At 41.2% G+C, this 72,089-nt stretch overlaps 2 protein-coding genes across 2 annotated transcripts in view; both read right to left on the minus strand.

The window, feature by feature from the left end:
- Positions 1-4,144, minus strand: part of GHRHR (growth hormone releasing hormone receptor) — a 21,370-nt gene extending 17,226 nt beyond the window's left edge. Inside the window, exons 1-2 of the mRNA XM_027695513.1 lie at positions 4,088-4,144; positions 382-487 (exon numbers count right to left, since the gene is read on the minus strand). Of these exons, the coding sequence (XP_027551314.1) occupies positions 382-487; positions 4,088-4,144 (163 nt within the window). The remainder of the gene's footprint in view (positions 1-381; positions 488-4,087) is intronic.
- Positions 4,145-31,593: 27,449 nt separating this feature from the next.
- Positions 31,594-50,755, minus strand: AQP1 (aquaporin 1 (Colton blood group)). Its single transcript, XM_027695466.1, has 4 exons — positions 50,262-50,755; positions 35,381-35,545; positions 34,898-34,978; positions 31,594-33,371 (listed from the first exon to the last, which is right to left on the minus strand). Exons 1-4 carry the CDS (start codon positions 50,649-50,651, stop codon positions 33,192-33,194), a joined length of 816 nt encoding a protein of 271 aa, XP_027551267.1. The 5' UTR covers positions 50,652-50,755; the 3' UTR covers positions 31,594-33,191.
- Between the last annotated feature and the right edge of the window lie 21,334 nt (positions 50,756-72,089).

Genomic DNA, 72,089 nt, shown 5'->3' on the forward strand with positions numbered 1-72,089 from the left:
CCCCAAGGGGCCGGAGCCCCTTCTCCTCGTGGCCTCTACAACATGGCCACCTCTTCTTCCCACCACAAGAACCACTGCTTCTCTTCCGGTGGAGAGATATGTTTATATTTTGCAGGAGCACTGATTGGGTCAGACCCCAAGGGTCACCACCCCCTGGGGGTTACCACTTTCCTAGTTTCAGGGGGAAACCTGGTTCAAACCACTACAACTGTCCGTATTTGAATGGGAAAGACTGTGGAAAAAAGAATTGAAAGGAAAGGGAATAGATGGAAGAAGAGCTGACAAGACAACCTCAAACACACACATTGGCAGCCTGGCTGTGTCCTCACTCTGCTAGTGGGTCACTTCTCCCTCCCTCCCTCATCCCTCACACATGGACACCTGCTGATGTTGCATTTCCATGCTCTTGTGGGTCCTCCAGACATTCAGCCTCATTTTTTTTCAGCTCCGTCATAAAATCACATTCTGGGTGGACATTTCCAGCAACCTACAGGGAGTAGATGATTAGTAAGAAGGGGTTGGATCATCAGTTATTAAGTCCTACTTTGGCAGCTAATGAGGTTGTTTTAAGGACATAAAATGCAACCTTAGGGTTTAGCATCCAGAGGGTACCACAATCTCTGCACAAAGTGCAACACTTTGAGATCACAGAATCACAGAACAATTAAGGTTGGAAAATGCCTCCAAGACCAAGTCCAACCAGCACTGTCAGATCCACCACCAAACCAAGTCCCTAAACACCACATCTACATGTGTATGAACCCAGCTGAGCTCTGCTAAAGGCAGTAGAGCTGTAACACTTTACATCAGAGCAAACCATCAGGTAGTAGAGATCTCAGAAGATGGTAGCCACAGGTCTGGAAAGTTTATAAGATTCCTCTGTCTGTGTTCATAATCAAAGAACTCTTTGCTAGGGACTGGCTTTGAGTGCAGGACTCATTTCTACCCTAAATTTAGCTAGACCCTGTTAAATCTGACCCCAGAAAGACAGACTGCACTTCACCTGGTCAGGCTCCTTTCCATAACAGTGGAGGGCTCAGCACTGCAGGACATGCTGCAGAGCCCAGCTGTGCATAGAAAAGCCCCTGCCAACCTCCAAAGAAACACCACCTTGGAATCACACACAGTTCCTGCAAAATTGTCCTCTGAAAGAGTTTTTCACTCTAAAAGGAATTAATCTGTTCTCTCCCTTCTGCCATCTGCCTTTCTTTACAGAGGGTGGGAGGCAAAACTCCTTTCTTTGGAAAAAAAACAAACTCTGCACCACCAAAGCATTTGTTGGTTTGGCATGAAGGTGTTTTGATAGCAGGAACTGTTTAGTTGATTCAGTCCTTATTTAGACTTGAGCTGATGTGGGCACCAGAAGAGAATTTGGAGGCCTCCAGAGAACCTTGGCCACCAAAGGGCAAATTCTGCAGCAGCCTGTTACACACCACAACTGCTGTGGTTGTACCCACTGGGCAGAAATACACATTTAATTTTATGTATCACAAAGAAAGGAATATTTACCTTATCCAACCATTGCCCCCAGTCCCAGAAGACCAGTTGCCATAAGAGACACTCTGACTTAGCTCTGCTCCCTGGCCACTGGTGCTGTTCACTCTACATGAGTGAACACAGATTTAAAAACACACAGATGCATCAATAAAATAAACTCAGGATGAGATTTGCATGGTGAGCAGGTGGCTGGCATATGGCTCAGTTTTCTTCCACCCAGGGAGGATTAATATTCAGGCAATTTTGAAAATAAATACCTGGCTTTCAGTTCATTAGAAGGGCAGGTCGTGCCCGTTCCAATAAGCTGGTGTTTCCCTTCCATGTCAATGCCCACATCTCCTGTTGGTCTGCAGAGCATTTGAACTGCTTATTGTCTAACAGCTTGAGGCTCTGAGGCTGCTGGAGAATGCTGGATTAATTGCACAACATTTGTTTTTCTGGGGTTTGGACCCTGGTACTTGAAAATTCCATTTATGCCCTTCAAGATCATCTGCTTCCCATTTACTGCTCCTTTAGGAGGATGTGGTTTTCTTGCCAGATTTACATACAGCAGTGCCACGGATCAGTTTAAGGCAACAATTTAAAAGTTCTTGAGGCTAATTGAAGTGTGATGCCCCAGTGATGTCAGAGAGATCAGTCAAACACAAGACACCTGGGGAGCCCCTCAAATCAACTAAGATATGTAATGGTAGGTAGAATGAGAGAAAATTGGCATCTGTCGTGAAAATCTTTGTTCACTTGATATCTCTTTTCATGCCAACACATATTCTATCCCCCCTTGTACTCACCCTGGACAATGAAGGTCATCTATGCTGGAAAGCTCCCTAACCACGGTGTGTGACAGCTCTTGCACAAAGTAGCTTTATTAGTCAGCAGAAAAACCATTTACTGACAATCTATTCTACCACATTCTCTTGGTTCGATGAACTGTGCCCAGAAAAACCTCAGCAGGCAGGAAATGCACCCGTTTGCACTGTCCTAAATTATTTCTCCTGGCAGAAAAAAACATTACTAGATCTCGCCTGTCAAAACCCTCTTTGCTCCCTGAAATGTTCATGGCGAGAGCAAAGCTTGTTTGGCTTATTCACCAGTCCAGGAAACCTTTTTTTTTTTCCATTTTTGATTTCTTAGTCTCCAGACTTGTGAGAACATTTTACCACGTGCGTCTCAAGTAGAAAGATGAGGCTGATCAAGAACCAGGGATTCAAATTATTGCCTCTTTCTTCGAGAAGACCCAACCTTAAGAGATGCTGTGACAGTTTATATGCAAGTCATCACTAAGCACTGCTTGAACAGACACTGAGTGCAAGGTCTTCTATGACACCAACTCAGGTAAAATAAATTGAAAAGATTCATTCGGTTTCAAAAACCTCTCCAAAAGTTGAGTTCAGCTCTACTAGAAAAAGTATATGATCACTTACATCAATAAAATCTGATGGCTCTTTTTCCATCATTATATACTGAAATAAGAGTTGTTTACCCATCCTCTATTATAATAAAATATGCAACACATGCTAGGAGATTTTTATTATACACTAACACATAAACTTGTTTCTGATCAGTGCATATTCATAAAATAACTAATGTAACTTTATAGAAGAAAGTGCTATTTCTTTTGGGTGAATGGGACAGGATCTTACAGAGACCTTCAGTCATATTTTCAACTATTAGTGTGATATTCTACTTACAAGCAATTGTATTTATCTACTCCCACTACAGGGAAGTGGAGTTTGTCACACAGATGATACAAAGGAAGCTGTAGCTTCACATCAGTAAAAAGTCTTTTCAGTCATTTCACGGGGCTTTATTTTTCTCAATTCACAAAAAGACCTCTGTGGCCCCCCCTTCATGAAATGTTCCTTTGGAAAAGAGATTCCCAGGAAAGAAAAAAAAGATATAGAGGAAGGATCGCAAAAGGAAGATGATGAAAATGTAATTACTCTAAAAAACAAAGAAAAAATATCCTTCCCCCACTTTGCACAGACATTTCCTGATACCCGTGTGATCCTGAATGCTAGTTTACTAATCTTTGTCCAAATCAAAATATCAGCAAGACCTCTGAGCTTTTAAATCATTTAAATATTTCTAATTCTTCCATAAACATCCCTGCTGCTTCCATTTGTTACCTGAAGCATCTCAGCTGCTCACATACTAAATCACATTAATGCTGCCACCAAAGCAGCTGAAATTGTAACTAATAAGACTGTATAATCTGAAATTTAAAGAAACCTCTAACAAAACTCAGCTACTGTAACAGCCCTCCTCCAACTTCTTCTTGTCACTGTCTTAAAGCCTACATACACACACAAAACAACGAGGAATTCTGCCAGTTATGTTGTTTCTCTACAGTGAGTGTGGGATAAGAAAGCAGTGAAATGAATTGATATAAAGATCCTACAATGTGTGTCCCTTCTGCTGCTGTTCACACTTTTCGTAGCATCTTGCCTTGTTTAAGTGGAATCCAAAGCAAATAAAGAGAAAAGAGAAAGAAGCTGTATCTGCCCATCTGCTCCAAGGAGGAAATAAACAATTATTGAAACACGATGAAGTCAAAGTTTTGTTTGTTTTTTTTTTTCATGCAATTACTTACAAGCACTGCCAGACTCAGGGTGTGCAGAGCACAGTGGTATAAAGCACAAGAGTTCATGTTCCAAAGCAAGAGTCAGACTTCACTCCTTCAGCCTTTCTCAGCATCTCTCACCTGCTTTTTGACTTCTCTTTCTCCCCTCAGTTGCACATTTGAAGCATTTATATTTTTGCACAGAAGTGACGTAACAGGACAGTGAAGTGGGAAATAAATATTAACAATTCTCCAAGCTGTGTTTAAGCTTTCCAACTTTTTGACTTTGCTGCCTTCGCAGTGACTGGACTGGATGAATTGTGTGTTTGATGCCAAGGTTATGGGAATCCTATACCTTCCTGGCAAGACCCCTGATTCTTTCTTTAAACCCAAAATTGTTTTAGGAGCTCTAAATGTTGCTAATCCTGTACAAGAGAAACCCTATCCTAACAACTAATGTTGATGTCAATTTATTCTAATTCACATTTTTCGGTGCAGCTCCAGTGTATCTGTGTGTGGGTGTAGTGACCATGGTGCTGCACTTTAAAATACAGGATCAAAAGCTACTCACAGGCATGTGAACAAAAATTCTGCTGGGTACCTGCTGGACATTGATTTGAAGGCAAAATTCACAAGGGATTCTTCTTGAGACTTCTGAAAGTTCGGTGTCTAAATCTCAACCCAGCAACTCCTTTAGTCAAAGTATTGAAATATGTGCACTCAGCTCATTCATCTCATCCTAAGCATTAAATGAAAATCTTCTTAAATCTATTTTACAACATTCTCTTGTCTAATCTAATGGCTAGAAGCCATAAATTTGGCTGCACTCCAGCCCTACTGGGTGTGTATCAAAGTCTGTCCATCAATTCATACTCTCTTGAAGGACATTAAATTCCATATCAACATTAAGCAAATGTTAACATTGCAAGATCAGAGACTCAAGATATGAAATATCTTTAAAATATTGTTCTCTGCTCTTCTATTCTCATATCCTGACATTCCTCAAAATCAATTCTTAACCCCAGTTCCAATCTTCCCCTAATGGTCCATCCTACAACCCCATTTTCACTGCTCTTTATCCATCTTCCCCACTCATCTTTCTGCACTTGTTTCAAATTACTTCTTACTGCTTATCTACCTGAATTGGGAGTGGGAATTCTGAGACCATGGAAAGAACCCTCTCATCTCCCAGAGTCACCACAACTACGAGGAACTAAAGTTATACCTATGCAGGGCTCAACTACATTTGGAAATATCTGTGGGGATGAAGCTTTCAGGGCTTGTTTGTAGGTTGGATCTGTGAGGGAACTGAGAACACAAGAAGGTGTTTTTGGAGAGCTGAAGTTGGCAAGCTTTCCATTTAGTGTGTGCAAAAGGCTTTATTTCATTATTCCTCAAATACTTGTACCTTGCCTAGATTAGGCAAGCTTTCACAAAGCTGTCTAAAACAAAATTAGAGCTGTGCTCCCGTCAATTTTGATCATTTTTTTTCCAGAGGATGAAGCTCTAGACCTTGTAAATGAACACTTACAAATGTATTTATCGTAGGCAAATTCTATTTTTCCCAACCCCATTTCAGAAGCTACATAATCTTAAGAACTGAAAGATTTCCCTGCAGAGGTGTAACACGGAAAAATTTCATCCCGTAATGCTAAATCTGCTTTTTCAGTTGGTAAAATTATGAAAAAAAACAGTGAGGGAACTTAAACCTACAGAGTCTTAATTCACCATGACATAGGTCTCCAAATCTGGCAACAGTGTTCAGTACATCCCAGTGTTTTGCTGATTCCCTCCTATTCCCATTTGAGGAGGTGAACAACCCGAATAGAACTGGCTTTGCTGAGCCTGGAGAAGAGAAGCTTCAGGGTGAACTTATTGTAGCCTTCCAGTACCTGAAGGGAGACCACAAGAAAGATGGAGAAGGACTTTTTACAAGATCATTTAGAGACAGGAAAGGGGGGAATGACTTCAAACTGGAAGAGAGTAGGTTTAGATTAGATATTAGGAAAAAATTCTTTACTGAGAGGGTGGTGAGGCCCTGGCACAGGTTGCCCAGAGAAGCTGTGGCTGCCCCATCCCTGGAAGTCTTTAAGGCCAGGTTGGACAGGGCTTGGAGCAACCTGGGCTAGTGGAAGGTGTCCCTGCCCATGGCAGGGAGTTGGAACTGTATGATCTTTAAGGTCCCTTCCAACACAGGTTATTCCATTATATGATTCTATGATATGTTTCTACGTTTTAAGCTACTCAAAGTGCTTTCAATAGTGAGACAACAACAGGGACTTTCAGCTGTCTCACAAATATTTAATAGTGTTATAATCCTAGAAAATCCTATAAAACTACATTGATCCATGCTGTCCTCACAAGATCATGCCAGTTACAGCATTTGGACACATTCCCTCTTCTTTCCTTCCCAAAGAGACTGAAGTTTTAAGAAAAATATGTGGCTGAGCATCCATGATGTTTCCTGTAATGTATCAGTTCTATTAAGGTTAAAAGCCTTTGGGTTGTCCCACAAATGCTCTACTGATCATGCACCCTACAGCCATTTCAGCCACTGTTTGAAAAGGAATCATAAACAGACTTGTTTCAGAGGAGCAACATCTCACATTTCACGGGGATGCACTTTTTTTGGTCCCTGTATTAGAAAAATAAGTTGCCTGTGAGTAAGCTTTTGGTGTCCACATCAGAATTTTCCATTTCAGCCACCACATCTGAACCATTCTGTGTGTTTATTCTGTGCTGTTGAAGTCATGCCTATAAAAACCACACAAGGCATTATTTGCCACTTTTCAACGTGCCAGAGAACAGAGAGAGCCCGATGGCTCATTCACAGGGTTTTCATTTTTAAGGGAGAGTGGGCATTGGTGTAGAGGGGTCTTGTGCTGAAATCCACCACATAGAAACTCTGATGACCATGGATCATTTTGGAAAACCTGGCTTTTCTGTATTTTCAGCATTATTCTGCCAATCTGCAGCACAGACATTCCATTAAAATGAGTTCCTTCCTACTGTCGCTGTTTTGTGCAAATTTCCAGCTGTTTGTGGTTAAGGAGAAAGACATGTCTTAAAAAAAAAAAAGGGCTTATGAGTCTTTTCTTTATTATTATTTCACCAAAACGACTATTTTTTTCATTTAAAGAAAAAAGTTTCCTCCATAACTAGCAGAATTTTGAGCTGCTTAGTTTCACCATAAAAGCACATCTGAAGGACCGGTTTTCCACAGGCACAAAGTTCTCACTTCCTACCAGTTCTATCCAAATTTTTCAGCCTTGAATACCACCACCTCTGCAAGTCTGCTCCCACACTTCTCCTGGGCAGAAGCAGGCACTTAGTAGATCAGTGATTACTACATCTTCTCTTCACTCATCACCTCCATCACCAACACACTCCCTATTCCATGCAGCTCCTCTGCCAAGTTTTCTAGTGGTGGCATCTTGCCTTTTGGATGGCAGAGCTGCAGAGGAGAGATGGAATATTCAGCAAAGGAGCTGTTTTTCTCCCCACAGGCTCTCCCAAAGGTGAGAGCCTGACATTTTCACAACTCTCTCAAGGTTTCCCTCGCAGCTTTTTGCAGAATGGTTTCAGTTTGTTTTGCCAACTCGTGTGGTTTGGCTGATTCCACAACAGCCCTGCCAGCCCTGTTTCTAAACTCTTCTCCCTACGCATAGAACAGCATCCCAAAACTTATATCAAACTCTTGGGGTTTTGCTGCCACTTTTTCTCCCTCTGCAAGATCCCCTCCATTATCATAAAATCCTGGAATAGTTTGGGTTGGAAGGAACCTTAGAGATCATGGCATTCCAACCCCTGCCATGGGCAGGGACACCTTCCACTAAACCAGGTTGCTCAGAGCTCCATCCAACCTGGCCTTGGACACTTCCAGGAATGGGATAGTCAGAACTTCTCCCAGCAAATTATTGTAGCTACAAAGACATTTACACACAGATAAATCTACAGTTGAAATGTTTGAAGCCAGGCTGGATGGAGCTCTGAGCAACCTGGTCTAGTGGAAGGTGTCCCTGCCCATGGCAGGGGGTTGGAACTGAAAGATCTTTAAGGTCCCTTCCAACCTAAACCATTCCATGATTCTATGATTCTATGATTTTAATTTTCTTATGAAGGAAAACTGGAGGAAACCTTAATACCATAAATCAATATTTCATAATTTACCTAAAACCCCCTAATTAATTAAAAAACCTAACTAATTTCATTGATATATAAAACCCATGGATCTTCCAAAGCTAAAAAAACCCAATTTGAGTTAAATAGTTTTAGCTTCTGAGATGACATTGTTCCAGCTTCATATTTCCCAAGGATCATGCCCAGTAAAAGATATTATAATTCAACATTGAGAGGAGACCTACAAGTGACATTTTCCTTAAACTCTTTAATCCAATCAGCAGTGTCCAAAGTGAAAATGGAGCCAGGACTGCTTTTGTGGCCTCCCAAGGTCAGAGCCATGGGCACACAGTGTCGTGGTGAAGTTCGTGATACTGAAGGCAAATTTATGGAGAAATAAAAGGAAATTTCAGTGTCTACCATTGTCTCACAGAGTCTCTTATTGCCATGACAATTCTTTAAAACTATTAAAATTTAGAGGAAAGGTGTGGGAGGGGAGGGGAGGAGGAAGGCTGGGTCTAAGTCATTTAACCACAGCTCCAAGAATAGGCGATTTTGTTGTGCAGACGTGACAAACGAATGTTTAGTTTCTGAGGAAAAAAGGGAATGTTTGAAGCAGGGAAACTTCAGACAACCCAGAACTTTAAGGAGTTTTATAAATGGGGCCTTGAATTATTGTTTTAACACTGAAGACTAAAAATATGCAAAGTTATAGTTATGCAATTGAATTAATTTTTCTTTGCAGTGTCAGAGGACGATCATTTTTCTCACAACGTGAATTAAACGAGCGAGGGGATTTCAACTAATGCTGTTTAAATGTAGTTCAAAATGGAGAACATTAACTCTTGATCACATTAAATGAAGCTAAATCTTGTTAAGCACTTGTGCACTGGGGGTTTGCAGCAGTGTGCTTGGTTGACTTTGTTTCCACTGGGATAAATTTTGGAGCTTGGCAGCCAAGCTGTGGCACAGCTACTTGACCACACAGCGCTCCAGCACTTCTTTCCTTCTCCCTTTCAGCTTCTTTTGGGCTGCTTATTCCCTGCCAGAGCTATTTGTGGGCGTTGCAGGCAACTGGAGCAGGGAGCTGATCCAGGCTGGAAACAAACATTATTTTCCCCCCCAGCAGAACCAGTTCCCCCCGTGCCCCTTGGAAATGCTGGGAGTGTGACAGAGATGGAGCCCCTGGGAGAGGAGCGGGGCCAGTTTTAGGAGCTGCTGAGACAGACCTAAACCCACGTTTTTTGGCTGCCATCAGATGATGTTTTCAGACAGGTGACTTTGCTGTTTGAGTGCTGCGTTTCACACTTCTCTTAAGGGGAAAAAAAACAACCAAAACAAAATGGATGTTTTTGGATGCAGAAAACATAAACTCATGCACTCATGATCTAGCAAGGGTGTTGGACTGGATGATCTCCAGAGGTCCCTTCCAAACCTAACCACTCTGGGATTCTGTCATCTGTGCAATCCTTAGTTATGAAAATAGGCTGTTTATATTTTTAATGGCATGATGATAAGGAAAAACTAGAGATTGAAGTGGATTCCCATGTGCATTTATTGCCTTCATCTTTGGAAGGGTCAGAGGTTTAATCTACAATATTTTACTTGTTTTCATGATTTACAGGGGAAAAAAAGTCTCCTTCTTCTTGTTACAAAATGTTGAGGCTGCAATTCAATATTAGGACTGTTAGTATACAAAGAGTAATGTAACAAGAACATTTTTATTCTGCCAAGTATTCCACACAAGTCTTCATTCATAAAATTTTTATATATCATACATTTCTACAATCACCTAGAGAAGAAAAAAAGTCCATTTTTTCAGCAGGTCCAACAGAATTTTTGGAGGGTGGTGATTTTCTATTTCAGAGGAAAAATAAAACTGAAAGATCAAAAAAATAAAAAAATTCAAACAAATTCAAAACCAACCAAACAAAAAACCCCACACAAGTTGAATATAAAATGAAAATACTTTTTTAAAATAACGAAACACTTGAACATAAATATAAAGTAAAACTTAAGGATTTTTGTAATGATAACTAAGAAACATTAATACGTTTTTCAGCTTGATTAGGCTTACTTTGGATTATGAGTTGGGAAAACCATTCTCCTCTGAAAAAGTCTTGAATAATTTGATCAACATTGATTAGTTACTGTGTCATATTCACCATTGCCTGTCCATCGTACCACAAAAATAATCAAAATGTTTAAGTGGAATTTTAATAAAAATTAATTTTTAATCAAAAAAAGTCAATGAAAATGTTCTGTGAAGGATCTCCATGTTTCTTATGAGTTTTACAGAAGATAATTTTCAAATTACTGATGTAGCTCATGGCACATCTTCTTGAACTGTTTACTGGTTTCTCATGACTTCTGTTATTTGGGCTTGACATCAATAAATAAATGCATTAAACACTAATTTCCAAAGCTGGTTGTCGTCTGGAATTGGCATTAAATCTCTGAAATTTTTCAGGTGAGGAAACTTAGTTTCCTCTTTAAGTGCAAGGTTGTCTCAGTCAAACGGAACAGTCATTTCCAGCACCAAATATATCAGTTCCTTCTCCAACCTGTACAGGAAGATGATCACTGTGTGGGCCAAAATGTCTCTCTTTTGGTTCTCATTTAATCAGTTGCTCATTAAGACCCTGAAAGACCTCAAAATGGTCTTTTTACATTCAACATTCATGCTGGTCATAGACCACCAGTGCCTTATATCAGAGAAGGAGAGTAATCCATCTTCTACATTAATAATTTCAGGATAAAGTAGAACAGAAACAGTAGCAAAAAGTACCACTGGAAATTATCAAGTGCACAAACACAATCTGTGAAGATACTGTTCCCAAAGAGCCCCCAGGAAAGCATTTGATGGCCCAGGTGGCTACATAAGGTGAGTAAATAATATCAGTGATGTCATAGTAATGGAGAAAGGCAAAATTTTTGGTGTATAAATGAGGGTATTATTTATTTCTGGCATAAAGCAAAACTTCATGATGATAAGCAGTCAAATTATCATGATAATTTAGGAAGTATTTTTCAAGGAAGATTTGGATCTGTAGGAAATAATCCAGAGGCAAGCAGAGGGTTAGAGGAGACACCAGGAAACTGCAGTGGCAGGGGAAAGGTCAAAAGGTTTTGCCAAAAAAGGAGATGAAGGGGACACATCATAGAGTGACAGAATCACAGAATGGTTTGGGTTGGAAGGGACCTCACAGATCATCCAGTTCCAACCCCCTGCCATAGACAGGGTCACCTTCCACCACACCAGAGTGACATGACACATCCTGTGTTACAAAAGACCTTTAGAAAGGAGACAGGAATAATTTTGCCATGCAGATAGGACGAAAAAGACACTGGCTAAAGCTGTGAGAGGAAAATTGTGGGTGGGACGTCAGGAAAAATCTTTCTGGTGGTAAAAACGGTTGAAGACTTTGATAAATGAAAGGACCAAAATGTAGAGTCCCTGTCACTGGAGGGGTTTTGAAAAAGATCAGACAAAAATCCATGGGAGGGATGGCTGAGACTGCCCTGGGGATGGACAGTGGGTGGGTGGATGTCTTGAAGTCTCTTCAAGCCCTGTGTTTTGTGGGACTTCCAGCAGTCACAGAAGATTGGTCCTTGAAGTGCACTGCCAACAGAGTTGTCTTCAGGGGTGGGCAAAGTAAATAGCCTTTGAACCAAATGAAAATTTGAGAGGAAAAAAATAATTTATAACATTGTAACATTTTCACATCCTTACCAGTAATTCATTTCCTAGTCAAACTGGCATGAACAATGGATTTAATTCCTCTTTTTGTTCCTGAGAAGTTCAGAAACTAATGAAAGAAAAGACAATTTTTCTGCTCTTTTTTTCTTTTCTAGAGACCAGATTAACATAGAGGAGATATGATGGACCTTATGATGAAGAAGTTTCTATGTTGCTGTAAATGAATTATTGATCCTTTACATACAACATTAGTAGAAACTGTGGAAAATAATGAGAAAAAAAATTTCATATACTTAATACAAATTTAGAAATCAAGTAGTCATATTAGGCTTTTTTGACTAATATTAATAACAAATAATGGCAGAAGAGTGTGCAACAAAAGATATTGTAGATATTGAATGCTAAAACCTAATGGAGGACAGGACAATTATTAGCACAGTCATATAAGATACATAGAATCACATATAGCAGTAGAATATTAATAATAATCTGCAGAACCCCATGGAAACAGATTAGTTGCCTTCATATTACATTTTTATACATATGTATAACTGAAAAGGTTAGTAATGAGGGTTTTTTTCCTAAGTATGCTGTAATAAATTGTTGCTGTCCTGATGAGGCACTAAGCAGAAATCACTGATGGAGGAACATTTGCATTTAATTAATAAGGTGGAGAGTGGTTTCATTACCTATTCTTTTACAAAATTATATTTATTCTTTTCAAGCCACTGTACAGCCAAATTTTACTTTGGGAAGGGCACTGAGTGTTTTTTGGATTGTATCATTGTCCAAAGGTTAAGATAATCAGTAAATCCCTGATCATCCTAATTATGGGAGAGGTTGGAAAAAAGTGGATTGAGGACTGACATCTGTGAGGCTTTATTTTTTGGCCTTATTTTTTTTCCCCTGACTAACAGCAAAACCTGAGCACTCTGCATTAAAAATGGAATTAATTACCCGTGAAAGCTGGAAAAGTCAGGACTCCGTGGTTCTGCTTCATTCTCTGTGCTGTCCATTAACAAATCCTATTCTTTTTAACGCTGTCCCATGATCTGGGGTGAGCAGAGTGTGGTTGGACTCTTGCCTTTAAAAGATGGCTGAATATCTTTCTTTTCTGCCAGTGGCTTTTTTGACCTTCCTAATGGAAAATTGCGTCCTGACACATTGAAAAAGTCTCCATGGACCTCAACGTGAGGCCAGACATCTGGGACAGGATTCGGTTACCTGAACATCTGTGTGGATATTCGAGTTGTTCTGGTCCTACTTAACTTCCAGCTGGTCAGGAATAGTGCAGGTGTTCCCTGAATCCATCAACATGGGTGTCTCCAATACCCTGGCATTTCTCAAATATCCACGGGTGTCACGTTAGGGCAAGGAAAATAAGTGCCTAGGGCAGAAATTTCTCCCCCTGCAAACATATATTTAGATGCTGAAAATGAGGTGTCCAGATTTCAGTCTGGATCTTGTCTCTGCCTTTGTTGAGTTTGGCTGAGATGGAATTAATTTTCCCCATGGCAGCTGAGCTGTGTGTTGGGAGTTAGAAAGGTGCTGGGAACACACCAATATTTTGGCTACTGCTGAGCAGTGCTGGCACAGCATCCACCTGTTGGAGGAGTCCAGAGGAGGCACCGAGATGATCAGAGGGATGGAGCAGCTCTGCTGTAAGGAAAGGTTGAGAGAACTGGGACTGTTCAGCCTGGAAAACAAAAGGCTTTGGTGTGACCTAATTGTGGCCTTCCAGGACCTGAAGGGAGCTGACAGGAAAGATGGAGAGAGAGTATTCACAAGAGTATGGAGTGACAGGACAAGGGGGAATGGCTTCAAACTGTCAGAGAGTAGATTTAGAGCAGATTTTAGGAAGTTCTTGACTGTGTGGGTGGTGAGTCCCTAGAAAAGGTTTTTCTAGGGAAGCTGTAGCTGTCCCATCCCTGGAAGTGTTCAAGGCCTGGTTGGATGGAGCTCTGGGCAACCTGGGCTAGTGGGAGGTGTCCCTGCCCATGGCAGGTTCTTGGAACTGGATGATCCCTAAGGTCCCTTTCTATCCAAACTATTCTATGATTCTGTGATTTTCTCCAACATTCCTCCCTCCCCAGTAGGCTGGGGCTGGGCAAAATCTTGGGAAGGGACACAGTCAGGAGAGCTGATCCAAACTGAGCAAAGGGATATTCCATTCCATGTGACGTGCTCAGCAATAAAAGTTAAGAGAAAGGGATGGGAAGAGGCATTCCTTAAAACAGTGTGTGCCTTCCAGAGCAACCCCTAAGCTCCACTGAAGCCCTGCTTCCTAGGAAGTGGCTGGGCATCCCCTGCTGGTAGGAAGTAGAGAATAAATCTTTTGTTTACCTTTGCTTGTGCACGAGGCCTTTTTGCTCTTGTATTATTAAGCAGCCTTTATCTTCATCCATGAGTTTTTTCCACCTCTTTTTCTTCCCCCACCTCCATATCCTGCTGAGATGGGGAGTGATAGAGCAGTTTGGTGGGCACCTGACACCCAGACAGGGTCAACCCACCACACCAACTTAAAAGTCTGCTTGTGATATTCTGCTTCCAGACCAAGTTGGAAGAGACGCAGAAGAAGAGTCAAACTTTGGGTGAGTTCAACGACCGGCTGCTTGTCCTGATATCTTAATTTCCAGAGACTTAGAAATTATTAGACATATTTACACAGGACCTGGCAGAATGGGAGCTTAAACTGGAAGGAAAGCAAACCCTGAGCACAACCAAATAATGAATTTCAGTGATACCTCAGTGATCATGGTGTTGACTGTGCCGTGTCAGGAGGATGAGTTAAGTCAACTGGTCACTCTTGGTGGCCCGAGGACCACAGATAAGACTGTGCCTGTGGTTATTCTGCAGATGGTTTCACACTGTAACATTCTGGGCCAAAAAGTGAGGGTTCTGGTTGTATTGGTTACAGTAGTAATGAGGAAAGTAAGAAACATGTTATTATTTTGATTGCACCCTAGTAACTGAGTAATTACACAACAGGGTAATTCAGGAATGACTAAAGAGAAAAAAGAACCATAATTAACTACTCCATCTTGCAACATAGATCCTTATTTGAGGGAATGACATAATGACATGGAAGTTCTCTCTTCGTACAAACCTAAGTACTGTAGAAATAGTTCTCAGCACAGACAAATTGTTCACCTTAGGGAAATATTGGCATAAAAGCCTTTGAAGGAAAACAAGAATTATATATGTATGAAATTGTAGATGAGTGTGTAAATGGTTGAACTGTGATGATTGTGATACATTTTCAAGTTTGAGGGGAGAACAAATTCTAACTTATTCTTTTCCAACTAGCCATCAGATTCAATGTCTTTCCATGTACAGGTTTGAACTGCCTTTCTAGAAAGATCAGGGATTTATTTTAATTTTTGACAATGACATATTTGAAATCCTGGAACCATCTTCGGGGCTCAGTAGAAAGTTAAAAGATGAGATTAACCCAATAAGCAAAGCCTCTGTTTTAGCCATTCCAGCCTCTTCAGAGGGTTCAGGATACCTGTGATCTAATTTCTCCACTGTGTCTGACCCCTGACAAGCTCCATCCTTTACCCAGGGATTTACAAAGACTCAAGGTCTTTCTCTATGAGAAATTCTTCTCCCCCACCCCGCCCCACAATTCTCTATTTTCCCATTCTTTAAAAATCTCCCACTATCTTTAAAATCAGAATTGATCATTGCTCTTTTTGCTTACTCCACAAAGCTTCTGGTACCCTCCAGAAGTTTGTATCTTCCTGGACTAAAGCCCTGGGTAAGGAAAAAACTACATCAATATTTCCAACAGAGAAGAAAGGAAGACACAACTGTCAAATTTTAATTGATGATTTAATGATTGATGATAAGCAGAGAAGGGACAGCTCACCATGATATTTCTTTTCGCTATCATTTAGACCAAGGCATATCTGCACCTCTTTTCCTTCCAAGGGAGTATCAGCTTACTCAGCTTCCTGAGATGCAAACAGATTTACTGAAATTATCACATATTCTCCACCTACTCCATCATATCCCATATTTTGATGCTTTTCAATGATGGATAAATAGGAGGAAAAGCAAAATGTAGCAGTTGTTTTATTACACAAACCTTCATAGACAGAGGGCATAACAAAACAAAAAAATAAACCAAACATAAAAAGTTAAAAAAAAGGCAGGTTTCTGTTGCATTATCCAAAATTATGAATTCCAGTTATTCGAGACTCACTGTAGCTACAATAACAGAGGTAACTAAATATTTTAACCCTAATCTAACACTGCAACACTGGAGATTTAATTCTATGACAGATGGCTGTTTAACTACAAAGATCTGCAGACAGTGATTCACATCCTCCCCTTGGCAACCAACTCCACAGCCTGGGTTTTTTGCAGCCATGAAGTTTTTCTTGTAGTTATGAAATTTTTCTTGTAGTTGTGAGGTTTTCCTTAATATTTGATTTGATTCCTCCCTGCTGTCTTGTAAATCCATTTCTTCTGCCCAAAATGAGAAGTAATAACTGATGCTTGCCTCTTATGTAACATGTATTTTAGCCACCCTCAGTTCATCACCAATCTCTGTTGTTCTCTGGAATCACACTCCCAGTTCTTTGAGGTTTCTCTCTTGATCTTACTTGCCCAGCTTCCTCATTCTAGCAGCTTTATCTGATCAAACTCTGGTCCCTCTGTTTTATTTAATAACAAACTTGCAGTGTTTATAAGTATATTGTGGGGGAAAAAAATGAATACAACAAAATTTTAAAGATTCTTCTTTCTTTTAATGTCAAGCCAATGCCATTCAAAGGCTTCTCATCCATTAAGACCTAAATGTGACCAAAAAGAACACAAAACTTCACCCAAAGATGAGTTAAAGAGAGTAAGAAACAACTTTGAGAATTTTACACCTGCTGCTCACAGAGCTGGTCAGTTTTTCTAGAACTGTGGGAGTTATCTAGAAAGGTTTGACATTTTTGTTGTAAAGAAGGTGCCTCTACCCTTATTTTCTCCCATCTGATCACGAGTCTGCAGGAGGTTAAGCTGCAGGGAGTATCTTGGGTTTGTGGTTTCCCGAGCTTTGTTCCTCGGAAAGACAAAAGGAGAGGGCAGAGAATGGCTGAGCCATCATAATACTGGAAATGGCCAGTGTGACCCACTGACCTCTGACAGAGCAAAAGTCATCAAACTTCCCGTTTGCTCTCTGAGCTGAGCAGGGGAAGTGTAGTAATTTCCCTCCCTCTCTCCTCTCTTGCTGTGTCAGGATACCCACATACTATCAAATCACCACTCCCATGCCAGGGTGGGGAGAGGCTTGTTACAGGAAGAAATCAACTGCAAACAAAGCAGAGTTGTAAACTCATCAGAGGAACCCTCTCAGAAGCCGGAAAACATTTATGAATCTGAGTCACTTCTGGGAAGTTGGTGGTGTGGGATACAGGGATGGCAGAATTTGTGGAAACGGAGATTCTCCTCTGGTGTGTTCCTGCAGGATGAGCAAGGAGGCTCAAAAATTTCCTTCTTTATCTGAATCTTGCACAACATGAGGTGCTGGAATCAATGGGAATACTCATTCACTGTGCAGTAACAATGCACAGCATTTGAAAGGAGCAGTTACAGGGAGATGGATTATTTTGCCCTGACGAGTGCAAGGGAACACCCACTTCCCCCCAACGTGAAGAGAAAGGAAAGAGCAGAAATCTGCCTCCCAGACTGATTCACCACTTCTGTTTATGCCACCGTGTGGATCTCATTTCCCGGGAAGTTCCAAGCAGTGAAATCATTCCTGACACCTTGTCCCTGCCCAAGAACTACGCACAATTTTCACACCAAAATGGCTACATGATCTGAAGTTTGGATGAGGATAAGAGAGAGATGTGTCAGGAACAGCTTGATTTGTGTGACACAGGACACTAGAATGTCTCAGCTGGAATTTGTGTCTGCAGAAGTGCAGCCTTTTGTGTTGGCAGAAGGCATCTCACCATGGTTATTAGATCACAGAGTCACAGAATCCCTGCTCATCTCTGATCACACCCATTCATGGGGTGTTACCCAAACTCTGAGTATCAACCCAGAGAGAAGCTGTCTCTAGATGGTAAAATGTGTAACATTAAATTTTGTCATGGTTTAACCATGGTTTATCCCCTCTCTGCTTGCAGGAGGGAGGAGATTCAGGAGAAAAAAGAAAATAGAACTTGTGGTTTGAGATGAGAACAGTTTAATAATTGAAACAAGTAAAAGAAAAGGAGAAGGAAAAGAAGAAAAAGGAGAAGGAAAAGAAGAAAAAGAAGAAGAAGTAGAAGAAAAAGGAGAAGAAGAAGAAGAAGAAAAAGGAGAAGAAGAAGAATAAGAAAGAGGAGAAGAAGAAAAAGGAGAAGAAAGAAGAAGAAGAAGAAAAAGGAGAAGAAAGAAGAAGAAGAAGAAAAAAGGAGAAGAAAGAAGAAGAAAAAGGAGAAGAAGAAGAAGAAAAAGGAGAAGAAGAAGAAGAAAAAGGAGAAGAAAGAAGAAGAAAAAGAAGAAAGAAGAAGAAGAAAAAGGAGAAGAAGAAAAAGGAGGAAGAGAAGAAGAAGAAAGAAGAAGATGAAGAAGAAAAAGAAGAAGAAAGAGAAGAAGAAGAAAAAAAGAAGAATAAAGAAAAAAAGGAGAAGAAAAAGGAGAAGAAGAAGAAGAAGAAAGAAGAAGAAGAAGAAGAAAGAAGAAGAAAGCAGAAGAAATGTATTTTTCAATTTTTAAAGAATTTTTATTTTCCTCTTGCTGTAGAATAAGCAGCTTTTTTCTTTTTTCTTTTTTTCTTTTTTTTCTTTTTTTTTATTTTTTCTTTTTTTTTTGGTTTTATTTTTTATATTTTATTTTATTTTTTTCTCTCTTTTGGAATCTCTTTTGCCAAAAGAACCACCTCTGGGTGCAAGATAACTCACCCCTCAATGTGTTCATCTTATTCACACTGACAGTCCATACGTGGGCCATTACCAGTTGTTGGGTGACAATTTTGCAGCCCTGGTGGTTTCACAAGAACTTGTCTGTTTTTAAGTCTCTTACTACTGTGTCTGTCTTCAATGAGTTTGAAAAGGTCAGGAGTTCATTCCACTTGACTCAGACAAAAAACCAAACTTGTTACCAAATGTGAAAGTTTGAGCAATAATTCTCAGGAAGGTGAAGCAGAACAGTTTGGAAGGAAGAGAGGGAGCTGTTTATGCAACATGTTTGGTTGTAAATCATCAGTGAGATCAGAGTAGTGCCAGCACAAAGAGCACAAATGAGTTGAAAATTCTATTTAAAAAATAGAAAACCTATATAAGTAGTATCTTCATCTTCTCTGAAATACTTGTGACATTATGAAAGTGAGAGAGTTATTTAAAAAAATCTTGAAAAGGCTCCAAGAAGGCAGAAGTATCAAATCACAGTGTTAATGTGATTTGGCATCTGAAATACTCAAATATACAATGTTAATTGGAGTTTTATTTCTTTTGCATCCTTCCAACTTGGACAAGGAAATTGGAATAGGTCAGCTACAGACTTCTTCAAAGCAATATTTTATCGTTTCATCTTTTTTCTTGCTTGATAATAGCTCTCAAGAGAAGAGTTGGTACAACACTCAGAGAGTAGCACGTTGTGGTCTTTTCTTTATAGCTGTTACACAGAATACTTTTTGAGTAAAGAAAAATTATAGCTAGGAGGTTGGAATTTAAAAAAAAAAAGTAGAAAGAAAAAATGTCAGATCAATGGGACACCAAAGTATCCTTTTAATTAGTTACATATTATATTGTATAATGGAGATCTTGCTAAGGCACTACTCTGCCTTTTCAAAATATTAAAAGCACTCTCAGAGCTACAGTGCAGCAAGGACAGTGTTTAAACCCTCAAACCCAAAGAAATTGGTATTAAGCTAAAAGTTTTGACTATGACTTAATCCTGTGTTATTATGTCAATAAAAAATGACAATAAATATGATATGAAAACTATAACTCAAAGTATTTGTGAGCCTTAAGTAATGAAACTTCACAGTAACTTTTTATGGCAATAAAAGGTTGCTTTCGTAGTTTTAATATTAAAATATTCAGAGAGAGCTTGCTGCTAGTGATAGAGTTGCTGTAAAAACACAGGCAATTTCCACATACTTACCTATGTTTCAGCATAGAAGTTCTGTCTCCGTCAGAGGGAGGAAAACTGAGGCAATCACATGTCATAGACATTCAGAAATGTGAGTGAATTAGAGGCAGAAGCCCCCAGAATATAATGTCGAGATTTGAATTCCTAGTTTAATCCAATATCTTTGAAAATCTCACCTCAGAAGAACTAAAATGCAACTTGGGTGTTGGTCTTCCCCATCCATATTTAGGTGCATGTTACAGTCTGACTCCAGAACAGTCTGAAGTTTTGCAGACATCTTGTTTTGGTTTTTTTTTCTTTTTACCAGCTCTTACTTGGATATTATTTCTTTTTTTTTTTCAGGATAGTAAGTATTGCCTAACATGATTTGTCTGAGACCGTGATTTGTCTGAGACCATAATGGAATTGGTGGCTGGGCCAGAAGTAAAATCCAGGGCCCTTCCTCCACTCTCGTTTTCTAGACATTAGCTCATGTTCTTTGAAAACTACATGCTGCAACCTCACTGCTATCACAGCCCGCATTGAGCTGTAATTTGGGATGACTTTGGCTTCTGTTGTGATTGAATTGGACTCTTATCATAACCCAAATAGGAGCTCTCGTTGTGTGTTTTCCCAGAACACAACAATATTGGCTCAGCCCCAAGCTGGCAACTCTGCACCCCAGCCCTTGGCTGGGAAATAGTGTCTGTAAATACATCCACATGCAAACACTCCTGTACACACACACACCCCTCACATACACACACACATCCACACACTGCTCCAGGCACTGAGATGTGACAGGGACAGAGTCTCCAGAGGTCATGTGGAAGCTGCAAATTTATTTGACACATAAAAAATCACCTTGATGCTGTTTGAGACACTGGTTCCCACTCTTGGTGGCTGTGAGGTCGTTGAAGCCTTTCAGGCACCAGCATTTAATGAGTCCATATAAAAGAGTTTCTCCAAGTTTCTAAATAAAGCTTAAATAATCATTATTTTTCCTTTTATTTGACAACTACCCCTGGTGATACCCCTTCCTCCCCCAGCTCCTTGCATTGCTGCCTATATTTAATGAAGGCAGGCAGCCCCACTTTTCAACTCTTTGGGAGCAGGGGTGGAGAAAACTCGTTGCACATCCCACCCATCTGAACTTCCTGGCAAGTCACTCGGGTCTCACTGTCTCCTTATTCTGCTTGTTTGAAGGATCTATTTTTTTTAAAAAGTCCTTCAAACTGGTTGGTAGCAAGCTCTGTCTCCGGATGCCAGAGGGACAACACAGAGCCACTTTGTGAAGAAGGAGGTTGGCTGCCCTCCCCACTCCCAGGGAGAAGGGTCTGCTCGAGAAATGCACTTGGATGGTGCTGAAAGATGTTTGTCAAGTCGTCAAAGGGTCTCTGCACCTCCTTGGAGCCGACCCTGGGAGAGGGAGGAGGGAAATCCCCATCCCAAGACTGTCTCTGTCACACTGGGAGATTAAGAATTTACCAATTGTCCTCGGTAAAAGTCAAAGGGAGGGGAGGGACAGCTCCTGGGAGAAGCCTGGATGTGTCCAGCACACTCAGGCCAAGATCGTGGCAATTCCCCTTGGCAAACTGTCCTGGTCCTGTCCCCTCCCTGCATCTTCAGGCTGCTTTTTGATTGTCTTCAAAGGTCATTTCTCCTCTGCTGAATCACAGTGTGTTCTGTTCGTCCCTCTTTCCCAGACAGTAAAAAGGATGCTTTGCAAGAAGCACCCAAAGGAACTAAATGTTATAAATCCCCCTGGTGCAGGAGAGCAATTGTCTCGCAGGGCTGATACTCAGCAGCTGTGATCCCTGAATACAATGTGCTTTCCACTGCAGCAAGCCTTTGCTTGGCAGAGCTTTTCCACCCAGTGACTTATCTGCGTGGGCAGCAACACTTCCCTGTTGGTCTCATTCTTCCAGCCTCCCTCTCCCACCTCAACCATTGTCAACCTTTCAGTCACAGCTGTGACCCAGTCTAGCAGCCCTCATTTCTTTTGGCCCCCTTTCAGGCTGTTTTGAGCTGTTTGACAAAGCCTCGAAATGACTTAATCCAAGGAGGAAAGGTTTGCAGTTGACATTTGCTGGAGTAACTCCTGGGTTTAGATTTCCTGCCTCCCTCTCAGCTCGGAGGAGGAGGTGTGTTCCTCGGTGACATAATGCCAGCAGCAACAGACCAAGTAACTCAACTCACCAGCCTTCCTGCTGCTCACAGATTGCAGTGATAACTCTCTGCAAAAGCCTCACAGGCCTCAAGTCCTGCCCTGGCACATCAGGGATCAGAGGTTTTGTTGTTCAGCACAAACATCCTGCAAACCTCCATCATTGGAAGGGTCACTTGCATGTCCTTCATCGCTGCGATGTCGCTGAATGTTTGTTGCTTGCTGGACAAGATGTGAGCTTTGCCTTCAGTTAGTTGAGCTTTGCTAAGTCCCTGTTTGTTTATCACCCTAATTTTTATTGCCATTTCAATTTCTAATGAGATGGCTGAGTAAAACCAAGAAATGAAGCAGGGCATCCAGATATTTTCAGCCAGTTGGGAGGCAGCTTGTAAATTCTACAGCATGCTGTGGAAATGCCCTAGACACAAATTATGAACAAAAATCAGGTCTATAAAATGCTTTAGGGCATCTTTTTTCAAACCTCATATATTTAAGAAAATTTGCTTTCTTCTGTGGCAAAAGAAAATAAAAGGAAATTCAAGACAAAGTGCAAAATAGAAACAAAAGAAAGGCTCCATCATTCATGGTCCCAGTCAAAGCTGTGCAACTGGGAATGCTAGTGAATTTTTTAGCAGGGAAAATGAGAGAAGAGGCTCCCAATTTTACCTACTCCCAAATGTCTCCTTCCAGGAGTTCAGGTTTAAATCTAACTCTATTTTCAAGTCCTTTGCCAAGTTAGAGTATGCTGGGGTTGCTGGTCTGAGTGATGGCCTTAGATTTGATTTTTGATTTTGATTGGAGCTAAAACAGAGGAGAAAGCAGGAGGAGAGGCTTCAGTTCCAGAAAGTTTTTGATGCAGGATGGAGTAAGTCCAGAGAATACAGAGTGTGCAAGGAAGATACTATGGCCTGAAATACAGGATGTGCCAGAAGCCCCGTGAGAAGTTTGATGGGGGGAGCTGAGCAGCCCCAGGGTTGTTTGTGTGGTGAGCTGATGGGTGAAGAACATCTGCCCTGAAAGTCAGCGAGGAAAGATGCTGGAGACCTGAGACAACAAATTCCTGTTTAAGGCAGTGACAAAGGTGTGAAATGCATCATCATCATCAGGGACAGGTACTAAGCAAAGAGAGGTATTAAGACCAGAGACTTTGTGGCTGCTCCACCCCTGGGATGTTCAAGGCCAGGTTGGAGCAACCTGGTCTAGTGAAATATGCTCTTGCTTATGGCAGGACAGTGGGAATGCCATGATCTTTAAGGTCTCTTCCAACCCGAACCATTCTATGATTTATGATTCTAAAATTAGGACTGGTCCATATTCCAGTATGGAACAGGGGAGAAGCCAATCCTGCTGGGGTAAAAGTTCATGAGGAAGGTCTGAAATAAAAAAAAAAAGGATAGAAATATTACGAAGTGTGGGAAAAAGAGGGGAGGCAAAAAGGGATGAAGCATTTTGACAAGGGATGTTCATAGTGCAGCAAGCTCAGTCCCATCTCCAGCCTGCTTGGCTGAAGGAACAAAGCAGAACAACCTTTCCAAAAGTGCCTGAAAAGAATCAGAGAACAGCTCCTGCTGTGGCTCGTTCTTCAGCCTCCAGTTCAAACACAGCTCGGGCTGTTTGTTCCCACAGTGCAGGGCTGACCCTGAAATCGTTCACGAGCCTTTGCTCACTGCAGCCCCAGCTGGGGGCAGAGTTCCAGCCATCTGCTGCTATTTTTAAAACTGCAGGTTGCAGACAGTTTTCTTTAGTTCCCACTCCTCTGGGGATTGCCTTAAACAGAAGTACACGGAGCAGCAGGGCCCCTGTGAGCATCCCAGGGATCCTGAGGGATTAAAGTGCAGCGGGAACAGAGGCTGGACCGATTTTGTACAAATGAGAGTGTTTAATGGAGCATCCATTCCTTTGAAACCTCAGCTCTGGAGGGACAAGGAGGCTTCAGGCTTTGCCATGTAACCACTAGGCAGCAGTTGGGTCAGCTGAGAGAACCATCAGCTGAATTTGGGAGAGGAAGATGTGGAAAAAAATACATCACTGTCGGAGCTTTCTGGGATTTAGGTGGGAGTTGAGGAGCATAGAAATGGACAGATAAAGTTTTATACTCAGAAATTTCACTCACCCTGTTGTTAAAAGCATGTCTTTATACACCCAAATTCAAGGTTTCTCCTGCAGCCTGGCACCCCATGGGCTGCCCTTCCTACTTACATCTCCATTAGAGGAGGTTTGGGCTCCAAACGTTCCCAGGGAATGCCCCAATTTTGCCTTGACTGTCCTGTCCCAAGCCTCATAAAAGACTGAGATTCTGAAAATCTTTACAGAACCATCTACTTCCACCAGTCTGAGGGACAGATTAATCAGAGAACTAAAGTGTTAATGTTCTGCTGGATTTCTATCTCAGTATAGGCAAATAATTTCTGTCTATATCTAGCTGTGATTAAGAGGCAGTTGACACATTTGAATATAAAATCCTTCTTTCTCACCAGACAGGACTAATTTAAAGTCTTCTCTAGTGCTTGTCATTCATGCTGGCAAGGAATTACATTTTATTTTTGCTCATTTATACATTTGCCCTTTAGATATTATACCGAGCTATAAGTTCAAAACTGGAGTGCAAAGATCCATGTCAAATATTGCAAATGGTTTTATATTCATTGAAAAATGTATGATATTTTAAAAATATTTTGTTCAAAACTGTAGATGTTGTTTGCATATATCTGCATAGGCATATACAAGGGAGACAGGAATCTATTAGAGTCTATTGAGATCAATACTGTCGGGGAATTTTCCAGTTATTCAGCTAAACCTGATTTTGTGATCTGAATAGTTTTCACCTTCCCCTAACTGAATTCAGCAGACCTGCAGTGACTTTAATAGATGTTTGAAAAATTGCCTCACACGTGGACTCCTACCTTGCCAAGATCTAAATTTAGATGTCTTGGCTTGCAAGTCCAAATACATCTTCTCTGGAATAACAGAATTACACTGTGTCTCAAAAACATCAAAAATAATAATCTGCTTCAAAACATCCACAGAATACAGCATGAAATAATAATTTTTTCCCTCCCACATAAAAGCACAAAAATAAAAAAAAAATTAAAAAAAAAAAAAAGAAAGAAAGAAAACCAAAATGATTCAATAAAAAGAACTGTCCAAATCATGTCTATGAATTTAATATCAGCTGCAAATTGAGTCTCCATCTAAATTCACCCAAGAACTGTGTTACATCTTTGCTGGGATAACAGGAGTTGGAAAAGTGTGTTCCACACAGACTCATTAGTAATTTTACATAAGTCTGGCCCACATGCTTCTCCATATGTGAGGCTACATACACAGGATTTTATACACCTACATCTGCACACTTTGCTTTCCTGAGTCACATGGAAGTCATACTCCAGTCTGAGAATCCAGCTTGGCACAAGAGTGTGGGATCCCACTGCTTTCCATACCTCAGCTACCATCAAATCCCACATATTGCCAATTAATTAAATCCTCAGACCTTGCAGCTCTTCCAGTTCTATTCCATTTTCTTTATTCATGTAAAACACTCAAGTGACTTTTCTAAGTGAATCTCTTAGAGCTCTGCATTATTTCAGTCGTTTATGTTGATTTATATCTGGTATAAATGTATGGTGCTGAAACCCTACAGTATTTCTGAGGCTATTATTAAAATACAACAATGAATTCAATGTTTGAATGGGCTCAGGAAACAGCTATTATTTATCAAGGAGCCAAAGTCAAGGCTTTTTAACAATATTGGACAAAACTGGTTAATTGGACAAACAATCCCTTAAGGAAAGAAAGAGGTCATTGTTCATGCAGTGGAAACCCCAGCATAATAATTAACCACATTGGATGTTTTGACAAAGGTCAGAGGCAATAGAAGCTCAAAATGCTTGAAAATCCATGTGAGAAGTCCTCATGTGACAAGGCAAAGTACTTGAAAAAGGACATAAACAGAACTCAAACTCACGAATCTGAAGTGCCTGAATCACTTAAGTGTTCACACATAGACTCAGTCGTCTTTAACATCCTTCAAAGCCATAAGTTCACATTCTGGACATGTCCACAGCTTCCCTCTTGCCAAAGCTTGACCAGGAGTCAGAAATCAGTAATTTCTCTAAGTTCTCTGAAAATAGTCACTCCCAGATTCTACATATCGAGAGGACCAGGGCTCTTCCCAAAAGTGTCATTCATCTTGTTTGATTTTAACTTTGCAAAAGTTCATTTCCATGTGCCCACTGGACAGAGAGAGGTGGCAACTGAGAATAATTCCCTCCTAAAATATCACCAAGAAATATTATTTCAGGATTTGTTTGTATTAGCAAATAAAATTTTCCAGTGTTTCTCTGCTAAACCCAAGGGCAAATAGTATGATAGGATCTGTAATCAAACAACTAAAACTCTCCTCCTCCCCTTCCAAAGTGGCTTCATCCAAATTGCTTATGGCAAGAGTTTCCCTGACAGTTCTTGAGCAGGTGTTTTCTTGGGTTTTTGCAGTAGTGAAGTACAACTTTCCTGTTCCTTTGAGACTTTTACCTGCAAGCCATGGACAAGGAAACGTGGACCTACATTCACAAAACATTTTCTCTGCCTTCTATAGACGAAGGCTCATGCAAAAAGATGTAGATGTGGCAGCCTCAGCAATGACAAGAATGAGAAAGAAAATGCCCCACGGACAAAATACCTGCCTGTGGCAAATCAACTGCAGTCTGCCAGTTCAGGGCTCCTTCATTAATCACCTTTGCAAATAAAGACTCATTGAAGTACACTTAGAAGAACAACAGAAACGGAATGACATGGACTAGCAAGGAATGTGTGTCAAATTGGCACTACACAGATCTTTCTGGCTCTCACAGACTGAAATAGGTGGTTGAGAATCACTCCCTTGCCTGGCTTGAGTCTTGACCAGCTGGAGTTGAGGTCAGATCTCTTGCAGCACACATGAAAGTACTAATGTCCCCTCCCTTGTACGACCAAACACTTTTCGTGCTACCATGACAACACAAAACACTGGAAAGCCAGATAGGAATAGAACTCAGCTCCTTTTTCACTCCTTGAACAATGTTAAAACAATTTTGGGTAAATCAGATCTGGCTTCAAGACAGAAAATACAGTTACAGTACAAGTGGCCTCTCCTCCCACACAGGGCTGATGGGATGTAGTATCAGCAGGCCCATCCTTTCCTTCTCCCCTCTCCCCTTTCATGCCAGGTTCTTCTCCATTAAGCAATAATGTGAAATGGTGAAACAAGAAAAAATTGTAGATCAGGAAACCAAGTGTGTTCTGCACCTTGTTGTTTTTATAGTCACGGCAGTCTTTTGGACACATTGGTACCTGCAAGTGCTCCAGTTACTTTTCAGGGGAAAAAAATAAAATAAAATAAAATAAGATAAATAAAATAAAATAAAAAGAAAATAAAATAAAAATTAAAAAAAATTAAAAATAAAAATTAAAAAAAAAATTTAAAAAAAAAAAAAAAAAAAAAAACAAACAGAAAAGAAAAACTATTACTATTTCCAGCAATTGCACTTAACAGCCACTTTTTGCCAAGGGTTGCTGTTTGGCTCCCATGCTTCCAGGGAACATTGTTTTGTTTGCTTTCAATGGCAAGGAAAAAATGAGTTAATAAATGGTCCCTCCAGGTTTTTGTGTAGGAGTAAGGATACACCCTCTAAAATGGGGAACTTCAGCACAAGCTGAAGGGAGAAGGGATTAAATGGAGGGATCACCTCTCACTGTTATTAGTCCTTCTCAGGGCCTTGAAAACAAAGGGTGGAGGAAAAGAAGAGAAAGGGGAAATAAATATCTAGAAATGCTACCCAAAAATGTGCAAATAGTATCACTATGTTGATAATTTTCCACAAGCTTCTTAATCCCCGCTCCAAGACAAGAATAGCAACAAAACAGAGGAAATGGCACAATGAGGGCAATTCATGGCAAACTTTAGAGCATGACAGGTCAGGAAGTCCAGGAAACCATGAACAGGGGAGTGTATTGAGTTTCTGGGATTTTTTTTTTTTTTAACAAAATCTATAAATCTCATAACACAATGATTGAAAAAGGTGCAGACCTTTCGTTCATGCTGGCACAGCTCAGGGGCAGGTCAGGGGTGTAGAGTTCAGCCAAGGTGAGAGGAGAATGAATCCTTCTGAGTGTTAGCAAAGTTCACAAAAAGTTGCCTTGTGTGCCCTGTGTCACTTCCCTCCATCCATTCTTTTTTCCTGTGTTTATTTTGTGATTAACCTTTACCAAATCCTAAAGTATACCGTGTTTTTTTCACAGTGTTACAGGCAATAGGCCTGACATCCACATCCAAAGATTTAAATAGAGGAACAGGAATGCCATGGGCAGGCGTCCATGGATACATGGAAGTGGGCAGGAGCACAGGTCCCTAGAAAGTTTTAATAGGAAACAGAGATACACAGCAAGAAATAACTGATATGATGGTGAATTGGGGTTTTATAAGGTGAGAAATAGTTGAGATCAAATTTTACTTTCCCAAAACAAATAACAGACTATGACTGTGTCTTCAGCAAGAATAAGATTTCACTGAGAGGGTTTAAACTCAGTCCTACTACTGTCAAACTAGAATTTAGCCTGGTAATTCCCTTTGTAGATCTGAAAATATTAGATTTGTCCAACAGCAAAAGGGAACCTTGAAGTCAACAAGAATTGTGCCTTTTCAGGAACATCATTCATAGCCCTACATGGCACAATAATTTCAAGAATCTGACATTATGTGATCTTGTCAATGGCTAATGTCTAATTAGCAATTAATCTTTTTAAACAGAGGTTTGATTTCACAATTCAGCTTTGGAAAGTCTATAAAAGGATGCATATTTTCTTTCCCAGAAGAAATTCTTGACTAATTTCCGTAACATGAGACAACTTAAATACCCAAAATATGGTACTTTCAAGGACATCAGGCTTGAATGAAACCCAGAACCATTCTTGTCATAGATGTTTACTAGAACCCAGGCTTCAACTGAATCATAACAGCCATGTTCTTAATATAATTTATTGTGTGACTCTTGGCACGTCCAAACTTCAGCTGGGTAAGAGAAGGGAAAACACTGAAATACTCTGAGAAACTCTGCATTAGTATTATTGTGTTATTCTAATTTTTAAAAACACGAAACTGTGAATTGTGACTGGTGCAGCTGGTGGATATGGAAGGACAATGGAAGCTTCCTGGAGTATTGGCTGTCATTATGTTGGGTTTCAATTGCCTTTCTTCCCTTGCACGTGTTAAAAGTCTACGTAGAGTCGAGCAGCACGAAATCTAAAATTAAATTGCCACAGTTACAATGGGAAGGCAGAATTTGTATTTAATTCTAAAGATAGATGGCTAAAGTTAGGAACCACATCTCCATAGATTGCCTATAGAGTCAATGGAGTGACAGGGATTTCTCCAGGGGTGAATCCAAAGCACCTTCCTCTGGTTTCTTCCGAGTTGTCTCATGCTGGAACATGCAAAAAACAGCAGATAAATTGTCAGTTGTCTAAACCACAGAGCGAGAGCCCCTGCACAACCCTGGGATCACACCTCAGACAAAACTTAGTGGATCATCTTGGATGGCTCAACATCGCCCAGGAAAAGTTTGGGAGACTGTTAGTTGGGATGGTTCATACAGGCATTGAAAATCACGTTCCTGGACTCCGGAATATTTCCCTCTGCTTTGTCTCTTACAGGGAGTGCAGGTATTTGTGTGCTGTGACCTACTTGGTGGGTGGCTACTGAGACCAGGGTGGGTGGTTCCCAGGTAATCCATGGAAGCATCTACCCTTTATCATCTTCCCTGTGAGGGTGGGGATGCCCTGGCACAGGTTGCCCAGAGAAGCTGTGGCTGCCCCATCCCTGGAAGTGTTCAGGGCCAGCTTGGATGGGGCTCTGAGCAACCTGGTCTGGGGGGGTCACATCCCTGCCCATGGCAGCGGGGTTGGAACTGGATGCCATTTAAGGTCCCTTCCAACCCAAACCATTCCAGGATTCTATGATTTTTTTTCCTCTTAGAATGGGCAACAAATACAGAGGTTTGTGCCTGGGAATCACCAGACAATTCCTATTAGTCCACAGGTCAGGAATTCTCAGTGCTACATCACAGGAGCTGTTCAAACACGTTTAAGTCCCAGGCTTGCTCTGTCAGGGAGATTTTGTTGAGTTTCTGGCTGATCACATTTGCCCACTTGACATTTGCAAGTGGGTTTCAACATTTGCTGCTTCGTGCTTTTAATTCCTTTGCTGGGTGTCTTCCCAACATTTTAATGAGATGATAATAACTTTGAAGTGTTCTTGTCCAGCACAAAGCAAAACCCTTTGTGCCAGGAGTGAACAGCCATGGCCTGAATTGCTGTTCTCATTTCAGGATCTAAGCACTACAAAAGCACTTTAAGTGGACCATTAAGCTTTGCTTTCTTTAAGAAGAAGGGAGGGGTTTAAGCCTGGAATGCTGCTGAATTTTCTTTTTCTTAATTTAATTTCCTTAAGAGCCACTGTAAATTGTTTAAACATTATCACTGTGAATAAATGGTCTAGTGGAAGGTGTCCCTGACCACGGCAGGGGGTTGGAACTAGGTGATTTTTAAGGTCCCTTCTAACACAAAACTTCCAATGATTCTATGATTCTATAAAACACACCAAAAAAATCACAATTTACTTTGATTTGGGTTGTTTCTTTGTTTTTTTTCACTAGTGAAACAACTATTGTACATCTTTAATCTATTTTATTTATTATTTTGGTGATCATAAGCTAGTGCAGCTAACACGACATAGGTCTATTACACCCTAAAGGAGAAGCCAGTCTTGCTTGTCTTCAAAGTTTTGGGCTTTGAAGTGCAGAAGATAAGCCAAGATGTTGCTCTTTGCAGGGTGTGGCCTAAGGAACAAATTGTGAATCTCACATTTCTTCCGTCACCAGCAGTGTTAATTTACCTCAAGCTTGTCAAAACAAATGTTCACTTTGGATGACTTCTGCAGCTGCTCTGGCTCAGATTTTGTAAGGCAAAAAAAGGTTAATTAGGAGTCAATGGATGCACTGGGACAACAGCAAATAAAATTGAAAAGATATTCTGAAAGGTAGATAAGAAGGTTGTGGGATCTGCTCCATTTCTAAGTATCTGGATATTTCTAAGTATTTGGATAGAGTTTAATTCCAGGTGAGGGCCTGCTTTGCCTGCCATAAAACAAGGAACACTCCTTTCCCCAGAGGATAGCATCAAATCAAAAGAGCAGTCAGGAGTGGAAAAGCAGAAACTGCCTCAGTTTTACCACCTGAAGAATGGTACAGAAAATGAAATTGCACTGTGTTACACAGCAAATCAAAAATCAAGAATCATGAACAGTTCATTTGTTAGCACAACTGATTTTGTTTATTTTTAAACCACGCCAAAACCCAATCATGCTCTATGTACACAGACAATACACGGGATAGCACACCAAGTGTAGACAAGAGAGATAAAATATATTCTGGTTTATTTTGCTGGTGATTTTCCTTTTTATTATTTTTTTTCATTGCACATCTGCTCAAGTTGATGAAATGATCCAACCCATATGGATTTCTGTGTCAATCCTCTCTCAATTCCCATGCCTCACTGTCTCTTTAAGAGGAGACATCCCTCCCACTGCCCCTGGGGTGTTTGTCTAAATGGTGGACTGTGCTGATTTTTATTTAGATTCCCCTGGGCCTCATTTCTTATGGAAAACTGTTTAGTGCAGAACAAGTATATCAGCATGTATCTGCTTTAACTATATTCTACAGTTAGTAGGTAAGACCAGCTAATGCTTTGGGTTACTCAGGAAATCATAAGTAGCACACACACAAAACCAAAAACAGAAAATAGTCTTTCAGATCATTTAAAGTGTTGATTTTCTCCACGTTTCCAGTGTCATTTATTTTGCTAAGCACTGCTGCAATTCTTTTCTTTCCACTTGTCTTTATGCTCTTGTTTTCTTACAAAACAGTATACTAGGCTTTCTGTATAAAACATATATATAAACATTTATATATATATATAAAAAACAAAGCAATGACCCCCAAAATGGACTTACACACAGGTATGTATTTGTCCCTCATTAGAAAATAGATTGTGTGTACATCTATTTGTTGTCCCTGAAGGTCACAGCGCTGGCTATTGGAATGGGGTCACAAAGAAAGGGGACTCCTTTTCTCCTTGTTTTGCTATAAAACATGCAGATAAATTACATAAGATGAACACAAGCAGAGTAGTCACAGGAACAATCAGATCCTGTTCACACACTGGCACCATGTTGTTCTTGTGGCCATTGTCATTACTACTCTCCTATTTGACTTCTAGTTATTACTTCCCAGGAATTAATATATCTGTACATTTTTTTTGTCCCACATTCTCTCCCCTCACCATGAGCTGGATGCAGGTTCAGGGAGACTGAAACACTGGAAAGTCTAAAGGATTCCGAGACTCTGGAAATTTTTACCCTGCTAAACTTTTCTGGCCCTCCTTCTCAGAGAAGGTCAAGCATTTACAAAATTATGGTTAATTCTACATAACAAGTAATTTTTAGTGGCCTTTCATTCCAAAAGAGACTTTTGGACAATGATTTGAGATAGGTTTTCCCATGCATTGCTGGCATTAGACACCAGCCTTGCATTTTTGTATAAATGCTTTTTTTCAGATGTAAGTCCCATGTTATGATGGTTCTCTGTCCTCAATATCTATTCTTTCAGCAAACAGACTGGTCATTTGAACTACTTATCATTACTGAGTGATGTGGTGGGAGAACTGCCCATGCTAAATACACCAGAAAATTTGGTGCTAGCAAGGGAGGGGCTAAATTTCAGCCCAATTTATTTAGCTCATGCAAAGGTGTCTAAAAATGACTTCTTGGCCCGAAGACTCTATAATTGACAAACCACAGATATAAAAAAAAAAACAAAACAACATTATTAGGATTGGGGGCATAAAAGGGAAAACCATATTGAATTAAAAAAAACGAAGTACTGCTTGCTGGTTTACAAAGAGTCTATAACACTGATAAAATCTTCGGAAACCAATGTGCTGCTTTTTTTTCTTTTTTTTTTTTTGTTTTCTTTTTTTTGTTTCCCCTTCCTTGTCCTCCTTTATTTCGGCTTCATTTCCACACGGGAGTTCATGTCATCTCCTTCCAGGTCATACTCTTCCACCTGGCCACTGGTCCACACCTTCATGCGGTCGGTCAGGTCGCTGGTCCTGGGAGCCAGGATGAAGTCGTAGATCAGGGCAGCACTTGCTCCTCCAATGATTGGGCCAACCCAGAAGATCTGAAACACAGGTCCAAGCCCAGTTAATGCATCAGGTCTTCCTGTACTTGAAGCTTTTCTGCAAAGTTCCTCATTCTCACAGAAAAAATTACATTGAGAACATCAAATTTACACCGAAACCCGAATGTTTACTTAACCACGTGGCAAGAGACCAGGAATTTCTCACCACGAATTGGTGATAGACCAGGAGGTGAATAACTGTGACTGTGTTGCCAAGTTCTGACATTTAAAATTGGGTATCTACTGCTAAAACATCTCTGCTGCTTCAAGGTAGGTTTGGCAGCAGAGCACAATTTCTAAGACAACAGGGCATTAGATTCCATTCTCCCATCAACTTCCAGTGATGGGTGAATCTGAAAGTATTACTTAATGAGGACCTAATTAAGGGCTTAATTTCCTGCTAGCTGCTCTTTAGTTGTGATATTGCTGTAATTGAACTGGTCTAACCACTCAAGGCAAGTAAAGTTTGGAAGGAGAGGTAATAAAAGGATTTTGGTAGACAAGTTGATTTTATTAGAAATAACTGATGATATTGAAGGATTTGAAAAGCCAAAGAGTCACTGAGTCTGAAAAATTTTTGTTTTATTCAGCAATACCACTAGTCTAACATAAATTATTACCTCCATCTCCTTCTGTCTGTACAAAGGATAACAATTTTTCTATTAAATTCTGAAAATTCCAACTACTAGCTTAGTTGCTTTACCCCAGTATCCCAATAGAAATTTTTGTGGGAAATATTTTAAAATTTCCCCAGTATCCTTCTTTTGTATTTTATTCTTTAGATTAAAATGGCATCCATACCCACAATTTTCACAACTCGTTGTAGTATCACTCAATTTCCACCAATGCCTATGCAACTGACTGCCAAAATCATGAGTAGGAGAGCTGGAACAAGCTACATTTTATATATTCAAGAACACATGCTCATTTACAACTTTTTTATCAGCCTTCTTTATTGAGCTTTGGTGAAATCAATAAATTTTTGTGGAGCTGCTCATTTTAACCACATTTAACCACGGGGAATAATCTAAAATTTATAGTGTTTCCAGAGCACTTATCCTTGAAAACACATAAGCAGGCACTTAAAACTTTAAGATGCTTAACATTTTATTGGCTCTCAAATATTGGATGATCCATTTCATATAAACCCGCTTGAGAATCTTCCTAAATTGGGTTTTACCAGATTAAGCAGCGGCGCTTCAAAAACTCAGTTTAAACAATAAATACACAACACAGGATTTTGTGTAATAAGGCTTAAACATGCAAAATGTTCAAAATAAATAAATATAAGGGGAAATAACCAAAGAAAATCTACTGCATTACTTTGAACACAGAGACTGAATGAGCTTGAGGACTTTCTGATTGCCTGAGGCTGGTCAGGAGTGAAGGGAGACTTTTTGTTGTTAAATGAAATAGAAATGGCAACTCGCTGAGCTGGTCCTACTGATATGTGTTTAAATGTTTCTGATCTTTAGGTTGTGCATATTCAGAGGCTCTTTTGAGGTAAAGAAATATATCCAACTCACCCAGTGATTTTCGAAGTTGTTGGCGATCAGTGCCGAGCCAAAGGATCTGGCCGGGTTAATTCCACAGCCGGTGTAGTCGATCTGGGAAGGGGGAAAGAGAACCAGTGTGAGGCACATGTGGCACCCCCGTTTCACAGCAGGGCAGGTGGGAGCCTGCAGCAGGGTTTGGATGCTCCCAACAGCTTTATTCACCCCACCCATTCTTCCTCGGAGAAAGGAGGAAGAATGTTTGCCACATGTTTGTCCTGTCCCACCAGGACAACGGGTCCTACACAGCAATGCCTGCCAGGTGTGCCACCTCACCACTCACTGCCACAGCCACACAGCCCATGAAAGAAGGGCCATGTGTGTTGCAGAAACAGAGAGAGTCTCAGAAGTGGAAGGAGAAGGAATAAACTATCATTGCCTCATCATCTTCCTGCCTTCATTGGTTCGTCCTGGGTTGGGATATTGCAGGTGCAAACTGTGAGGGCTAAAACTTACAGCAAGCAGGTGCCCCAAGGCAACAGAGAGACCGATGGCCAAGGGTGCAGATCCCGAGACATCGTTCCTTCTCCGGTCCGTGGTGGCCAGGACACACAACACCAGCTGGAAGGTGGCAATGATTTCGATCCCCAGTCCTTGGCCTGCATTGATTCCCTCTGAGAGCTGCAGGGGGACAAGAAGGACAATGTCACTTGGTGTTCCTGCCTGACTTCAACCAGTGTAACAAATTTTTGTAGGAGCTATTTTCTCAACAGGAAAATAGAGACCTGTACAGCTGTTTCTTTCCTTGGGTGAGTTTTGCTTAATGGGGGAAAATAAAAAAAAAAAAGAAGAAAAGTGAATGGAAATTAGTTTTGAATCTTGCACTGCTCTAGTCAAGCCTAGGCATAATCAAATTCCTTGGTTAATCACCATGATAGAGTGGCTGCTGAATCCAGACAGAGCAGACACTCAACCACTGCACAGAATGAGAACATAACTCATCTACACGTGAGAAACAAATGAACCAGAGATTCTCCCTTAGCAAAGTTTACTTTTTCAGAAGTGAACTGTGGTGCCTGAGGGCATTCACTCATTGCTTCTGAGATTTCCACATTAATATTAAGATACTGGCTGAAAATATTCCTCTAATGCCACGTGCAATGACCTGAGATATCAAGTGCTTCTGTGGGAGTGGTACATATAACACAAATCCTACAGAAGACCAAAGGTGACTAAAAACCCTCTAGATGTCAATATTTAGGCAATGTATCTCTAACTTGAACAGGTAATGGATGTGATCATTGGAGAGGAGATGCATTCAGCTGATGAAATGTAGGTGATCACTGAAAGGTCTGTCTTTTATTTTGTATAGATCTCATTTGACTACGAAGAGCTTAGGCACTTAACTCACATGTAGATTCTTTTTGGCACCTTAGACCTAAATTAAATCTCATTCAACTTCTTTGGGATCTATAAAAGAGCACCCACAATTCAGGAATCCTCAGGAGTTCATGGGAGAAATGTTTCAATTTCCTCCTGGAGCAAAGCAGATTGTCTAGAAAAACTCAAACTGGCAGACACAGATATTCCAATGGTATTATTAGTCATGAAATCAGTAGAGTTTCTTATAAATGTAAGTGCTGTATGACACACTGAAACCATAGTAATCACATAAATGAATATTACAGAGTAGAAATGCTGACAACATTTCAGGGGTACTGATGGAAATTTGTGCTTAACAAGAAACCACGGAGCTAAAACATTTTTATAAAAAGTTTTGAGTTCTACTTCTAATTTCTGTGTTCAGTGGTGTCTTCAATAAGTGAAGGCAAGACTGTTACTGAGCTGAATAACTTGGTGTTAAGCAGAAATAACTCAATTGCATGGACAGGATGAAACATGAGCTTGGACACAGGCCAGAGAAACTGAGACTGGGAGTGACTCGGAGTAGGAAGCAAACTCTGCAAAACTTCTGCTCAAAAATACTGCTGTCAGTAGGTTATCCCTTCTGTCAGAGCCTCTGCATTGAAAATTGCTGGGTCATACCTGGCAAAACTATAATTACATGTTATTGTGACCTATCCAGAACAATGAAACTATGGGAAATTGTGCCATAAATCCGGTTTTGTGGTTTTACGCCTTAATTTTCCCTAAATTAATATTTCAATGACATTAAAACTTAAAGACGTTTAACTGAACTCTTTCACTGTCCACCTTTTCTACTCACTTTTCTTGTTTCTTCTCTGTGACAAAGTAGCATCATATCTAATTTTTAAGCATGGAAAAAAAAAATCTCAGTTTTTGGTCAGCATAAAAACAGTGAAAATAAACTGATTTCCAAGTCCTGCTAATCTGAAGTGCTAATAATATATTTTTATGTCTTGTTCTTCAATATGCAGGAGTGATATCCTCGCAGTTAAAAGCAGTTTATCCACAAATAGAAGGGAATTTTGGTTGAAATGGTGGATATTTTGGTTCCTTCATCATCCATGCAGTAGAAACTGAAATCAATTAATGAAACCTTCAGCATTAATAGGACTTACATGTGAGAAGTGTCAGTCTGACATAAATATATACGTATGAGGCAGCACTGAAAATTGCATGATCCAGAAATTCATGCTGAATTCCTGATATATCTCTAAATTAATATTCTATTACTTAAGTCATCCCCTGTTAAAAATAAATACTGTTTTTCACTGCAGAGACAGTGGGATTTGTGTATCTCAATAAATTAGATCTTCAAATGCATTTCCTTGATATCAAAAGCAATTTAGGAATCTGGACTGTAGACTCTCTGGAAAATCCTACTCACATCTGGAAGGTCAAATGGCCAAACTTAAATCCAGGTGTCTTAGCAAATAAGTGACTGATACACACACACCCAAAAGCAGAGAAGAAACTAAATTATTTTCTATCATAATGCAGCTTTTAAACCCCAGAGAATCCATATCTGAGGTCTGACGCATCAATGTCAACATTTCACAAGCCCTGACATTTTAAAAGATTAAACCATTAGGCTTCCCTTTCGTTGGAAGGGCTTCTGTAAAAGACAAAAGACAATAAGAGCGTAACTGGGCTTTAAAAACCCGTGATAATCTTTATCTTTGAGAGGTGGAAATCATATTCTTCCTCTCCCTCCAGGAAAAACACATCCTCCAGCTGACGTGACTTGAGGTCATTCTCCCCGCTAATCAACACTTATTGACGGGCTGTGTGGAATCAAAGAAAACCTGGAAATGTCATAGGAAAAGCTCTTGCTTGCCTCCAGCGTGTAATTTTACACAGCCTGCCAGGAACGTAAGATCCCAGAGCAAAGGCTCTGGGACCTGTTCCAAAAGGAGGCAAACCCAGGCAAACCTTGGAAGTTCTGCTTTGCTGTGGCAAAGCTCTGCTTTGCATTACTGGAGATGGAATGGGTCCCCATTCAAATATTAACTTTATCTGTTAATGCTGCTCCTGAGAAACACGGTTTGAATTCAGCGCTGACCCTGCTTTGAGCAAGAGGTTGGACCAGAGACCTCCAGAGGTCCTTTCCAAGCTGAAATATCATATAAGGGACCTTAGTTCTTTGGAAAAGTTCTTCCTGAGGGAAGGTTTGGGGCAGGATTGCCCCAGTGCTGCTCTGGCTCAGCTGAGTTAATGTCTAGAAGCAGCTGGTGACAGAAGCAAAGAGAGGAACACCAAGAGAGTGGGAAGGTGCACCTCCTTGTATCAAGTTAAAATGTACATATATGTGTGTATATTTATGTTTATATCATCCTTGTTCACAGAGTATTTGTGAGTGTTACCCAGCTAACAGTGCAACATGAGGCATTTTGCACCTTCTGAATCTGCTGGTTTAAGCTCTTGGCAGAACCAGGTAAGCACAACCAACACAACTTTGTTGTCCTTTCCTTGTATTTTCCATTTGTTATTCTGGGTTTTTTAAGGAAAGCTTGGATTTTTGCAGGATACCTGGCTCCAGAAGCTTCAGGGCTGTTTAAAGCTTAATCCAAATCTAGTAGTACCGTGCATTAAACCTGACTAAAAATCAACAGCAGGTCTTAACATCTGGCAGTCTGCTACAGAGAACATCAAGAATATGAGGTGATCATATCCCTGGTGCCTGAATAGACAAAATAATGCCTCAAAACATAATAAACAGCCACTTCTACTTAGTGTTGGGGTGAAGGGGGCATTTTCCAGTGACTGTACCTACACTGCAATGACTTTCTTCCCTTCATTGGTCACAAGGTCTATGGGCTGACATTTGCCTTTGATGAATCTGCTGGAAGTCTCTGACATTTCTCATCCCAGCCCAAAAATGGTCATTAACGTCACAGAAAAAAATGTCAGAGGACAGGGAACAGCTCAGTGGCTCCCTGAGATTTTCATGCTTCAAACTTGGGAGACTTGAGTAGATTCAGTGCTGGAAGGAACCAAACACATTTTAAGGGATGAAAACGAAACACTCAGATCCATGTTCATCTCCAACACAGTTTCCCACACCACAGCAGTCTATCTAGGCTTCTTCTCCTTTTTTGTTCACATGAATAATTCCACGAAACTTCATTTTTAAGGCACTATTTTGACAGAAGAGGGACCAGAAACACACATGAGAAATGGGTTACATCACTGGCAAGAGCTGAGAGTTAAATGTAGATACATGTATCTGATCAGCTGAATCAGTCTTGGCTGCATTAACTTGCACTGAGTAATTCTCTCTTGGCTGTCACAGCACCCAGATGACAAGCAGAAACCTCCATGTAGACATACCAAGGGAGGTGTATCCTGTGAGCAGAATTCCACCATTTCCAACAATAATGATTCTATGATTAAGATTTTTACCCTGGTTCACTGAGAATCTAAACAACTTCATGGAATAAAAACCTGCTGCAATTCAATAAATGTACAGAAATCAAATCTTATCAAGAAAGCTCCTGAGGTGCCACTGATTGGAACCTAAAGAAGCACTTAAGGCAAGTTGGAGCCCTCTGCTTTGCATTACTGGAGATGGAATGGGTCCCCATTCAAATATTAACTTTATCTGTTAATGCTGCTCCTGAGAAATATGGTTTGAATTCAGCACTGACCCTGCTTTGAGCAAGAGGTTGGACCAGAGACCTCCAGAGGTCCTTTCCAAGCTGAAATATCATATAAGGGACCTTAGTTCTTTGGAAAGGTTCTTCCTGAGGGAAGGTTTGGGGCAGGATTGCCCCAGTGCTGCTCTGGCTCAGCTGAGTTAATGTCTAGAAGCAGCTGGTGACAGAAGCAAAGAGAGGAAAGACAAGTCATGTATCAATCCCCGTGAAGGCTCTGAACAGATCTACCGGTGATATAACACATATTGATCAGTGACTCGAGAGACATGAGCTGTAATCAAACAAGGACTGTTAAACCTGAGGTAAATATTAATGAAAAATCATTATCTAACCACGAACATGGGAGTAACCAGCTGAGAGGAACACCTGCTTTTTGTCCTAGGAAATGGGGAGCGGTCGCATTGCTTCCAGTTCTCCACATCAGGCGGGAGGCAGGAACTGTGGAATTTGTTCCTCAGAAGTGCCCTTAGCTGCCATGTTTAGCTGACTGACTTCCACAGCAACAATTTGGGCAAATTAATGGTATGTTTTCTTTCCTTTCGATTTTTTTTTTTTTAATTTTTTAGGACAGGATATTTGTCCGTTGTCCGCCTTCAGAAGAGAAATGGGGACAGGAAATTAAACTGGCCCAAGGTAAACCCCACTGTGTACTTCTCTGGTGCCTTCATATTTTTCTCATTATGAGCAAAAGTATATCAAGTCCAAACCTGTTTCCCGTTATATGGATAAGACAGTTTGTTATGCAAGGTGGTTCCATCACGTGGTGCTGTGCTCCACCTCACCCAACAAACCCAGGATTGTAGCTTCTAGGGCCCAGCTTACTTTCATATAACAGGGATTAGTTTCTCATTGTTCCTGAAAAATCGTAGGCCTCTGGAATTGGAGAGGTCTATTTTTTAGCAGGGGAATGTCAGCTTTCCCCAGTCTTATGAAACACCACTGCAAGCCCTGCTGGCTGGTGTTCTTCAGAAGGAGAAAATTTAAGTCAAAGCAATTTAGTGAGACATATAACAACACTAATGGCTGGGACTTTTTTTCTTTGCATATCTCAGCCATCCCCACTAAATTATTACCTTACCTCTGCCACGGCAGATATTTTTCTTAAAAGCAGATCTTTAGCATTTTATTAAAAAAACCCAAAAAACTCTTGCAATCTTACTGCATTTTATTTCTGCAGCTTAAACTTTCCCTTCTTTGATTTTCCTTCTTTTTCTTAATAAGTGAAACCCTTCACATTAATTTAAATGGTTCATTCTCTCTTCGTCATCCCCTTGCTTGAAATATCAATTATGCTTCTTTATACCAACTATCATTTCAGTGTTTAGCTGGGTAAAGTTCTTCAATGCAATGTTCTTCAAATGTAACCTCAGAAATTCATGGCTCTACTTCCCTGCAAACCATCTCCTTCTCCCTCACCTGCCATTTTTTCAGACTTTTCTCACTCTTTCAGCTCCAGCTGTGTCATGAAAAGAACTCGGTAAATTCCACCTTGATAACACACCTTTTTTCTGCTGGAATTCTGTCCCAGATCTCCATAGCTATAACTCTTCCTTTAATTGATAGTCAAAATTTATTCAGAGATTTTATCCCTGGCTATTTAACTGCAGTTATTCACTTTAGCAATATCCCTGTGAAATGGATGTTTCTATACCCATTGAGTGCTAGGGATTCAGAGAGTACAAAAGTCTCATTTCTTTAGGAAGTAGAGACAGGCAAAGATCTAAAGAGTTTCACTTAAAATTATATGACAGGAGCACTCAGAAGCTGCTTATAAATTAGCTTTGGATCCTGTCCTACATCAACAACAGAAACGTTCAGCAGAACCTGGGGACAAAACATATTGTCCTCTGTTAGATTATCCTTCCTATAAATACAACCTTTAGAGCTCTAAAGGAGACTCATTCAATTCCCAAAGCAGAAATCATATTTTCCGTTCTTTGGGCAGCAGACACCCTCCAGGAACAGGATTAACCTCCCTCCTCCCACCCTCCCTGAGGGCTGAGGAGAAACCAGCCAGGGCTTTGTGTCACAGCAGCCCAGTGAAGAGAAGAGAGATGGTTTAATTTATATTAAACCAGAGCACATAAAGTTTTTATGTCAGACCAGCGACAGGCAGTAAAAGTCAGTCCCTCTATAGGACTTGCATTTGGCACAGCTGGTTGGGGACAGACCATTTGTCTTATTTACACTTTCACTTTTTCATGTGCCTCTGGGAAAGTTGTTTTTGGGGAAACAATTTTTTTGTTGTTGTTAAATCCTGCTGCTGAGAAATAAACACCTTCTGTTCAGAGGATGAGGAATTGTGAGGGTTCGTATTTTTTTTTTCTTTACCCAGCAAATAGTTAATTTTCTGTAACATTTGAAGCACTCATTTATATCACAGAGCTGTTTGTGATCTCCTGTATTACCAACCCAAAAGGAGACAGTCTTTCAATTGAGAATTTTTGGGAATATCTGAATTTTGAGCCTAATAGGATCTTCCTCTCTATGTTGTTACTGGAATAACCAGCTGGATTTGTGCAGACCTCACAATATGGTTCTTGGCAATTGCACCAAAGTGATATTTTATATTTCTAGACAAACACTCCAGCAAAACTGTGAAGTTTTCAAACTTTCCATGTCTGAGGGAGTTCATGCAGTCAGTCTTGTGTAGCCTCGGCATTTCCATGGAGTGAAAAAGCAGCTCTGAATATGTGCAACGGATTTCAGGAATTAGGGGAACAGTTCCAGCTCCTTCATTTCACCACCTTGTTCATCAGGCAAAAAGTCATAACAAAGGGAGGAAAAGGGGCCAAAACCGACCTTACTCATTCCTCAGTCCAAACACAGTCAGCATTGCCTTCAGGAGAAGCTGTGTGTGTGTGTGAGGAAATGTGCCACAGTTCTGCTCTGAAAGCATCCATTGACCTCCCTTGGCACAGAGTTAGTGCCAAGAGCCTGGAAAAGTTTAGGTTTCTGTGATACCTCTCGGTGGTTCCTCGAGAGGGATGCACGGGGCTCATCCAGGGAAGCACACAGAGCATTTCTTTACTCCTTTCTAGCCTACAAATGCCAAAAGAGAAACCCCTTGCAGAGATTTCAGGCCACATTTTTGCCCTCCTGCTGTTTATAGTTTCCTCCAGGATGCCTGTCAGGCTCTGTATATTTAATCTAACAGGTTGATGTTTTGCCTTAGCCTCAGATCTCATCAGTGGAGCCGCAGCAGATAAACACCTGCACCAGCTTTGGCTCTGGATGCCAGGAAGAGCAGTATTTCCCCATCTGGTTACACATTAATAAATACACAAGGACTGTCTGCTGCTCCCAGCCAGGCCAGGAAAACCTCCAGGAGACATTCAAATGTTCTGTGACATCTGCATAATTGTTATTCTGGAGGTACTGATGGGCACAGCCACAGACCATGAGGTCTCACTGTGACAGGTACCAGATCAGCACATGGGGAAAAGCTGCCTCTGCTTACTTTTAACAAAGGCAGGGAAATTCAGAAATTTAAAAATACAGATACATAACATGCAGATTGTTTATTGTCTATGAAGTTGAGCACAAGCAAAATAGCTTGGATTGGTTTCCTTAACTCTGGAATAGGGATTTCTCTAAGAATGAAGATTTCTTTGGCATTTTCAATTGTGGTACCAGGTAAAGACCTCTCTGCTATTGAATTCTCTCGATTAAGCTGCAGAATGGACAAATAAGCAAAAACGTACCATTGCTCTAAAGAAAACAGGCAATTTCCTCTTGAGACAAACAGGAAATTTTTTAAGGGCTATTTTTTCTTCCTTTAGTACTTGTGATGTGGTTTGGTATCCTTGCTTTAAAAATGCCTCTCTTAAAAATACCTATACAGCCCAGATAGTGATATCATTTAGGATTCTCTGATTAAAGAAATGTTATTCTCGACTCCCTGAAGGCTCTCATTGTCTGTTGAAGACCATGAGCTCTGCTACAAAGACTTCTATGTTTTTTCTTACCATTGGATTATTTTACCCGGAATTGATCCATAATATCCATTCTCATGTTTACTGTGGAAGTTTCCATTTGTTCCCAGGCTGTGGTTCTTGCCATATAAGATCTTTAGACACCCACTAACAGAGTTTTTTTTTTTAAATTCTTTTTAAATTTAAATTAAAAAATGGAATTTGGGCTAGAGATAGCTATCTATCTGTCACTCTGGTGTGTGAACACACACACACACAGAATATCCCATACATATGGCACAACACATAGAACACTATGGAAGGGGAAAACCATTTTAACTTTTTATTCACCAGTCAGGAAGGGTGGTGGCAAAATGAATTTCCTTATATTTCACACTTAATCCTACTTAGTTTGACAGCTGGTCAAACACAGAAAGAAACTGTTCTCTGAAAATCCCAGCACGACTCCACTTGAATTACAATAATAATTTATCTACCAAATCAATAATGGGTTTAGGTCTATGGCAACTCAATGTTTTGCAACCCTCTGTGCACTCCTTTAATCAATTTCTATAATTTCTATGTAGAAATAAATAAAGGGCATTTTAATCTGAGTCTTGCAGACCATTTCTGAAACATTCTGAGCCAGATGTCCTTGGATTCTCTGGATGTGGACCATGGTACAAAACCCCCCTTGAGCCCCTCTGTTCTAGCACCAAAAGGCTGCTGGATAATCACTAAGGCCTTGCCTTGTGCCAGAAGTGGCTGTGCTGCTGCATCCCTGAGTGTTCTCTGCCAAAATCTCGGGACAGGGCTGTATTATTACAGAAACACTAAGCAAACATTGGAAATGGAAATTAGATAATAAGCTCTGAGATCTGAGATAAGGATTGGAGCTATAACCCAAGTTAGCCCAAAGTGCTCCAGAGAAGGGGTGATAACCATCAGGTTCACTTCCCAGCCCAAATGTTTCTGCTGTCACTGTGTGAACTCATTAGAAAGAGGCCAAGACCGTGGCCAGTTCTGAGCAGGTGCCTTTCCTGTGTCCCACCTGCCCGGCCTGGGGCGATCCAACACAATGCTGGCAGGCCATGAAAGGCCTCTGCTGCAAAAACTGACGTTGAACAATGAGCCATTGTTGTGACAGCTCTTTGTCAAGAAATAAAAATCCCAGATTAATCTCATGCGCCGAAACCATTTTGCTCACTCCAAAAAATGCGGTGACTTCTTGTAAAGGCCCCAGTGCTCAAGGATGCAGATGTCCCAGCAGAGACAAGGCTGGCAGGACAAACCTATGTTGGGTCAAAAACAGGGAGTGCAGGGGGTAGATACAGGGAGAATGAAGCTCCTCACTGCATTGAGACTGGAGAAAGTCACAGTATATAATCTAAATTTAAAAAAAAAAAAAAAAGGCATCCAAGGATTTTTTAACGAGCGCTAAAGGTCAGCAACTTGACTGCTTGTCCCATCCATCCAGCAGCACCTCTGGAGCTGCAATTTTCCACACTGACTCAGAGGAAAAGCAGCATCACTTAGTTGTCCACTCACACTGTCAAGCCCTCAGTTTATTTTGGAAGTTCTTCCAACTCAAGCCGGCTTTGTTTAATTTGAGGCTGAAGGAGAACAGACTCGCAGGGCGCGGGCGAGAGGAGAGAGGGAAATCACAAGGCAAACACTGAGTCATCGAGGGCAACCATGCAAGTCCTGCTCCCCCTTGGTCAGAGGGCCACCAGTGGCGCACTGGGCTGGACCAAACGTTGGGAGTTTGGCGATTCCCATCCAAGATCCCCACTGAGAGAACTTTCTAAAGGATTGGAAAGATTCAACGAGAAATATCAGGGTAAAAACTTCAGTGCAGACCCAGGAATACCATTAAAAGGTGTGGCAGCTGTCGACTTTACGAAAGGGAATTCCCAGTGCGGGGGCAATTTTCTGTTTGCACTTGAAGTCTCTGTGCCTTGGAAATTTTTTGGGAGAAAAATCACTAGGGTTGACGCCCTCGAGATAAAATCATGTGCAGGAGATAAGGATCCATATATCCTGTGCCCCATCCTATGTTCCAGTCTCCTGGAAACAAGAGATTGTTCATCTTCCCCAAACACCAGAATAAGGCTGGAGCTGGGGAACGTATCGACAGCAGAGAAAAAACCACATCTCCAGCATAAGGGTTCTAAGCTGCTTTGCTGGTGCTGGATCACAATCCCACTTAGTGGGATTGGTTATGGAAAGAGAACTCATTCCCATCCCTGGAAGTGTTCAAGGCCAGGTTGGATGGGGCTTGGAGCAACCTGGGCTAGTGGAAGGTGTCTCTGCCCATGGCACAGGGTTGGAATGAGATGGGCTTTAAGGTCCTTTCCAAACCAAACCATTCCACACTTCTGTGATTCTGTGGGGAGACTTTGGTGAGGGTGGAAGGTGTCTCAAAGCAGCAGGTACTGCCCTGGTGTGAAGAGTCAAGGACAGCAAAGGTTTCCTTTCTCCCTGACTTTCAGAAAGGATTTAGATGCTGTTTATCACCAGAGGATGTTTTCACCCTCATGGGAACAAATTCTTCTGCCACAGTTGATCCAGATTTGGGGATACTGCTCTCAGGTGTAGTGGCAGAGACACAGCCAGTCACACTGGAAAGCCAAAAGGTGTTCCAGCAACAGGTGACTTTCCAAGCTCCAAGAATAGCATCTATATGACTATTCACCTGTCTTGAGAAAATGCACCAAACTTCCAAATCCACTGACCACAGATCTCTCCTGGCTTTTCCAGAAAGGACTTCAGTTATGCAAACAACATTTATCAGTCCACTGAGTGTTTTCTAAACCCAAGTCCTTCTATTTGTTATTCTTGGTTGTTTTTCTTTTCTCTTTATCTACCCGAGCAACGCTACCTTCAGGTCTGTTTTTCTTGCCTACACTTTTTGATCCACTTCTAACTTTTAAAACAACATCTTTCATCACACACTTTGAAGGCAGAGTTTTCAAATATTTTCTAAATTATAGCCCCGAGAGTTAGGGGGCACATTTCCTGGCACTCCAATCTGTGTGCCAAAACACAGAAAATATGAAATTGTAAAGCGTTGTCTGCGTTTCTCACGAACTCTGATTAATTGAATATATAAAATTAACCTGAGCAAAAGAAATTTCCTCAGAATGCTTTTAAAAGCTTGATAAAAGTTCTCCAGATAATCATTGCTGAACAGCAAATATTGTGTTACCTTAAAGCACAAACTACAGATCTGTCCTCACTAGACAATAGCCAGCTCTGCTGGCAGATGAGTGCATTTGGGATTAGGTATTCTCTATTCTTACAGTTTTACCTAATGGAAACTTGTAGCGTGTAGTAAATCAACTTCCAAAAAAAGATACAGCATGATGCAAGGAAAAATATCTGATTTTTTTAGAGAGCAAGCACACTGCATACTCCTCTTTCAGCTTTTCCAATTCTCCAAGTTTTTACTTTGGCACCCACACCACTACTAGAATATATTGGAAGTTAAGTGTTTTAAAAGGATTCAGTAATCTAAATACATCCCTGAATATTGTCCAAAATGTCTTGCTCGGAACCAGCCAAAGTAACTAAAAATATTTCCTTTGACTTCAGTAAAGTTTGGATCAAACTGTTAATGTGTGACTGCTTTGCTTGTCTTAGTGTAAAACAGATCTTAATACGGAACACGTTAAAGGAACATCCTGCATTTTCATTCTCCCTTCTTTCTCTTTAGCCTTGCACCTTCCATGGCTGGGTTTTGTGCTTCATTTGCTTGTGTTTCCCTTGTTATCTTTGGGCAATGAGAAAGACGCAAATTTATCCCACTTAATTCTGGATACTTAGCAGAGGATCTCAAGCCTGGAGCCTCATCATGCCAAAGATCTAGGTGTCTCTGGAGGACAACTTAATGGATCTAAAGGCTGAAGTCCCTCTCTTTGTCTCTCCTTCTCTGTGAACTAGAGAGGAGCCTATGGAAATGGATTCTTAGCTTGGTCCCTCAGTGCAGGACCTACAACTGGGCAGGAGAAATCTAAGCTCAGGCATGCAACCCCACCCAGTATCCACTGGGAACACTGGATGGTCACTCACTGCATTAAACTGCTTCCACCCCATTTTTCCTGTTGAAAAAAAAACACCTCTCCAAGAGCACGGCAGGGTCAGGACAGAGAGTGAAGTCCCACATACCCAAGCCCTCTGCCCAACCGTATCAAACAAGCATCTCAGTAGTCAGTCTACACCTCATTTCCCACAAGAAGGGCAGGAAGACAAAGCATCTGGCAGGGATGCCAGCTCTGTCCCTCCCCTCCTTGTCCTCGGGTTAAAAAGCATAACATAAAAGCAACTGTCCGTGGTTTCTCCTCGTCCTGTGTTTGCTGAGGGAGGCACCTGGTGCTGGGCTGTGGTTTCAGGATGTGCCCTGTTGAGAACAGCTCTGCACAAGCACAGCTCAGACTCAACTCCACTCTCAGTTCTCCCCTCCCCAGGCACTCCAAGCCTGTCACTGGGAAATGAATGGATTTTCTTTCCCATCCTGTCTGGTTCTTTCCTGCAAGGGAGAAGAGCAGCTGCTGCCCTCCCCATCCCCAGAGAGGTCTCCCCACTGCTCCTCTAGGCAGAACATTTATAACTGGATGTGAAAGAGAAAAGAAAAAAAAATCAAAATTCTGAGTTTATGAGAATGACAAACACTGAGTCCAAGGATTTTAGGAACTATATTAATTCATTGCACAGAAACTGTGGCCAAATTTGCAAAATTTATATGATGGAGACTTAACACTGCCTACTTTTGCCTTTGTAGCTCGGGGAGTTACTGACTGAGGAGCAAGAAGACCTTTACCCCACTTTACAAATGGCCAGTTTTAGGGCTTTTGGTTAGAGGAAGGAACCAGTTATCAGGATTTCATGGAAGCAAAAGGGAAAGACCAAGCTCAAGTGCTACCAAAACCAGACCTCCCGTGTTTAATGGCACTTGGACCTCTCGAGGAAACCACTTGGGTGGATCCCCTGTCCCATGTGGTTGAGCTGTTCCCTCTGCCAGTGGTTTCAGAGGAAAGGATCATGTATCACACACACAGACAGAGCCTTCTGGAGTCAATAAAATTATTTGCTTTTCTTCCCCAAAGTGTTTTGAGTCAACCCATCAGAATTTCCAAGACGGTGGCAGGGCGGAATAGCTGCAGGCACCAGGCTCGAGGGAGGAAAGCAGCCAACTCAGAGTAACACCAGGGTGGATGACACTGAGCTGCTCAGGAATCACCTTAACATCAGATTTTATTAGGTTTTCAAAAACTGGCTCATCTTCTGAATTAGCTGTAAAGCCACAGCATGCAAAAACCATTTTAATATTTTGCCTAGATTATTTCAGAAAAGGTACTGTATCTGCAGTTTTATGTCCCAAATATCCCTTCAGTTAGGTAGATCTTTCAAACTAGTTCAAGTTAAAAGCATTCTGCAAGAAAGGGACTACAGAAAATATGTGAAATACTTGTTCTTAAGAGATCAGGTGAAATAAGTGACTAGAAGGCAATTTCCATTTATAGTACTGTGTGTACTGCAGTGGCTACAGCACTGCCTCTGACAGTGGGATGATTTCAAGTTTAAAAGTGTATTTAGACTTTTTTTCTCCTATTATGGTACAACAACAACAGCAAAATGACAACATTTTGAGGAGGAGGAGCTGTGGGCAGGCGGTTTTTAGGCATCATGATGTGAGCATCTGGCTGGGAGAGGGATGAAACCTGTACCCCTGTTACCTGCAGCTGCCTCACATCTTTACACTTGAGAATTCAGGGTTTGTCCCATTTTTGCACAGAAGCACACAGAAAGGGCAGCTGGGATTGTGTCAGGCAGGATCTGAGCACTCTGCCTAATGCAACAGGTGAAGCTCACACCTTTGGGGACAGGGTTTCTCTTGCTACACATCTCTCTCTGCTCCCACCGGTTTTCATTGCAGTCATCATCAGGTTACACAAATCATTAATTAGTTATTGAAAATGAACCACATTCACAGAAGCCAAAACAACACTGTTAAATGCTCATTAATCAGCATGTCACCTTAGAGACCCTCAGAATCATGAAAATCAGGCAACTGCCAGAGATTTCAGTGTTAAATTGTTGCCAAGAGCCACCTTTCAGCAACTTGGATGTAAAAAACTGAACATAAGCAAAACTCATTCTGACCAGAACGTCCTAAAGCTCCGAAATAGGGGTGGGGAGGAAGGACCATCCCTATGACACAGATCCATCCTGGAATCAGGCAGGGCTGAATTCTCTGCTACAATAAGCAGTTGGCTGCCTGAGGTCACCATCACTACCCCCCCACCACACACATCCTTAGTAGGTTACAGGTGTTACATTTCTACTTGGGAAAAAAAAACAAACAAAAAAATAAAGAAGGAGGAATTAAAAGTTTCTACTCACCGCATTGAGCCCCAGGAGGTTGTTTGGGAGAGAGGAGGTGACTCCTGACAGAATTGCCGTGGCCACCACTGCCCCCAGGCACTGGGCAAGGATGTACATGAGCGCCTTGAAGATGCTGATCTGGCAGCTGAGCAGCAGCCCCAGGGTCACAGCCGGGTTCAGGTGGGCCCCGCTGATGTGGCCCACGCTCTGGGCCATGGTAGCGATGGATAACCCAAAAGCCAGCGAGACCTTCACGTTGTCCTGGGACCTCGTGGATGTTTTGTTGCCCACCACGGGGAAGCTGAAGCCCAGAGCCGAGCCAATGCTGATAAAAATAAAGAGGCTCATGGCAAGGAACTCAGCCACCACTGCCCTCCAGAACATTTTCTTTTTGAACTCACTAGCCATCTTTCCTCTTTCTCTCTCTCCCCTCCTCACTTTCCCTTCTCCCTCTCTCCCTTCCTCTGCCTGATAGTTTTTCCTTTGAGGTCTGAAGAGAAATCTGGAGGAAAAATACAGTCCTTGGATTATTTATAGGGCTTTGGGTGGTCTGTAGGAGGGAAGGGGTGTTGCACAAAAGGAGGAAAGAACATCTACATAGATGCTGACTGTTAGATTGATGTAAGACACTGTTTGCCTGCCAAAGTTTTTTCTTCCTTTTTTTTTTCTTTCCCCTCCCTTACCAGCGTTCGATCTCTGCCGCCGTTTTTAAGAGGCTTTTAAAAATTCTTGGAAAAATCTTTAGGAGCGCCTCAGGAATTTTTTTTTACCCTCTACTTCTCGAACTCCTGTGTCATCATTCAGCACGGGGATTGGAATGAAAGCTTTGATGGGATTTCTGTCTCGAGCCGGACTGAAACGAAAAGCAAAGTTATCTGTGCAGGCTGGTGAGTTATTCACGCTCAGCTTCAGCGGCAGCAGAGAACAGCTCAGGGTAGTAAATGAGACTGACAACTAAATCCACACTCCAGGGACTTCAGTACCTCTGTTTTATTTGGAAACAGGTAGAAATGTCCCTTCTCTTGGCTCTGTGGACTTGGAGGTGTTTTGGATGCCAAGTCGGACGGCTGTACGGACACACTTGTGGATTTACACGGCTCACACGAGCTGGTGTTCACTGAGCAGGGATCAGTTTTAATCCCAGTGTAAAGCTGACATAACACTGAATGTAAGCTGGAAGCTTTCTGTGAATGCAAGTCGGATGCCGAGGGGGAGGTGTTTGTTCTTTCTTTGTTTTTTTGGTTTTTTTTACTATTTTATTTTAATTTATGTCATTTCTTCGCTTTTTCTCTCCAAAGCACAGAGGTGTTTCAGGGTTTCCCCAACCTTCCTCTTCTGACCAGCAGGAGAAAAAAAGCCAGTTTGGGGTCTTCCTGCAGTGAAAACCTGTGTGTCACCACCCTGCTGAGGGTCAGCTCAGCTGTCCCGGTTGTCACCAGGGAGACTGGCTGCTGCCTCTGAGCCACAGGACTGGCCAGAGAGGGGGACAGAGGGGAGAGCAAGGGAGAAGGGAAATTACATGCTTGGTTTTGCAGACAGAATGAATTTCCCGGCAGTGCCAGAGTGTCTCTGAGAGCAAAAGGTCCGAGTGCCTGGTTTATCTCAGCGGGACTTGCACACACGCCTCGGATTAACCCCTGTGCTCTCAGATCTCTGCCCGCCTTAACAGCTGGGGGCACCTCCATCTGTAAAAGAGGGGGCTTGCTCAGGCTTCAAACCAAGGAAAATCTGATCCAGAGTCAGGAACTGATTCCCTGGACACAACTCTTGAAGGATGGGTATTTAAAATCAGCCTACTTCTCTGCCTCCTCTTTTTTCTCCCTCTTCCTCCTTTAATGCACTGGTAATGTCCTCTAAATTATACTTAAATTAATTCAAGGCTTTTTCATTTGGACAATATGTCAGTAAGAAGGAAAAATCAAACACACACCTGGATAGTATTAGACAGTCAATAAGGGGTTTTAAACTACATTCAGTTTTCAGAAGATGATTCAGTGACAAAGCTGAAAACTGCTTAAACAGGAATCCAGATGTCTGCAGCTTGTCACCCCCAAGTTTTTATTCTTCCTAGGCATCAGATGTTCTTTATTTTCCATATATAGCCAACTTTATTTCCTTCTGTTTTATAATGCACTTACACAAGAGAACTGTACCAGTGAAAAAAGGAAAAAAGCAAAGAAAAGGGCAATAATTCAAAATTATCGGGTTTACCCTTCTAATTACAGTGGGACTTCAATGAGGAACCATGTGACAGACAAATCAAAAATCAAATTTAGCCAAATAATGGTAGATGGTGGAATTTTAATACAAGGTACAATTGCTTCTAGTTGTATCCTTTTCAGTGAAACTTTTTATTTACTGCAAACAGTCTCTGAGGCTTGGAGATCTTCACTGAGCAGCTTCTCTGGTCCTACCAAACAGGTGCCCAAGACACAGGGCATGTATCACACACCTCAGGGAACTGGACACAGCAAGAGCTCTATGAATAGTTTACAAGAGTTTCCATGTGTCCCAAATTGGCACCTATGGGATGGACCTGCCCAGATAGTCAGCCCTATCCACAGGAAATTCCCACTTTACTCACTTCTTCCTACAATTAGGAACTGGATGACCAAGCAACCTCTGTATCAGTACTGATAAGGTGAGGAAGAATCCCTGAAAGGAAAATTTCTAGAAGCCAGGAAAATAGCCATGGGAAGTACTGCAAAATGCTTCCTTGATTTCTACAGTCTCCTCTAAATATCCCTGACTGGTTTGGGCCAGAGACTGGGTACCAGGAAAGCCAGACCTTTAGTCTGACCAGTGGAATATATGAACAACACACAAATTAAATGTGCCTTAAGAGGAGCAGGCTGGACACTCACCTTGGTGTGGAACCAAGGTCACCTCACACTTGTATTTTCATCCTGAGACTCCTCATTTGTCTCTTCTTAACTGTTACCCACCTCTCATTTTGTATTTTGGGAGTTGGTGCCACAGTAACCCAATAAAACAATAATTCAGACAGAAAAGAGAAAAAAATCTGAAATAAATTAAAGACAGAAACGGTTCCAGGGAATATACACATATAAAAGAGATGGGTGGAGCTATTATCCAATTTTTCCATCTATGCTGTGATGTGAAGTAAACCATGATCATCTCTGCTGTGTTGTTACTAATTGCCTGCACAAGGATGGTACCCAGAGCCCCTCAACCTTCAGGTCTGGGCAGAAGGAGCAGAGACAGACTTGGCCTGTGTGTAGAAGAATCACCAGGAGGGGAAACAGAAGGGGATGAAAACAAAAGAACAAATCTATTGCACAAGAAATAGAGGGAGTTGTGGACCAAATAAATTGTAGAGCAGCGTAAGTGTAATGAGGAAAGAGAAAAGACAAAACATGAGTAGAGAAACCAGTTGGACTTCTTCAGCAATATCCACCACGACACAGATTTAATTGGTGCTCTACTCATTATGCCACTTTTCCACGAAACAAACTCCATCCCACGTTTCTCAGGCTGATGGCAAAGACCCCAGTGCTTGGCCAAGCAGCCAGAGGCCTCTGAACCCAGACCCCACAACCACCAGAAGCCCAGAAAAAGGACAAACCCCAGTTTCCTGCATATCAGGTAAGCTGGGATTTGTGCAGACAGCTTTTCTGGGCATGGTTTTATCTTATGCACCAAATCACACTTGAAGGTGGGGTTTAGTTTTTCTGGAAATAGAGAGAGATGACTGCTAGCCTTATGTAAGTGTTTAGGACATGCAATTAAGAACAGATCTGATGGGAATGAAAGGGAGAAAGTAGCTCTTTAGCTGAGGGGTGTTTCTATACAGATGATTTAAACCAGTGTACTCCCAACAACTCTTTGATTTAGTTACACTAGAGACAGTTGAGTGAAAAATCAAGCTCACAGGACTGGATATTTAATTGCCAAGATCCCAGGACCAACTCATTTTTTTTGTCTGAAACCAATCAGGTTCTGGAGGGCTGTAGCACAAATCTCCTTTAACATTTCAGTCAGAAAACAAATGTACTTGTAGTTGGAGTGGTAGGTTTTGTTCTGTGCTCCCACATGTCAAATTGCTCAGGATCACTCCTTTTTGAACAAGAAACAAATGTCAGTGACTTCAGATTTGGTCTTGGCTAACATGAATTCTTGGGGAATTTCCCTCTTAGGTGAAGGAACAGTCAAAGTTGAAGGGCAGAAGGAATGTGTGTCAGTCCAGCAGTCAAATGATTGGAAGAACCAGGGGAAATTCGGCAAACCACAATTATTCTTCTCCTGAGAAGAATTAGTTACCCTGTGGCCCTGCCAGACAAGTCTTTTAGCAGGCAAGCAGCAGTTCCAGGAATACTCCATTTTATACAGTTTCAGAGACAACAGCAATTCCTATTTCTGCCCTTAGACTTTCACCCCTCTGGGGCATCACCAGCTCTCACCTCCGTGGAGAAGAGCAAAACTGTGAAGCAGGGAAGAGCTGGAGCATCTATGTAATCTTGCTCCAACATTTCAGAAATGGGAAGGAGCCCAGCATTTCTGGTTGGAATGAAAATGTTTTCCCCTGTGTTCTGTTCAGTGCTCTCCATGCAGAAATTGTAGCTCACAGCTGGGGTTTCCAATAAGAAAATAACGCCACTGAATTAGATTTGCACCAATATTCAGGAGTTGATTCCTGGGCTCCATTCCCCTTCTTGGTAGAAGGAGAACATTTCCATTTTGCTGTTGTAAAAAGTACAAGGTGGCCATTGAGTCAAGAGAAAGACACTGGGGAAAATCTCTGCAAGAGGTCCCTGAGCACAACCAACACCTAAAGCATGAGTAAAGTGCCCAGGAACTGGGAGGGGCTTTAGACTGAATCCCTGGCTTAACTCTCCAAAATCAAGGAAAGATGGAAGATTTCAGACACATCCCCCTCTCCAGCATTTGTTCCCAGCCAGTCTAAGCACCCACTTGCTCCATATGGGAACTGCTGAAAATTCCCTCCTTAGGGACTCGGCTGATTTTGTTCCCTGTATGGAAAACTCAGAGCCTGCAAAATCCCCCCTTACAGAGCTGGACCCTGGAATTGCTTTGGAAAGCTGGACCTGAATTATCAGGAACTCACCTGTGAGGATCAGCAGTTATTTATCAACCACATGAGTCACCTGTTTTGTTTGGGAGACGAGATGGGATGTCACCCTCTAATGAGCAAGATTCAAAGGCATAAAGTTCACATTATTAATTTTCATTTAAGTACTTCCTGATTCAGTGAAACCAAAGCAGGTTCTAAAGACTAAAGTTTTTCCTTTTCTTAGAGAAGAAAAGTACCTGTACATTCCTCCATGTTCACCTGGATAACATAATTCTCTTTTTGATGGATTTTGTTTTAATTTTTCACTAGATATGGATATGTTGAGCCTCATTTTTATTTTATTTTTTCCCTTCAGAATAATAAAACTGTAGAAAATTTATCAGTGTATATATGACTGGACAAAATCTGTGGTTGTGCAATAAGCGAATGAAATTCAATATCAGCAGAGGCAAACCTATTTACATTGATGACCAATTTAGTCCTGATGGACAGAGAAGATGATTAAAAAGTTGTTTTCTCTTGAAGGAGATTTTGAAGGCATCTGAAGAGAAAATCCCTCATGAATGTCCTCGGAGAGTTTACCTCCAATTTCAAGTTTTCTCTCTTCTGAGGGCAAGAGACCCTACAGGACTTCCTGAAAACATATATAATGCAGGGATACATGTGTCAGTACAGCACAATTTTTCATCACAAGCACAACAAAGCCATGTGGGTGGCATTTGTCCCCCCTAGTTGTTGGTATCTACCATGGAAATGGCTCTGACTGAGTTGATGTCCTTTATCTTAGTGAATGCACAGTGTGTGAGCTTTCAGAATGTAATCACAGTCCTTGATTTCAGACATCTACACTCCATTGACTCCATTTAACCAACTTTTTAGGCTTCCTGGGCTGCCCAGTTCCAGTCAGCACTTACCTTTGTCTGGAAATCCCAGTTCTCTGGCCATGAGAACTGTCCACCTGCCAACCACACCAGCAGGAGGACTGTTATTACCCTTTTTTTGACACTTCTGGGACATTAAGTAATAAAGATGACTGTCTTCCAACTGAGACATAAAAGGGAATTTCCCAGACAAATCAGCCTGCACCAGGAACCAGATTTTTGTTTCCCCCTGATTCCCCTGCACCACCAAGTTGTCAGCAGCATCTCCACAAAGGAGGGGTGTTTTTTCCAGCTTGAAGGATTCTATGGTTCCATGATTATGGACCATGAAGGTCTTCACCACTGTCTGCTCTCCTGACACACAGCAAGCAGTGCTAGGGAAAGGCTACAGAGAAGTTGGCTGTCTCCAGGAACATCTTTTGTCTGAAGGCACCTTCCAAATTAGACATTTCTTCTCCCCAGGTTGATGCTGGAGAGAGAAACCACAGGCTCTGCTGCTTAGCAGCAGCATTAATGCACAGAGCAATGTCTCTCTTATAGCAGCAATGGATAGAAAGGGGGTATGAATCCCTTGCCATTAAACAGGACAAAATCTTACCTCTTTTTCTCCAAACGAACCTTCTCATATGTGTGTTATTTAAACACATTTGGCTTGTGAAATGGTTGGTTTTTCTGGCAATCTCAGAAAACGCCGCCACATTGAGGGTTAAATGCCAAATATGATTTTTTTTTCCTAAGTGCACGTATTTAGCAACAATTGTCCTTTTGAATTTCCTGTGCCCAGTGCATCACTGGGAGGTCAACCAATTTTTTTTTCTTTTTTTTCTTTTGCCCTACACATTGTGTTACATAAAATAACAAGTCTGCCAGGAATACTGGGCATGACACACCAGTGACTGTGCTAATGAAAGCCTTGGTACTTCATTACAAATACAGGAGGTGAATAAACCATTGTTGCTACTATAAGAAAGTTTTCAGTATGGATCACAGTCCTCTTGGTTTCTCGGTGTGCAGAAGAAATCAAGCTGAAGATGCCACTGCTATAAGCTCCACCAATGCTGATGATTTGATTGTTTGGAGGGAGGTTTTTTATGTAATTTCCCTGAGTTTTGCTCCCAGATTTCATCCCTGTGTGTGCTCTGTGCTCTGTTTCCCCACAGCTCCACTGCTCAGGCTCACAGCTTGTCTTTGGCACAGTCCGAGGTGCTGATTCAACATCACAGACTTCTTTATCATAATGAATTTCTTCTAACTGCCAAGTGTTATAGGGCACTGGATGTTGAGCTGATAGGAAAATAAAAGGGAGACCTTGAGGTGAAACTTGTGACCTATTTCCCAAGCAGAAAAAAAGCCTTGAGGTGAACTTTGTCAGGTTTATCACATGGCCACAGTCTGGGAAGTGTCAGCTGGACTTGTTAAATCTATGAGATCACACTGCAGCAGCAAAGTAATTCACCATTTCATGCAGACTGGGGAGATTAGGCAATAAAATGAAGTCACTACAGGCAGAGCACTTTTATGTCTCACAGAATGTCACTCATGGTAAATGGATCTTCCTTGGAAGTTCCTTAGTCTTTCCTGCATCTCCAATTACACTTAAAATCCTCCTGACAGCAGTTTATCGAGGCTGTCTTAAAGACCTTCCTCAAGGATGGTGATCCTTGGATGCCTTTAGATGTTTGATTCCAGTGCTTACACCCAAACTTTCCAAATCTCCCTTGCAATGAAAGCCCAACAACATGGAGCTGGGAAAAGATTTATGCCTTCCTCTCAAATATTTGTTAGATTTTTAAATGTTATTTGTCTCATTTATTTAGAGACTAATCAACTTGTTTTCTTGAAAACTTCCCTCCTTTGGTCCTCTTGACTTCTGTTAATGTAGTTTTTTATCTGGTGTTTGGAGGATTATAACAGTGAATTTTCTCTATAGGAAAGATTCTTTGTATTTCAGACCAGTTTTGCAACTCACAAGGTTCATCTTAAATTCTGATCTTGCACCTCCACACTAATGCTGCCTTTTCTAAGTCAACTAAAATTTGCAACTTTAACACCTGCTCGCCACTCCAGCCCTCCAGACATAAACCAATGGAAAATAACACACCAGAACAAGAGCCTAGCAAAGGAAACTCAAAAGGACAATTGTTGCTAAATACGTGCACTTAGGAAAAAAAATCATAATTGGCATTTAACCCTCAATGTGGTGGCGTTTTCTGAGAGTGTCAGAGAAACCAACCATTTGGATCTCAATGACATCCTCAGTTTTGATGATGAACCATCACTATCTTTAGGTGCAGCTTCCCACAGCCATGCACTTGCTGTCGATTCATAATCCTCACTGGGATTGTCCTCCCCTGATTAGAGGAGCAGAAAACTCATGGTTTGACTGAGGTCAAGGAATAACAAAACTATTGCAACTCACACGTGACACTTAAAATCAAAGAAAGCCCTGAGCAATAGTGACATTAACCTCACCTGACTCCAGAGACATTCCATTTTATGCTACTTGTTTCTCTTATTTAGTGGAAAGAAACAGGCACTTTTGGCACTTGACTCATGGAATATGTTTGTGCATCCACGTCGGATGCCTCACACCAGGGACACAATTGACCGTGTTGATCAAATCTTTACTTCAAAGTGAACTTTGATGAGTAAAACTACTGTTCTTGTTTGTGACACAAATTATGAGCAAGACCCATTCCTCCAGGAACAAGTTCGGAGCACGTTGGCACTGGGGAAGCAGGAAGATCTGTCAACATCTACTCTGGCTGTAACAAAAACATGGATTAAAACAAGGAGCGGGTTATAGTCTCGTGGATATGAACTATCACAGAATGAATCAGCTTCCTGGTGGTTGTATTTCAGCAGGAAACACTAAGTTTAGCCACACTATTAACAGGCACACACACAATAAATCTACCAAACCTCAGGAGCTCTGTTCTGAAGTTACTTTGCAGGTTGAAGATCTATGTGGTCCTGGAGGCACCTATAGGCAAAATATCTTTGAGGTCTTTAGCTGAGGTTTGGTTTTTTTCACAGAGCATCTCATACTGATTGCATTCAGTAGCATTTGGGCTTGCACAGCTTTGTCACAAAGCTGGGATCCTGCAAATTCCTTTGTGATCTGCTTATGAAGGGACTGAAGACTCTAAATGCTACTTTTCATCAGGAAGATGGATTGAAAGCAAATGTAATGTCCTCTACCTGAAGAAGGTCTACCTGTCCTCTGCCATGTGTCAAGAGGATGTGAATCACTTTCAGAAAGTGTTTTCCTTCAAGAGCTATAGAGGGACCTCAGATGATCAGCTTAAATTCAGTGTTTAACTTCCAGATGGATTAAGTAAAATTAAATTAATCTCAATCTTAGTGAAGATATCAGATAGAAAAAATTCATAGAATCCAAATCACAGAATTATTTGGGTTGGAAGGCACCTTAAATACTATCTAGTTCCAGTCCTCCTGCCATAGGCAGGGACAACTTCCTCTGGACCAGATTTCTCCAAGCCCCATCCAACCTTGACTTGAACACTTCCAGGGATGGGGTTTCAGTGAAGCCTCAAGTTTCCCATGTTCTTAAACTCAGTTATTTCTTTATACTCAGGTGAGTGGAGATGGGGTTGTGTTTATCACAGCCAAACACAGCACTGCACACACCCCTTCTCTGTGTTCACTGGCACAGTCTCCTAAAGCATCTTTGCTGATAAAACTCTTCTCTCAACTGTCTTCTCTCTTTTTATTGAGGGTACCACCTAAGTTCCCATTTCTGAATACTCTGGAAAAAATAAACATGGACATTTCATAGAATCATAAAATGGCTTGGTTTGGAAGGGCCCTTAAAGATCATTTGTGCACCTTTGAAGGCCCTCTGGTTCACTGATGGATATAAAATAGTGATCCTGACATAAAATGAGCTGTTCCAGAGCTTGCTCTAGTGATTTGTTTGTATCCAGTGCCATCCCTGAACTGCTGTCCCCATCCCACAGGGAATTTGGGGTCAGGGTCTGTGTTCAGAGGAGACTCAAACAAAGCAGAGAATTAAAATAAACAGAAAGAGATTTTGGATGTGCACATCGTGTGGTGGCATCTCAGCTGGCTGGGAAGGAACTTTCCTTTAAGAGAGGGGAAAAGAAAAGAAAAGACAGTCAGAGAGGAGCCCACTATGGGGTCACACCCTCAATCTGTGCATTCATTCCCTTCATCCAGGGAAGGCTGGGATAATTATACCCCCCACCAGGGTTTGCAGAGCTCTCAGTAACTCCAGACTCAGTATTTATATTCTACTCTGTGTGTGTGTTTATATGTGTGTTTTCCAAGCTTTTTCTTCCTGTGGCACCATCAGAATATCCATGAGTGGTTCAAATGCTTTGTAAGTGCTCGTCACTGTTAACAACATTTAACCAAGTAAGGATTCCATTGGTTAAGTGAATTAAAAAGAAAACAAAAAACATTGTCATATCCCACAAGATTGCTGTAAAGGAAAGAAGAGAGTCTGAAAAACAAGGCTGGTAAGGCAAAACCTAAGGAAAATCAAGTCAGCAATAGGCATATGAGTTTAAACTCTGAATACCTGATAGGGAGAATGGCTTCAATTAGCTGCTTTTGAGGGAATTTCAGGAGTTTGTGGGCTTTAGAGGCTCATTCCTGCTCTGCATTCCCATTTGGTCACTTGGATTACAGGGCAGGAAGACTCGTGTGTCTTCAGGGAGGGTGGAAAAATGGAAGGCAGGATGACACTCAACGGCAGAGACTTTCCGAAAAAGGAAGAAACAGGAAAAATCAACCAGTTGTCTGCTTTGATTCAAGTAGCAGTTCTTTCCCTCCCACAGGTCTCACTCCAACAAGACTTCTGCAATAATGTGGCATAGTGATCCACCAGCTCCAGGACAAGGAGAAAAGGAGAAGGTTGTGTCAACAGTCACCTCCCATCAGTATAAGACAGGAATGGTTGATTTATGGACTCATGGAGTTGGATCAGATCATCATGGAATTAGATGGAGGATGACTTTCTTCACATGTAGTGGCCCTGTACCTCTTCCTTGCCTTTGCTGGGCAGGAGAGGAGATGGGAATCTTCTCCCAAGTCCCTTCAGTTGGTCTGAAAGAAAGGGGAGAAGCCCCTTATTCTGGTGGCATCCAGCAGAACTACTCAGGGTTGGACTCTCAGCTTCCAAGGGATTTGAGAGGCAAATACTTAACCCTCTGCTCCCTAATCTGCTCCAACCTTTGGAAGAAGGAGGCATCTAAGTTGGAAATATGTATAGCACCCAGGGGTTTCAGAATTTGCACCAAGATGTGTGTCCTGGAACACTGTGTCTCTGCTCAGCTGCTTGTTTGCAACACAGGCAAGCAAGAGGATAAAGAGTGTTCCACAAATTAAGTCTGCCCCAGCAATTAATTCACTTTTCCATAATGACTGGATCAATGGTGGGAGGAAAAGAAGAGTGAGACTGGATGATTTGGCTTCTTCTGAAAGATGACATAGAAATAATAATAGAATAATAATAGAATAGAATTTGGCAGGTTTGAGTAAGGGTTAGGGTTAGGGTGAATGTAAATAGCAGCTATGAGGGCTTAGACTCCTTGAATTTGGGGCCTCCCAAGCTTCTTAAGGCACAGATGGACTCCTTAAAAATCAGGGATAGTTGCCATTGTCACAGAGCAGTGACATTTCTATCAGCAAAGAGCTGCAGAGCTGGATGAGGGCGTGATCCTGTTTTCTTGGGTTATCCACTGCTGCAGATCCAGACAAAAGAAGAGCTAGGAATGAAAAGCTGATCATCAAGCAAAATTATTGTTGTGAAGTTTGGCTCAACTTTGTGTGTTTCATGTGAGAATTATTCTTGGATTGAATATGGTGGAAGGAAAAATGTCAGTTTGTCTGAGAGAGGGAACCTCAAGAGAAATAAAAAGGAACAGCTGGACATGATTGAATTCATGTAGAGGTCATCAAATTGTTACAGTCATTTTGTCTTTTGTGGACAAGGAAGTGGCTGTAAAAAGCAGTTCCCCCTTGCCCAGCTGACACACTATGACAGGATTGGGACTGACACAAACTGTGATTCCAGTTATTTAAAATAACAGTTTTACCAAATGTAGCCCTCACTCACTCTTCCTCTCTCTCTCTGTGAAATGTGAGGAGCCTGAAATGGGACTGAGATGGGCAGTAAATATGCAAATTGAATAAAATCATACTAATTAAATACACGTTCATTTCAGATTTTTCCAAAGGATTGTCAGTTTGCATTATTTTATTTACATTTGATGTCTTCTAGTCCTAAAAGGCAAGGGGTGTCAGGGATGTGTTGTGGACAGAAAAAAGCAAAGAAGATGGTTATCTCTAGAATAACTCCTGCCATCTGGGCAGCCTGAACATCCAATGACATGTAGGGCTTGCATGGAAACTTCTTGTACCTCATCCTATCCCAAAACATAATTGAACTTCAATGCTCCAAGGTGTTATCACACCAGTGTTTATTTTCATTTTCTATTTTAATCTACTGGAAAGCCACATATAAAGACTGCTACAACATTTTCCAACATTTTTGAAGAGATGGGAATGATATTCCAGGTAGAGCCATTAAGGTGCTGAACCTGGAGTTGTTTTCATGGGATGATGTTGTGCCTTAGCCTCCCCTGCAAGAAGCTTTAAAAATTAAGCCTCTTAGAGTTCACAGTGAAAGATTTGCTTTCCTGCCCTGGATTGTGTTTGCAGTTCTCCTTTGAACTCTCTCCATTGTTTAGATGTCTTTTCTTAAGTGTCCTCCAGAGCTGGACACATCATTTAACAAGTTTTAAATGGTGTAGTTTATAGAGGAAAGGTCACTTCCCATCTTCTGCTGAATGTTCTCCCTGTACTTCCAGAAGTTGCACTTGCCTTTATTTTTTAATAGTTCACATTGAGACAGTTATCAATGCTTCATTTGCCTCGACAGATAAATTTATCCCCTCCCACACACAGAACCTGCAGACTTTCCTTCCAGATATTTTAGCCTCAGTTTGACTTCACTAAAACAACTTTGATTGGACTGTGAATAATTAATCATTCCTTTCCTATTGATCATTTACTAACCTGCCTTTCTTGTGATACCAAAAACAAGTTCAGAAAAAGTTTTTCTGAACAAAATGTTCAGAAAACTGAACTCCTAAAGGTATTATATTCTCATGGGATGGTTCCTAAGCATTAGATAGCAGGGGAACAAGATTAGCTTTTTCTCTCTTTGGTGCTTTCCTGAAGCCCAGAGAACCCTAAAGATCTCTGGAACACTGAATGACATAAAGTCATTGTCTGACACGATAAATCACTTCCAAAAGGGTCTCCTCTGCTGCCCACATGATCTTGTTTATCCTTGGTGCAGGCCCTTCATTTTCTCATCAGAAGAACAGACAACTCTACTGATGTTGGTTCATTGAACAACATTCTGTCCAGTCTTTCCACTTTTTTAATACATAAATTTTGCTATTTTAGTACGAGACTAATCTGCCTTTCTGGTTTATCCAGTTTATACAGTTCTGGAGGCCTTTTTAGTTCTGTCTGACACTTACTGAGTTTAAATTAAACAATTTCTCAGTTCTCTGTATACAGATGTATATCTTTTTCTGTGGCAGATTCTTGCAGACTGTTCTCTGTTTTACTGGTTGCTCTGGGTTTGGAAGATGCACTTCATTTTTTCCAACTCTCAAGTTTGCATGTTCAATGTCTGTCCTTACCTCTTGACTTTTTTTCACTCATGTGAAATCTGTAGCCACGTTGGGAAAATCAAAGAAACTCCAGATCACCCCTTCCCACCTTTGCAAGGTGGCCAGCAGTTCATGGACAACTGGATTCTTTGGTTCCTGAAGGATTACAGACATGAAAATAAACACACTGGCACATGAATCTTCAGCTATAATTACAAAGCAGCTGATGAAATTACTTCTCTGGCTTTCTGCCCCTACGTGCCCTGGGAGGAGGGTGAGGAATGTCTGGGGTTCAAGGTTCACACCTCTGTCCTTCCATGTGCTCAACAAAAGTCCCAAACTCTCCAGAAACTCCGGTGTTACTGGTTTCATTTGTGGTAAGAAAGGAATCAGAGCACTTGAGAGGAGGGGGCTCAGGGGCTCACAATGTAGTCAAGGCTCAGCTGTTGGTCTTTTAAAGGTTCATTTACATTCAAGTGGTTCACTCTAATAATAAAATCTATGACAGAAAGGGACAATAAGCCCTAATGAAGAGTCCTAAATGATAAAGATCTTTTTCCTTGCACAGTGGTGGGTACTGAATTGCCCAGAGAGCACACACACTGCCAATTACCCAAATTCTTGATATCTTTGGCAGGATCACATAAATAATGTTTCTCCTAGAATAACATGTTCTTGAACTCTTTCTCCAGTGTATTGTCTGCACATGTGTTTCCCATTAGCAGCAGACAGGGAAGTCTTACCCAAGAGCACTTGTAAGTCCAGTTTACAGAGGTGAAAAGGAGAAAACAGAGAGATTTCTGACACCATCTTTGAGTCTGGTTTGGAAACTTTCTGATCTGCCTCTGCTTCTTTATCTGTGTGTGTTAAAGGACATGAAACCTGTGCAAGACTTCAGATGCTTTTAGACCACTTCCCACACTTGTGATCTCTGAAGATTAGATGGTTCTGAAGGTTAGGGTTGAAGTAGAATATCAGAATATTAAACACAATTATCATTGTAATATTGTTATAAAATAAAATAAAGAATCTTTCTAGAGTTCAAGGTTGAGAGAATTGGGATTGTTCACCCTGGAAAAGAAAAGGGTGTGGGGTGACCTCTTTGTGGCCTCCCAGTACCTGAAGGAACTGAGAGATGGAAATGCACCTTGTCCCATTACAGCACCCAAGAGAGATGATGTAAAACATTCCCTGGAATTGCCAGTTTCTCCCTAGAGAAGAACCTGTTCCTTCATTTTCAGGTGAGGTGCATCCTGAACTTTACATGGATTTACTTTACTCTGTGTACATTTTCCCAGTACTGTTTCTCTCACCAGGTGAGGATGGAATGTAACTCATCCATAAGGAATCACTTCAGCCTCACCTGATTCCCTCTGGAAGCCTCTTGGACACACACAGAAGCTCCTGCTGGCGCTTTCCCCCTTGACAAACACACGGGACTGACACGATCTCATTCCAAGGTTGGAAACATAATTAATGGTGTGTCAGGGTGACTCACTTCACCACTTAGCTCATGTTTCCCCTTCTCAGCTCTGCACAGCCTCATTTTCCATCAGCCAACCCCATGCAGGTGGCACACAGATCTATCCCCTCTGAGTGCCACCCTGCTCAGTGTGGCTTCTTCTCTTCACCTCCCTTTGAGGAACTGGAGATAGGCTGCAAAATTTCATAGCTTTCAAAGTTTCCATGTTATTGGGAAAGACTGTCATGTCCTGAGCCATCCCACCTTACTCCAGTTAATATGTTATTTCATATTACTTTTCCTGTCCATCCACAGAAGGGCAGATCTCATTTGGGCTCTTTCCATCAGTCCTCTTTTGTCTCAGATCTTAAAATACACAGTCCTTGCTATCCTGGTTACCTTGCTTTAGGAAAATCCTAAATTTTCCACAGTGTTTTCTTAACTGGGAGTTATTAATCTCTTCTCTTCCTCCTCTGGTCCGTCACCTCACTCCTTTTTTATCATATGAAAAAAACTGCTTGTTTTCAGTCTCAGACCTTTTCAGATATTAATCTTCTCTTCAATCAATATTAACAAGCTGACAGAAACCTCTAAGCAGTCAGTGAGGACAAATGTCTTCATCTATTTGCTCCATTTTCTCATGATCTCATCTTAGACTTTTTCCCAGGTTATATTTTACCAAAAGAAATTATGTGTATATATATGTTCAGAACAATTTTGTTGTTCTCTACTCACCTCTTCACAGAATTCCAGAGTGGTTGATGTTGGAAGGGACCTCAGGATGTTGTCTGGTCCATCCCTGCTCCATGAGGGGTGATGGTTCAAACCTCTGAGGGATGGTTCAAATCCCTGTGACAGTAAGACTAACAAGATTTATCTCAGTACTTTAGTTGGCTACACACTTCAAAGGGTCAGTAACTTCCAGAAGCCCAGGTAACATGATCTCTCACAATCTCACTTCATGTGATACATCCCTCAGGTATCACATGAGCTAAGATTTGGGGAAAAAACCTTGCAGTGCACTATTGTGATAGAAATATGTCTCCATGAGTTCTTTTTTCTTTTCTTCAGGGATTATATTGTCCTGTTATTGTTAGCCCTATAATTTCTTTTCCAAGATCAGCTAAGAAATCATAAGCTGTTCACATCTTAAACTGAATAACCCATAACAAACATGCTAAAAGAAAAAAAGCTGTCTGTTGAAAAACTTATTACCTCTGTCAAACTTGTTAGGAATACCATGATTTATATATTTCTTTTTTTATTAATGGTATTTTCTGGTGTCATTCAGCTCAAAAAATCAGAAGTCTCATAGCCTCAGAAATCTCATATCTACCTGTAAACTAGGTGCCTATGATCCCCCTTTATTGAATTGAGATCTGGGATTTAATTCAGTTAACTTAATATAGGTATCAAGGAGCCATATTTTTGTGTCAAGGGCTCTTGGGATTCCCTTTCCCACCTGACGACCAGTTGCAAGTCCATAAATTTGTAGTTCCACTGTAATGGTCACTTCTTCCATGCAGATTAATCACAAATGTCACTGGACTCTGTCTTTAGACAACTCAATTAGAGGGTAAAACTGCTGGAGATTCAGCACTTTTGAAGCTTAAACTGAAGAAAATGCACATATTTGACCGGCTGAATTATTCTTAATAATTGATAGTCCATTGATTACATGACTGGACATCCACAGTTTGCAGTGGGATGTGAAAATCTAAGTATAAGTGTCTTAATCTCTCAGGTGAAGCCCAGCACATATTTTAGACAGCCTACTTCACATCACGCTGCCTCCAGCCCATTTCATTTCTTGACAAGGCACAGTTTCAAGTAATAGTTGGAAAAAACACATGTAGAAGAAAAACACCAAATATTTGCCACATACTCCTCTTGAGGGCTGTTGGCAGGTTTTTTTTAAGCAGAAGGTTTGGAGACCTTCCAAGGAAAGTGCAATCAGTACATATTAGGGTTTGTTCCACAGCCAGATGCTACGGACAATTCCAGAACTGAAAGAGTCGTGTTGAAAGGGTCAGCTTATTCCTTGTTCCAAGAAACTTCTCAAAAATAATACCTGGATGCAAACATTTAGAAAGTAAATGCATTCAGTCCAAACCACTGTGAGGGTCTTTTAATTGTGGTGTTTATATATTGATTGGCTTTTAATTGTAACATTTATATATCAATTGTACACTTGCTTTCTACAATGTTTTAATACTCCTTTATCCAATCTGAATTTGGACCTCTTAATGGTGAAGAGTTATTTATTACCCTTGAAAAATGGGTCCAGGACCTGACAGATCTACTGATCATAAAGCTGCTTATTGTATTAAGCTTAAATTACTTATTTTCTTCCTCTTTGTTCTATCCTTCTGGTTATATTCATAGAATCCTGGAATGGTTTGAGTTGGAAGGGACCTTAAAGATTATCTAGTTCCAACTCCCCTGAAGTAATAGCACTGAGTTCCCTTTTCTCTATTGCACTTAATTACTTTAAGATTACTCTTAGACCCCTCCACTGCTGTTGATTAGGTTATTTATAAAACTTACATTTTTCATGAATTTTAGCCCTCTTCATAGCCTTTGCTGTCTCTCTGAATTCACTCCAGCCCGTCTCCACGTAGATGTTTTACATTTAGAATAATGTAGCTCAAAACAGTTTTTCCAGCCACAATATGCCACATTTAAATATTAAGCATTAAAAAACATCTTTCTGTGAATTGTCATCTATATTTTAGGATTATGATGAACCTATTTCCTGCACACTTAACATCTTTCATGGTCTGACAAACATGATAAGTCTAAGTGCCTGAGTTGTGCCTTGCATCAGCTTTAAATCAAGTGTTCTCTTCTATGAGGAGTTGTATCTCTTCTGAAGAGAAATGAGGGGTTCTGCATAACCTTTTCCATCATGGATTCACAGTGCCATTTGGCAAAGTGATATGTCAGTTATTCATGAGAACAAAAACACAGTGAACTCAAAATATCCACTCTATTTCTTTTTTTTTTTTTCCCTTCTTACCACAGTTTAAAATTAGAATAAAATAATTGGCTGGATACAAACTTGGTGAACTTACAGTGTCCAGCTGCATTTTTCCTTTACCACCTGAAAATGTGAAGTCAAGTGCCCTGGGTCCAGTTCTGACCTTGTTTACCCACATGTGAACAAGCAACAATCCTGTCGAAACTGAGAATATAGAGAATGTGAGAGACTAAGTCGGGACCCCTCGGTGATATTATTTGCCTGCACAGATTTTCCCAGGACAATAAATGGAAGTGATCCAGGAGGAGAAAACAATGAAGCCATCTCTGGTGGTGTACTGGGAGGGAATAATGGAGAAAAACCATTGTTGGTGGTGAAAACAGCTGGAGCTGCGGGGCTGCACTTCTTGGGATGTGTTTGTGCTGCTGCAACCAATTCTCTAAAAACCAGAGTACTAATGAATGGGCTTTTACACAGCAATTTATTCCAAGGCCTGGTTGTTTTCCAAGTGATTGTCAGCTTTCCCCAGCCCATGGTGTGAATACCTTGGCCCTGGGCCTTCGATTCAAGCCTAAAATTGCCCTTCAACGATGCTCCTTCCCCCTGTGCAGTTCTGCCACGGACTAAAATTGCAGATTCGTGGTTAGTTTTTCTGCCACTGACCACAACAGGCCCTGATCTACAGCAAAGCCTGTACTCAGAGAGATTAAATAACATATACAATCTCTTTAGAGCAACACCACACCATGCAAAATACACTACAGAGCTTCCTGCTATGTGGCAAAGCCACACTCTGCTTTGTCTCCTGGCACAGCAGAGCTCCTCTTGTGTAGGGTCACAAGAAAACAGGCTTAGGAAGAAAACCTTTGATTTGCAAGGGCCACAGAATTTATTTTTTTCGTTAAATTACTACTATTACAACTGAAACAGAGTGAAGAAAACTCTGATTTCGCTGCATTTCTTACAAAGTATCTGTTAAAGATTAAATTACAGTAAAATAGTCTCAATAGCAATTTCTGTGATGGCAATACACAGAAATAAAATATGAGAAAAGAGGCAAAAAAGAGTCCTGGAAAATGAGAAACAGAAATTAATCAGTGATACATGGCCTTGGAGGATACAGAGTGAAAGCAGATTGCTTGCATTGTTTTGGAGGTTTCAAATAAGGGAAAAATAGCTTATTTCAGGCTGGGGTTTAACTGGTATTTGGAAGACTTCCAGTGGTCACAGGCTGATTGAGCCTTGTGCTTTAAAATAAAATACAAATGGCTTGACAAACCACTGGGAATTTGTGTAGCCAAGGAAAAGAGGCAGGGGGGGCTGACAGAGGCACATTCCTGACTCTCATCTGGATGGGATGTTGGAGTGCACCAGTCCTGGGCTTGTGTCAAAGATTTCTTGTAAAAACAAACCTGAAGATGTAGAGGACAGAGGGGCCAAAGAGCTCTCAGAGCCTTGCCTGGGTGATCCAATAGGATCCACTGCTCTGCACACTCACCTTTTCTGGAAAAGCATTCAGAAATTCTGCTTGCAGTTTGAGCACAGTGAGTAACAAACATATAAAAGGCAGACAGGCCTAAAGGAGTGAAAATTCAAACACTGTTTTCCAGTATTTATAAATACACTGACTCACTAGAGAGATTTAAAGCCTGAAAATTGTTCTTAAAAAGAAAACCACTCAAAGCAATTTAAAACAATTTTTAAAAGGAAGACTTGAAGGTAGGATGATGCAGGTATTGATCTTGGCTGAGTTATCAGTGCCAAGAGACAGATGGCATGCACTGACTCATGGTAACAACCACAGGGATCAGCTTTTAATACACTAATTGTCAACATGAAAAGTAAAACATGATCGATAATTTATTGTTATTTTCTATTATTTTCATTCAGTGCTGCTGGTTTATTGGGGTTGTACTAATCACCAGCAGTAGTGAGTGTTCAACTGAGCATGGCCCCACGTGATGATAGAAAAGATATTTTTAACTTTCTGCTCCAAACATTTCTGCATTCACCTCCATATCCAAAAGTGACTCTGAGCCTGCAGAGCCCTGCTAAAATCAGGTTTCTGTACAAGTGTCTACAGCACTTGGACAGTGGGTGCTGTTCAAAGGGATATTATGTGAATCCACACATTCAGTGGGGAATCCAAGGCCACGATATCAGTGGGATTGTGGCTGGATTCCTTCCACCAGCTCAGGTCAGAAACCAGTAAGCTCCAGCATTGTTGGTGGGTAGGACCATCAACAATTAGGTTCTCAGCTCCAGTGTTTCAGCCAAGCATTTTGGTGGGTTTAAACTCTTCTCTGGTGTTTTGCAAGGGTTGTCAGCAAACCTTTCCCGGAGGAAAAATTTGGGAAGACAACCACACCATGCTAGAGAGGATGGCAGCAATTTTATGATATAAATGGGTGCCTGCTGGGGACAAGCCCCAAGCTCTGGACCCATTTAGTTTTCCAGTACAAACACAGGCCATTTCAGCCACCTGGATCCACAGGGTACTGTTACAGGAGGTGGGGTGGAGGGATCTGTAGCTGAAACTTCTCTGTGGACTTTCAGCAGGACTGCTCTTATTTCTCCTGGGCAGGCATTAGGATGACATGGGATATTCCTCACTCAGGCACTTATAACACAGCAAGAAGATCAAGATGGCACCAGCAGCAAAAGGAATTATGGATGAACATCTTCAGAGAGGGTTTTAGTTGCTCCTGGAGTAGAGGGCAGATTACACAGCTCCTGCCCCAAGGGCTTGTTCCTGCCTGTTCTGGGGAGGGAGCTCTGCTCTAGTGCACCACAATAACTTCTCCTCTTTCCTACCAGGCTGCAGTGGTTTTCCATTTCCATCAACTGGCCTGGCCACGGGGCTTTTGCATTTTTTCTTTTAGTTTTATGTAACACAAATATCAGGTAGTGAGATCAAGTGTTGTGATGTCTGGCTGGTGCATCACCCAGGTTTATTAACTCGGAGAGTCAGTGTGGAGCATTGGGTAAAGAGGGGGTAGGATGGGCATGAGAAATTATTTCCAGATTCTTTCTCTTCCTATTGTGTGCAGTGTTCAAAAGCAACAAATGCCAGAGTCTGTAAAATACAGACAAAACTTCTCTACCTTTGGGTTTTCCCTAATACTGGACTAATGGAGAAGTAGTAATACACTAGGAGCATACTAGTAGTAGTCTACTAATAAAGAGTAGAAATATAGTTCAGCAGGCACTAGAAACATTCTCATGATGACAGCAAATGGTTTATACAGTACAGGAAGTGGGAATAAATGAATTTAGAGTCTTTTCTGGCCATGAAAGCCAAGGAAGCCTCATCCAGCTTGAAATCCCTGGGGCACAGCAAACAAAGCACCCGGAGAGGAACAGCTGGATTAAATTTGACTTAAAAGCCACCATCTTTGGCACTGGCCAGTGGACTCGAGTACAGAGATGAGCAGAGTGATTTTCCAATGGGATAAATTATAACCTGCTTCCAGTCTTGACTCCACTATTTCAAATTGATGAGCTGATTGAGAAAAGGGCTCTGATACTGCTAAGTGCAATAAATTGGGCCATGAAGGAACAGACTTATATGTGCTTACCCATAAATTAACCTGAGATAACTCCACGATTTTATTGAACATAAACCAGCCTCTTCACTTGCTGAGAACCACAGCCTGGCTTCAAAAGCTTTCCTCGGCTGAAATCTTCCATATCCTGTCCCTAATCTCCTAAACCATCTCAGCCCCGGAGCACAAATATTAGAGAAAAACAGGGAGTTACATTTTCATTCCATGTGCTTCCTCTGCATGGATGTGAAT

Source organism: Neopelma chrysocephalum, unplaced genomic scaffold (genome assembly GCF_003984885.1).
Source record: "Neopelma chrysocephalum unplaced genomic scaffold, ASM398488v2 Primary Assembly neopelma1_101, whole genome shotgun sequence".
Lineage (NCBI taxonomy): Eukaryota > Metazoa > Chordata > Aves > Passeriformes > Pipridae > Neopelma > Neopelma chrysocephalum.

What these genes read in the sequence shown, in the direction of transcription:
- AQP1 (XM_027695466.1), bottom strand. Translation starts at nt 50,651, where the DNA reads ATGGCTAGTGAGTTCAAAAAGAAAATGTTCTGGAGGGCAGTGGTGGCT. An exon ending in ACCTCCTGGGGCTCAATGCG is followed by an intron (nt 35,546 to 50,261) that starts GTGAGTAGAAAC and finishes GTCCCCCTGCAG; the next exon opens with CTCTCAGAGGGAATCAATGC. An exon ending in CCTTGGGGCACCTGCTTGCT is followed by an intron (nt 34,979 to 35,380) that starts GTAAGTTTTAGC and finishes CCCCCTTCCCAG; the next exon opens with ATCGACTACACCGGCTGTGG.